Source organism: Gorilla gorilla, chromosome 1 (genome assembly GCF_029281585.2).
Source record: "Gorilla gorilla gorilla isolate KB3781 chromosome 1, NHGRI_mGorGor1-v2.1_pri, whole genome shotgun sequence".
In the NCBI taxonomy this organism is placed as follows: Eukaryota; Metazoa; Chordata; class Mammalia; order Primates; family Hominidae; genus Gorilla; species Gorilla gorilla.
The window spans coordinates 135,215,022-135,287,110 of NC_073224.2; the positions used below are offsets into that span (position 1 = coordinate 135,215,022).

General features: G+C 34.9%; 1 long non-coding RNA gene across 1 annotated transcript; it reads right to left on the bottom strand.

Annotated features, from left to right (window-relative positions):
• Positions 1 to 8,627: 8,627 nt before the first annotated feature.
• Positions 8,628 to 57,707, bottom strand: LOC129529861 (uncharacterized). Its single transcript, XR_008675384.2, has 4 exons — positions 57,497 to 57,707; positions 16,340 to 16,536; positions 11,865 to 11,973; positions 8,628 to 11,272 (listed from the first exon to the last, which is right to left on the bottom strand). It is a non-coding gene; the product is annotated as an uncharacterized lncRNA (long non-coding RNA).
• Between the last annotated feature and the right edge of the window lie 14,382 nt (positions 57,708 to 72,089).

Below are 72,089 nucleotides of genomic sequence, written 5' to 3' on the forward strand. Positions count from 1 at the left end.
ACAATTTTTACATTGTGTTTGTGCTAAAATTTATTTTATATCTAAACTTTAACAATAATTATATTTTTACATATTTTTCATAAGTAACAAGGGATTAATTTTCCCTTAACGTTTAGAGCCTTTGAGTCTCTTTTCCTCTGTATACTTCCAATAAACTTTGTATTTTGCTGGATTACAGAGTAAATTATGAAGCAGAAATATTGTATAAATATCAGAGTTAAACAGAATTAGGTAAAAGCATATTTGGGGATAAGTTGTTTTTTTTGTAAGATTAACCTTTTACTATAATTATCTACTTCTTAGTAACTGTTTATTTTATTTTTATTTTATATATATTTTTTGAGACAGAGTCTTGCTCTGCCACCCAGGCTGTAGTGTAGTGGCGTGATCTCAGCTCACTGCAACCTCCACTTCCCAGGTTCAAGTGATTCTCATGCTTCAGCCTCCTGAGTAGCTGGGATTGAAGGCACATGCCACCACACCCCACTAATTTTTTTTTTTTTTTTAAAGTAGAGAGGGAGTTTCACGATATTGGCCAGGCTGGTCTCAAACTCCTGACCTCAGGTGATCCGTCTGCTTTAGCCTCCCAAAGTGCTGGGATTATAGGGATGAGCCACCTTGCCCAGCATGATTTTATTTTTTTTAAGTGTTACAAATGTTACATTTTAAAATAGCATGTAAACAATGGCCAAAGAAATGGAAAATTAATTTTAAAGCAGTTTTCAAAACAAGCATTATTTTTTCAGTCATTCTCTATTCTGAACCATTAAAGTATAAGATTAAATAGATTCACTATATGAATGACCCACATAAGACCATATTATCCTTGTCATATGCTCCAGTGATATATGCAAAATATACTATCAGCTGAAAGGCATACAGATTGATGGACGGTCTGATATATTGATATTAATACCTTCAATATTGATTTTAAAGTGACAGTGAAAGAGACCCAGAAATTTCATAAACTTTTGCACTGATGTTTATGTTTATAGGTTTAACTTTTTGACCCTTGAATTTTAGTTTACACAAACTAGAAATATTTCCTGTTTTTTTTAACATTTTGTTTAAATCTGAGGTTATAGAATTGGCCCTTGTGGCATTTAAAGTAATGTCGTGGGAGAGGGAAACTTCATTTTCAACAAAGTGTGGCACTGAGAGAATGATATCAATATAGATCTAAACTAGAATAAATGCATGTTAATTGTCATATCCTCACCTTTAATAAAGTAATATATTTACCATCTTTATTTTTATACACAAGGACCCATAAGCAATCTTTTGAACATATGGCCTCAAAATTGTCAGCAAAAATGTAATAACATTCAGACCAAAAACACTGATAAAGATTGTATCTTTTAGATGCAAAGTTTGATTTATAATATTATCACAAACAACTACATGCAATGGAAAATACATTATTTTGCATCTGCCTAGAGATTCAGTCTAAACATATATTTTAATGGTTTTACTAATTTATTAATCAAGGCTCATAATGATCTTAGAATAATATAGTAAATAGTTTTCATTCCTATATGACCTCCATATCTGTTACCTGGGACAGTGTTTATGACATTGCTGTATTTTACAGCCAGTTCTACTCTATACATATTTTATGAACATTAAGTGATCACTTCTAACCTAGATATGTTTAGAGAGTGTGTGCTTTGCCTCATGGAACTGAGACCAAAGCTTTCAATAAAAAGCCATTGGAGAACAATACAACATAAATGACAATAAAATAATATTTATTGAATATTTGAATTGTTCACATATAAAATGCTTTATAGAGGCTTTATAATATAGTATTCAAAAATTATAATGGGCTTTTAAGTCAAACAGAACTTAGATTAACTCTCTGAGGTATGCAGCCGAAGCTGTATTACCTCGGGCAGGTAAATTATTTTTTCATATATTGAAGAGGTTTAATATTAGTATCTATACCATAGATTATTTGTGAGGTTAAATTTGATGAAGCCCACAAAGCACTTTTGGTGTTATACACTATTTAGTACTTGCACATGATTTAGTACATATTAAACATTCCATATGTGTCAGATCTTTTGTTACTACTATTGCCTTTTTTAGGATATTTTTGTTAGTGTTAGTATTTACATTAGTATTATTTTGACTATTGGTTTATCTGTTATCTGAATTGAAAGCGACAAATATCTGAAGGTCTCTCTTGGCAATGTATTCATAAAAGTGGTTATATGATTCTTGTAGCACACATAAGACTAGGGTAAGAATATGGGAGGTAAATATATTTTATTAATCAGTTAATTTTTTGAGCATGTATCACATAGGAAGAACTATGTTAATTCCTGAGGAAATTGAATCTCTTCATGTGTAATTTTGCTTTCAAGTAATTTATAATCTGTGACTAGAAAAATATAAGTAAATCAAGGATTAATATGCCTAAAAGTATATTCAGAATCACAGAAAAAGAGAATTAAAATTCAGATGGCTGCTCAGAGAAGACTTCAAGAAGCAAAAGAAATGGATGGTGTTCTACTTAGGTGGGGAAAATAAGCCTGTCATGTACAAATGAGGCTAAAGAGTCCAAAATTATGGGAATCAAGTCAGGAGATGTGTTTTACAAAGAATTTGGTTTGACAGGTGAAGTAGAGCCAGTTTGCACATGACCTGGAGATCGTGGAGATGTGGGGTTCTGCAGATAACAGCGTGCTACTGGAAAATTGGAGCATGGGACTAATAAGACTAACGCAAACAAAAGTTATTTGGCAAGGTATATGTGCATTTTATTACCAAAAGCTTCTAGTATTTTAAAAATACATACTAGATTGACTGCGAAAGATAAACGGAAGCCCATTTACTGCTCTCTGCCTTTGCAACTGCCTTCAAGAGAAGTTGTCCGAAAGTCACATCTCACCTAAGCAGTTGGGCTTTGTCAGCAATATTGTCTATGTAAAAATGCCAATAAGAAGTCTCATCTTCACTCAAATGACAGCTTTCACCTGGCCATTGTCCTATAGCTTGAATGCATTCTTTGTGAATTAATCACTTAGCTAATAATCTCTTTGAGATGTAAAATAAACATTCTTATAGTCAATATTTCAGAAAAAAGTGTTAGCTGTTTTGATCTTGAATATCAATACAATTTGAATCTTTCTGCTTAGTGTCCCATGTCAAATACAATAAAATATTTCCTCTTTTCCTTTGCATCCTCATATGTCTAACAGACTTTAAAAAATAAATCTCTTATCACCATCATCAAACTTTTACGAACAAAATTGCAAGAAAAATGAATGCTAGTAGATACTATAATGGTGAAAGAATTTAGGGTAAAAATTGCCCTGAAAATCAAACACACACACATGCATACACAAATATGAGCCAAAATCACACACTTTACAGCATGTGCATTAAAGGTACAATTATATAACTTAAACATAGACTTGAAAGAACAGGAAGAATTTACATTTCTCTTCAAACAGATAACATTTTATCCGACTGTCTCAGTGCTTTGCCTTATAGAAAATCTGACAAAGTGAGGCTTTTTTTTTTTTAACAAATAAAGGATTCTTCCCTTTACTGGCTACATTATGCATTATAGGCTCCACACTGAGATACTGAGCTTCTTACCTCATAAAGTGATTTATTTATGGAGCAATTGTAATCTGCTGATATAAATTCCATTTTTAGTGGCTCATAGAAAATTATGGGCTATGTTCCTGACAGATAGGAAAAGGTCTGGTGAGAACTCTGACTTTAAAATGATGGGGAGTGTGGCAAAAATGATACTCAGATAAGTGGAGACATTATTTTATTAAAGTTTTAAATTAACATTCAAAAATGCAGAAAAAGCTTTATGAAATGCTTTATACAATTTAGTTCATGCTGGAAACTTTATTTTTATTGTAATATTGCATTTTGCTTAATATTTTCTAAGATCTTAGCCCCAAAAATGATTTTAAGTAAACATGTACAATATATTTACTTTCTAAAATTACAATTTATATTATGCTTTATTTCAGCTTATAACTGTATACAATTCTTTATTTAAATGCAAACATAAAAACATATATTATTTCATAGAGAGAGTATTCCAGTTACATAGCTACAATCTACAAAACTTCAAAACTAAAACTGTAAGTAGCATTTTAAAATTTGAATAAAAGATAATAGAAAATAATTTTGGTAGATATAATTATATTCTAAAATATGTAAATGGCTTGATGAATCTACAATTTTTTATGTTTCTACTTTGTTTGTGGGACTTGTGCATTGTATCTTCTAAATTTATATTTCCTTTGGGCCTTATTTTATTTTTATTTGAAACCTGAAAATACAGATTTCAGTTGAATGTCATGTTCTTACTTTTAAATGATGAAGAATTAAAATATGAACTAGACTATCACCTTACACATTAAAACATATTGCATGGTAAGACATTATTTTTGTTAATTTGATTGTTATTAAAAGGTTGACATGAAAAAGCAAGATGTTGATTGCTCAAGCAGGTTCTTTGGGAGACAGCAGAAGGGAAGTCATGGACTCAAGTTTAGTAGTTCACCTAGTAATAACCAGGTTGATCTGTTATCCAGAAGGGTATTTGGGACTATTAAGATTAATTTATTTAGCTGTATTGCTTTCCATAGATTCAACATGAAGGACATCTACTTTATTATTTAGTGACTTTAGCAACAAGTTAGTAATTCAATGGATTCAGTGAATATGAGATTGAAGGAAAAAAATTGGCTCATCCTATGAACCTTTCCACCTATGTATTGTAGATCTTATTATATTATTTCTATTATATGAGAAAATAAGTGAGCAGGACACCTATATCACTGGTAGAGAATATTTATTTTCCCTGGACAGGTTTGGGTGCCTGTTCTTAAATTATTTTATTAAACTTTTACAATGTCTTTTATCTGTCAATAGAATCAAATTTTTGTATCATTTGACACTTCCACTGAACAACCATTTCACAATTCACTGCATCATTTTTTCCTTTATAATATTTTAACTTAATAGCACTCTCTCTTGGAAGACATAATAACCATCTTACTCAGTTTTAAGTAGTGCTGTCTACTCTTTTCTGGGATCTAAGTTCCTCTATGTGATGGCAGCAGGAAACAGACAAGTTCCTAGGCGGGAAGGGGCAGATCCCCAGTGATGCCTGACCTTCAAGCCAGGGATAGGCTGAAGCCTGAAATCTAGGTTGCCAATTCCAGGTGTAGCCCATGACCCAAAATAATAACTTTCTTGATGCCTTTCAGCCAGCGGGATGGTGCTTTTTACAGGCCCAACCGTGAACCAATCAGCACATACTTCTTCCCACCCATGTGCCAGTCAGCATGCACTTTCTCCATACTGAGCCCATAAAAAAACCTAGACTCAACCGAACTCAGACACACATGGAGACTACCTAACTGAGGGTAGGAACTACCTACCTTGGATTTCCTCTCCACTTACAGCTGTTCTGCTGCTCAATAAAACTGTTCTCTGCCTTGCTCACCTGCCCGTTGTTCATGTAACTTCATTCTTCCTGGATGTGGGACAAGAACTTGGGACACACCAAATGGCAGGTGAGAAAAGGGCTATAACACTTTCCTGGCTGGCATGCCAAGCTGGCGGCAGTGAAAAGAGATGTAACATATTCCTGGCTGGCTTGCCGAGCTGCAGATGGTGACAGCTCCTGTTTGTCGGACCGCAGGAGTAAAGACTGGTGACCCTTCAGGCAGCCCACACCTTGGGATCCCCTGAGCTAGAGCTGTAACACTTTAGCCCTCCTTCCCTCCACCAGCATCAGGCAGCTGTCCCACATTATGGGAAGCAGCTGCATGGCCGGACCAGCCCAGGAACCGCGGGCCAGAGCAAGGGAAAGAGCTGAAAGGGCTGTTAACATGCCCCTGTCTGCCGAGCTGCAGGTGGCAGGAAGGAGAGAGCTGTAACATGCCTCCCTCAATCCCTTGGATCTCTGCGGTTGCTAGCATCTCTGAATTTTCAGGCTCCACTGCATTCCCCTCATCCAGGTGCCAGTGTCCGCAGTGGAAGACACTTGTGGCACGCCTGACCCAGTCACAGCCTCAGATAGAGCCAGTGCCTGTGCCAGAGCCTGGAGATGCCCGCTGTGGCTCAGCAGCTGCTGCACCTGGCTGTGTGCAGTGACCAGACACTGCGCTCACTCATTCACACAATCCTTGCTGCTCACCTGGCTCACCTGGTAGTGTGAGCCGAGTGCAGCCTGCCAGGCCGAGTGGGTAGAAAAAGCCCAGTAGGTGAGACTGAAATTCAAGCAGAGGCACCACCACCCACAGAGGTTTCCAGATGGTGAAGCCACACCCAAAGGATACTGTGACATATGCATTAACCTTAACAGTAGTACGCTTTTAAAAATATGTTGATAGTAAAGAGATTAGCCATTCCTGAAATTACACCAGTATATGGATATTTATTTTGTTTACCCACTAATGCTTTGAGACTAGATAAATGGTATTCAATTTTAGGATAAGTTAAAAAAAAATCCAAATTAAGAATAAAAGCCAGTTAGAGGGAGAGTAAAATCCAAGTATTTTAATCCCATTTTTTAAAAGTGATTATTAGTTAGCTTTTTATGTAGAAATATAAAAGAGTTATTATTATTTGCCATTCTTGACTCACTAGAGACTCATATATGACAGACATTAATGGGCCCTTCTCGCTTAAATTTTTTTTTGTTAATGACTAATTACTTGCTGTTTAAGTTTATTTTAGATAATGGAAATGATGTTAGACAAAACACAAATTCGAATGATTTTCTTATTCAAGTTCAAAACGGGTCGGAAAGCAGCAGAGACCACTGGCAAGATCAACAATGCATTTGGCCCAAGAACTGCTGTCAAACATACAATGTAGTGATGGTTCAAGAAGTTTTTCAGACCGGGCGTGGTGGCTCACGCCTGTAATCCTAGCACTTTGGGAGGCCGAGGTGGGTGGATCACGAGGTCAGGAGATCGAGACCATCCCGGCTAACATGGTGAAACCCCGTCTCTACTAAAAATACAAAAAATTAGCCGGGTGTGGTGGCGGACGCCTGTAGTCCCAGCTACTCGGGAGGCTGAGGCAGGAGAATGGCATGAACCAGGGAGGCGGAGCATGCAATGAGCGTGATCGTGCCACTGCACTCCAGCCTGGGTGACAGAGCGAGACTCTGCCTCAAAAAAAAAAAAAAAAAAAAAGTTTTTCAAAGGAGACCAGAGCCTTGAAGATGAGGAGCATGGTGGCTGGATATTGGAAGTTGACAATGACCAATTGAGAGCAATTATCAAAGCTGATTCTATTACAACTATAGGAGGAGTTGCTGAAGAACTCAGTGTTGACCATTCTATGGTCATTCAATATTTGAAGCAAATTGGATAGGTGAAAAAGTTTGATAAGTGGGTGCCTCATGAGCCGAGTGAAAACCAAAAGAATTGTCATTCTGAAGTGTCATCTTCCCTTATTCTATTCAACAAAAATCAACCATTTCTCAATCACATTGTGATGTACGATGAAAAGTGGATTTTATATGGCAACTGCTGATGAAAAGCTCAGTGGTTGGACTGAGAAGAAGCTTCAAAGCACTTCCCAAAGCCAAACTTGCACCAAAAAAAAAAGGTGATATGACTATTTGGTGGTCTGCTGCCAGTCTGATTCTCTACAGCTTTCTGAATCCTGATGAAACCATTACATCTGACAAGTATGCTCAGCAAATTGATGAGATGTAATGAATACTCAATGCCTGCAGCCAGCATTGGTCATCAGAAGGGGCCAATTCTTCACAACAATGCCCGAACACACATTGCACAACGAATGCTTCAACAGTTGAAATAATTAGCTATGAAGTTTTGCCTTATCTGCCATACTCACCTAACCTCTTGCAAACCTACTACCACTTCTTCAAGCGTCTCAACAACTTTTTTCAGGTAAAATGCTTCCACTTTCAGCAGGATGCAGAAAATGCTTTCCATGAATTTGTCAAATTCTGAAGCACAAATTTTTATGCTACAGGAATAAACATTTCTCATTGGCAAAAACGGGTTGATCGTAATGGTTTCTACTTTGATTAATAAAGATGTGTTTGAGCCTAGTTATAACGATTTCAATTTCATGTCTAAAACCGCAATTACTTTTGCACCAACCTAATATAAGCTCCATCTGACAAACTCTGGGCCAAGATAAGAATAAAATAATATGTATTAATGATCTATTCTGTGGTATTTAAAGTCCTGAAACTCCCCTGGTGGCCTGGCACCATTCTTTATAGAAAATGTACAGACAGATGAGTTGAACTTGATTTAACTGGTTACCAAGGGTGGTTTTGGCTGTATGACTAATAAGGTATTAAAAAGAAACAAGCACTCTCAGTAAGCTTTGCCTCAGTTCCCCTGACTCCAAGATACACCTTCAAGGTTTCTGATCATGAGATGTAGCATTTTTCAAGAGAATGAGATATGTTGAAAATTTTTGCCTGAATGTCTGGGAACTCCATGATGTTTGTCTGTGTTTTCCTTCTCCTGTTTTATTATACACATTGTCGTTATTAACATTTCACTTGAGTATACACTGTGTAGTCATATGAGTCCTTTCAATAATCCAAAATACACATATAATAATTGCTACAATGCTATAGAAGTGATCCTTAGAATGTTTTTATTACATAAGTGAATCAATGAACTAATGAGTAAATAAAAGAAGTGTCAACTTAAATAAAAGAAGTGCACAAATGAGCTTGATTCAGTGATTTCATGGGGAAATTTGTTATTATTAGCATTTGGGTGATTAAAAATCTTTCTACTTGTTTCAACAATCTCTCATCTACATGAAAGATTATGTACAGGTTGAGTATCCATTATCTAAAATGCTTAGGACCAGAAATGTTTCAGATTCCAGGTTTTTTCAGATTTGGGAATATTTGCATATATGGGGTATCTTGTGGATGGAACCCAAATCTAAACACAAAACTCACTCGTGTTTCATATACAAGTAATACACATAGCCTAAGGGTAATTTTATACAATATTTTAAATAATTTTGTGTATGGAACAAAGTTTTGACTGTGTTTTGACTGTGACCTGCCACATAAGGTCAGGTGTGAGATTTTCCACTGGTGGTTTCGTGTCAGCACTCAACAACTGGAGCATTTCAGATTTTTTATTTCATATTAGAGATGTTCAACCTGTAAAAGTGATTTTTGTATTGATTTCCTAAGTTTTATTTATATGTTCAGGAGGATGCTGCAGTATTTTTTTTAATTTAGTACAAACCATGTAAAAATGTTTTAAGGCACATAAAAAGTAATATGAGCCATCTGTCTTTGCTGCTGTTTATGTAGGTTAGTTCTAGATGAAACCAGAACCCTGATTATTAAATGTTACATAACCTCATGCTCAAAATCTTTGTTGACCCAGTTATCGGGCTAACATATATTCTGTCGAACACAGGTAACTGTCCTTAATTGAGCTCATTAAATGATTTCCATGCCTCTCCTCTACCATTCATTCTTAGTCTTTAACCTGTCACATGCCAATCCATAAATTATATACTATTTTAGGAAAATGAAAGGCATGTTTTGGAGCTTAAAAATAAGGGCCCATCAAATTCTGTTCTGAAGCAAAGTAACCCTGCTTCTAAGTTTCCCCAACACTGATTGGCTCCTTGAAATTTTTAAATATCTCAGTGTGTTGACCTGCACAAGCTCATATAAAGGGCACCTCTTCTGTTGAACATGATCACTGATGTCTCTACTTGCTCTACTTGGCTTCCCTGTATATGTACCCTGAATTCTTGGACTCTCACAGATTATGTAGTCTTTCTCCTTTGCAGAAAGGTTTAAATCTCCTTTTTTAAAGAGGAGGAAATTTAAAAATATCTTCTTAAGACCCACATTGCTGTCGGAATGAACGGATTCAATCAGCTCCTACCATTAATGTGAATTTTTATTTTCAATATTATCTCTTACAAGGTGACTACAGATACATTCCTAAATAATTTTATGAACAAAGTTTATTTATTCACAGTTTAGGAAAGTGTGATCTGAGTGAGTTCTTTCTAGTTTCTGATTTGTAAGTAAAATATCTCTTTCTAAACTGGATACAAAATGGTGCAAATATAGAGGTTAAGGTGGGGATTTGAACCAAAACAAGGAAGAAAGACCTGACAAGTAACCCTCAGAGAAATATCCAGTAAAAAACAAATAGCCAGACAGAATTCAGTAAATAGGTGTGAACCTAAAATCAGGATTTAAGCAAGAGACTAAATATTATTGGTGGAATAGAAGTTTTCTTTTCCTCTTTTTGATGACTGTTGATGTACTTTGTCCTGATACAGTCAGAAACTTGCTTTTCCATAAAAAGAAATGAAACTGTTGAAACTCTATTACAGAGCAGCTTATGCATGCTAGAAAATGAAGTGCATAGTATTAAAGCTTTAAACTATAGAAAAATAATACAGACCCTTCCGTATGCAAAGCTTTGCCTCAAAATCTACATAATTAACAAAATCTGGCCTTAGCTTTGGCTATTGCCTGGTATAATGCTGCAACAAATTCAAGATAACAGGGTCCCATTTATCTTTTCTCCAAAGCTGGGGAAATCTGCCTGTGTAATTTCATCCTAGCATGAGTATCTGAGACATATGACTGAGAATTGACTTTATTATTCTAAATATAGCTTGATATTTAAAATAGAACCAAGTGGAGATTAAAGCTAGGATTTACTTTATTTTAAAAACGCTTAGTGAAAATATGTAATCAGGACAACTATAGACCTACAAAACTGACTGATATCCTGATTCCAATAATACCTGATTACAAGATACCAATAAATTTCTCAAATATACAGAATGAGTACAAATCTAATTTTATCATAACATCAAATGTTGAATGTATCGCTGCATTGCTAAAAGAACCATAAAAATAATTAGGTCTCTAATTTACCAAATATCAATTTCTCTTAGATCTCAATTATATTTAGGGGTCCTTAAATTATCTACATGTGTGCGTCAAATGTCAATGATATATTATCATGTTTTCAATAATACCTTGGTAGAATAAATTGGTAGATTGACTATTTAAACTTGGAGTTTTCTTCTATTTTGCAATTATATGTAAACACTTGATAAATACATTTTAGTGGTTTTCAGATAGAAATATGCCACATACAAAGGGTATGTACAAAGGACATCAGTACAAAGAGCATCAAACCTTTGGGGAGTGTTGGCATCTGACTTCAAGGACAGGAGTTGGCAAACAGTATGCAAATGTATTTCAGAAAGCAGGAGTAGCCTTCACAAAGACACAAGAGAAAAATCTGATAATTAAGAAAACTGAGATATTTGGCATATAGTAAATACTTACTAAATGTTTGTATTATATTAAAATTATTGTTAATACAGCTGGAGAGAAGCATATAAGAGTCAGAGAGGTGAGAGCTCTGAGAGTTTTTTGAAGAGTGCAAATAATAAAATTTAAGAACTTTATACATTTTTGCATACATTCTGTGGAATAATTAAAGAGAAATATATGGGTAGTTAATTGATTAGATGCACATTGTGGATGATTGGAGAAGAATAGATAAAAATAGGGTAAAACAGATTATTGAAGTTTCATTGTAGTAATCTAAGGGAGATACAGTAAGTCCTAACAGCAATAGAGATGATGGGAAGAAGAGTATCATTACTTTTGGAGATAAATGAAGGGAATGGGACTTTTTGTGAGGAATGAAAGAAGGAGAGTAAAGCAAGGAATTTTAAATGACTTCATCATTCATGCTTGTAAAAGTAGGGGAATAATTCTGTAACCAGAGTGTCCAATTTGAGAAATATATCATGGTTAGGGAAGAAGATGCTACATTACATCTTGAGCATATTTGAGGTACCTGATGACTTTTAAGTGAAGACATCCATTAAACATGTAGAGATAGATATAAATTTGGGGAGTCTTAAGCTTGTAGATAGAAGGTGAAATCGTGAGAATGATCCCAGCACCTAGAGAGAGGAGGAAGAGAGAGAAGTAGGAAGATTGACATCAGAACTCTCCTAAATATCAATATTTCATTATTTACTTGTAGTCAGAGAGGACACAGAGACAGAAGTAGGAAGATTGAGAAATGAAATCTCCTAAATACCATTGTTTCAGAATTTTCTTATAGTCAGAGGAAGCTGACAACACACACACACACACACACACACACACACACACACACACACACGAGAGAGAGAGGACATGAGAGAAAAAAAGAGGATGGAGAACTTTAAATGCGGTAGAAGAGAACATTCTGAGGAAGATGAGGTGAGTAGTTTCAAATACCGCAAAAACAAAGTATATCGGAAAGATTCACTGGACTTAGTAAAGAAAGGCTATGTCATAGAGAATGTTAGTTTCCTTGGAAGAGTGAGTCTGAAAACCAGGTGCCAGTGATTCGAGGACTAAATCATGGGCAAGCAAATTGTGAGAGAAGGTGTAACCTAGTCTATGGAAAACATTAGCAAAAACTCTTGGTTGTATCTATTTTTAATTACTAATGGTTACACTCTCCAAGGTTAGTATCATTGAAGTCTTGAGGCATGAACAAAGCAATAAGGCTATCACATTTCCAGGTTGAGGTGTCATTTATGAACTAAAATTAATGAGGTTAGTAACAGCATCCAACCTTGGCAGATGGTGTACAAGGAATCACGATTAACCAAAAGAGCAAATATAGAAGTCATATATTTTTGGTGAAAGGTAATGAGTTTGGTTTTTGACATGTCTGCCACATATTCTAGTGTACATGACTGGTTGGAAGGTAATTACAGAGTCTTAGTTTTGGAAGACTGTTTAGTGATGGGTATTTGTGAATTTCTAACATAAAACCATGTTTATTTTATTGGTTTGAAGTCTGTGCCTTTGCCTAGGGGAAAAGAAATGAGACTGAAGACGGTCATTGGTTTACCCAAGAGGTTATTAAAGTCTATTAGGGGCTGGAGAAAAAGAAGCAGATTTAAGTAAAAACAGGGGTAGTGACTTGAAATCATACAATAAAAGGTGGCATGATTTCCTAACTCTCACCAAGGCTGTCTCATGTGCTAGCAGAGGCTCTCTCTCAGAATGTTCATGGTAATTATTACTGTGGAAGTGGATGAGAGAATATACATTAAAATAAAGAGACAGCAGGTATGGAAAGCAAGAATAAAGTAGATGAAGACCAGAATCCTGGAAAACAAATATATAATTGTTACATAGAGAAAAGAGAAACAGGCAAGAAAACTAAGACATACTCAGAGAGATAGGAAGAAAACCAGAGCAAAATAACATCTAGTAGGTCAAAGGTAATCTGGGTCCATGACTCTGATGGGTTTGACACCCTTTTGGAAGAGCATTTTCTGTGTAATTTAACACAAGGTAATCTTCTTTGGCTACTTTTCAAATTGGATCTTCTCTGGCCCAGATAGCTCTTTGCTGCCCCCTTCTGACTTTTTCTTGCTACAACGCCTGCAAATTAGAATTAACTGTGAATTTAGATCAACGTTATAAATTGAGAGCCTGACAGCACGTTACTACTAGAGGGCCTGATTTCTATACGCGACCCTTCTAAAATACGAAATTTAGTTGATGCATCCCTGGCACCTATGGTTATGCTAAGCCCATCTTTTACTAGTTCTACCCATTTTAATTACTAGTAGTTATCCTCAATGAGGATATCCTCATTGAGGCTAACCTCAATGAAGTCTTGACTGACATAAGCAAAGCAATGAGGTTATTAGATTTCCAGTGAAATTTGTGGTCTAATTCTATAGATCTGATGTCTGTGCACTTGAAAAGAGCTCTGAATATCTTAGTGTCCACTTACCTAAATCTACTCTAAAACTAACTCCTTGTTTTTATAAGAATGAGATTCTGCCTTGGGTTCCTATTCAGCAATTTAAAACCTGAATGATCTGATGTTAGGCACTCTGTTGTGCACTTCTAAATGGTTGGGCGAATCAAAACTACATTGCAATTACTTTTTTAATCATCAGTCTTTAATGATAGCCCTTGTTATACATGATCTCAATTCTAGCCATTCTTGTCCACAGCTGTATTCCTGATGCACTAGAAAATTTTAGAAAATACTAGGCTTTAATGGTATTTAAGTGAATTAATGGGTAAATGAATTTGGTTAAATACATACAGTAAAACCTAGACCCTATGTCTGATGTGTTTTCACTGTTGATATTAGATCTGTTCTGAAATAATTGTATACATTATGGTGTTTCACACAGACTTCAAGTGTCATCCAATATCAGAATGTCCTCTCTCTAAACTGAAATCTAAGCTAAATACATCGAATTTTTAATGCCCTTTTACACAAAGTTTGGACTTCAGCATATCTCCAAAGAGCCAGCACTCAGCTGGGTCAGTAGCTTCTCCATATCCAGTCAATTTCCAAATCCTCTCCTTCTACCATTGATCACAGTGGTATGGTCCTGGCATTCCTAGCAGCTGAACACATGAAAATTTTTCTTATCAAGTTTGCTCTCCTTGCAATGTAACAAAATTTATCAGTATACACATTTATCAGGATGTGTATTTTTTTTTTAACTATTTGTGTCTCTTCCTATTGCTAACTTTGCTCTTTCTGGACCTTCTATTATGGTTCTGTCCATCCCTACCTCCCAGTAAACGTGAAGTGTCAAATGTCTACATTCTCTGAATACTTATTTTCTGGGTGTGTGCATTCTGACTTTTACATATGAATTAAAAATCTTAATTCCTTTCTTAATCTTCTACAGATTGTGAAGAAACAAGCTGCTCTAAGTCTCAAGACTTTGTGAAGTCAGCGGAACTCTTGTAGATAATGTGGACTCCAACAAAGACAAAACAAAAAATAAATAGACTTGAAACATCGAATCAATAAATCAAGATGTATTTCTGAAATATCCCAGGGAAGGAAAATACATGACTAATTCTATTTTTTCTCTTTGTAGTATAATTCTAATACCATTACTAATACTGCCAGTATTACTAGCTAGCATGTGTGGAGCTTGTAGTATGCAATGGACTGTCTATATATAAACACAATTTATATATTATTTAATGTCTTTCTCATAAAAATTCTATTCTGATATGAAATAGAGAAAGAGCAAGAATCTTGCTGAAAATCAATGACCTGGGAAGTGGTGAGCTGGGATTTTCATCCATAAGTGAATAATATTTAAAGTTCTATAGAGCAGTTTTCTGAGGTTTGACAGAGATAGATAGGGTCAGGAAAGGAGCATGCATGGGGCTTCAAGGATTATGTTTTACTTTGTAGCGTGGCTGGTGGGTAAGTGAGCTCTCATATTTTTAGTCTTCACATTCTAGGCATACACTACAAATAGTTTCTGTATTATTTGTAGATACTCTGTATTCAGTTTGTAATAAGACTATTTAAAAAGGAAAAATTAATATTCCTCTAAGCAACAAGATATGCTCTACTTGGCAGTTTTAATTGACATCATGTGAATTTGTAAAGAAAACATAAGTGTGCTCTTTTAATGATAGGTTTGCCAACCCCAAATTTCAGCTTACACCACAGGAAACATTGTAAAATATGAGACGGTATTTTAAGTGCATATTCACAGTTGTGATGGCCTAAAATTCACTTTTGTAAAAACGATATATTAAGCAAATGTCACACATAGTTACGTGAGATTTTTTTTTATCATGTGCTGGGGAAAATCAGATTAAAATAATGCAGATTACTATATCAAGATAATCATTCATGATATAGAGAACTTATACTAAATTACCCAATGAAAATATAAGAATTAACTGTTAAGTGAAGATATAAATTTAGAACTTATTTAGCTCAACAAAACTGCACAATTACAGCAAGTGCAATAGTTAAAATTAGAGTACATACCATTAAAATCATTTTCTAGTAACAAGTGAACTTGAATGTCATTTCATGTTAACTGAATATTAATATTTCTTCATCTGTAATGTGCCAGTTTATATGTTTTGCCAATTTTTTTCTATTACATAGTTCCTGATTTTTTAAAATAGGTGTTTGATATGGTTTGGCTGTGTCCCCACCCAAATTTCATCTTGAATTGTAGTTACCTTAATTCCCATGTGTTGTGGGAGAGACCTGGTAGGAGGTAACTGAATCATGGGGGGCAGGTCTTTCCCATACTGTTCTTGTGGTAGTGAATAAGTCTCATGAGATCTGATGGTTTTATGCAAATTTCCCCTTTTGCTTGGCTTTCATTCTCTTTGCCTGCTGCCATGTAAAATGTGCCTTTGTTCTTCCCTCACCTTCTGCCATGATTGTGAGGCCTCCCCAGCCAGGTGGAACTGTGAGTCCTTTAAACCTCTTTTTCTTTATAAATTACCCAGTCTCGGGTATACCTTTATCAGAAGCATGAAAACAGACTAATACAGTGTTTTATGTATCTCGAACACTGTTATCCAAAAATCTTCCTCATCATCATTCTGAGATTTACAGCATCTTTCTGAGGCTCTGGCTCATCTGTTTTCTAGATCTCATGTCTTCTCTTTCTTGGGTTACACTCTCATCTGGGAAGTTCATACTCCCTTGAGGCTTCCTGGAGGGAGGAGTTTGATAGAAAAATATTTGAGAATATACATGCATGAAAATGCCTTAATTCTCATATTCTTTTAAGTTTGACATCAGAATGAAAATGTCTACATTGGAAATCCAAATTCCATTTTCTCTGCAACCTGAATCATCTAGGATATCAAATCTAAATTAACTATTATGTATCCCTTTGTCCAATTGAAATTGTTCAAGAAAAGGCATGTTACTCCAAACAGACATAATTAGAAAAAGAGAAAAGTGCATTAGGAATTTCTAGAAAGCATGTTTTTTCTTTTCCAATAATTGATGGATGCCAGCCTTCTCCATCCCTCTGAATAGTGTGCTGTGCAGAGTGAATTTCTCTGGCCATTTTCCCTTGAGGGACTTGAAACCATGGAAGGCAGAGCTGACAGGAAAGAAAGTACCAGCTCATCAGTGAGTCAGTGAATAAACACAACCCTGAAACCTATTTTGTGTCTGGACTATCTAATAATGCAAACCAATAAATGTCCCTTATTATTTAAGTTGATATCAATTGTGCTGTGTGTTAATTTACACACAGAGAATCCTAAGTAATGCATTGGGCATTACTATTTATTCTAGGAAGAAGCTGATATTTGATTGCCCAAATCTCTATCATCTACAAGGGTTATTTTTAAGATAATAATCTAATTAGAGTAATGGTTTCAAGTAGAATGGAATGGGTAAAAGAAAGAAATTAGTAACCGTGGTATCTAGGCAGTAGAACAAAGACCCAGACTTTGAGTCAAGTTGAGCATCCTAAATATTTAAACTATTTAAGACTCTCAGAATGCCATGGAAAAATGATTGTCTGAGTGGTAGAATATTTGTCATCACCAGATATTCTCGGCTAAAAGTGGGTTGGCCAATAATAAAAATGTAACATTTCTGGAGCAATTTGTTGTTCATAAATTTTAGAAGATATTTTTGCTGTGGGCATTATTATTTTTTTTTTTTTGAGACAGAGTCTCTCTCTGTCACCAGGCTGGAGTGTAGTGGCACAATCTTGGCTCACTGCAACCTCTGCCTCCTGGGTTCAAGAGATTCTCCTACCTCAGCCTCCTGAGTAGCTGGGATTACAGGTACCCACCACCAGGCCCAGCTAATTTTTGTATTTTTAGTAGAGACATGGTTTCACCATGTTGGCCAGGATGGTCTAGATATCCTGACCTAGTGATCTGTCGACCTCAGCCTCCCAAAGTGCTGGGACTACAGGCATGAGCCACCATGCCCGTCCGTGGCCACTCATTTTAAAGCTCTCTTGGACTTGTGGTGTGTTTTAAAAGAACTTGGCAAGTAATATAGCATCAATCAAACTATTAACATTAAGTAACATCCTGGAACAAGCCTAACTTAAGAGAAAGAGATGGAAAAATTTATTGCATAATTGACATATATTGACTTTTTAAAATTATCCTAATAACTATCTCCCTGGGAATTGCATACAACCAAAGGGTGAGAGGATGTTCCTGATAATATCTTATCTGTAGACTTATTTTGTTCTCATATTCTACAATTTTAACATCAACAATAGGTTTAGCATTTGGCATTCAAAAGCAAGTATATATATTTAGAGAGATAAATATATCTATATATGTGTGTATATATAGTATGTATAGATATACACATATATGCACATACACAGCTCATGTAAAATAATTTCTCTAAAGTATCTAGAGATAAATATATCTATATATATGTGTGTATATATATAGTATGTATAGCTATACACAGATACATATGCACACACACAGCTTATGTAAAATAAAGACAATAAATATCAAGTATATATATGCTTGTGTTTTTGTGATGGTTCTGTGAATGTATTACAAGTTCAAGTAGAATGGATAATAAATTTCTATGAGTAAAAGGAGTAAAGTTTGATGACATTGAAGATGATACTTTGAGATTTATTTTTAATTTATTAGTATTTAATTTTAACTGAGAATGTCTTCATTTATGCCATCTATAAACAAAAAAAAATTTACACCGTGTATAAACAACAACAAAAAATGTATGCCATGTATAAACAAAACCATTACAGCTCACTGCAGCCTCAAACTCCTGGGCTCAAGTGAACCGCCCAACCTCAGCTTCCCAAGTAGCTAAGACTATGGTCACGTGCCACTAGCTTGGCTAATTTAAAAAAAATTGTAGAGATGGTGGTCTCACTATGTTTCCCAGGCTGGTGTTGAACTCCTGACATCAAGCCATCTTCCTGCCTTAGTCCCCCAAAGTTCTGGGCTTACAAGTTTGTACCACTGTGCCTGGAGAAGTTTCCTATTGATGGTATTTTTATATTGCATATGTATACAATTATTATCCATCAGTGTTTACAGGTAGTCATATCATGTAATTCTCACAAAAGACTTGGTATGTGTTCTTATGTCACAATAGATTAAAATCTATGGGGACTTTCCCAAGCTGCACAAACATCAAGCATAATCCTGGGAACTTTTATCCAAGGCTTTAGGTTCAAGCTCATTGCCCTGTTAAATTTACCACACTCCAATGCTACAAAAGGAATTTTACACGTTACATATAGAATGAGAGATGTAGATCACCTTATGACCTGGATGATTGTACAACATGCTTCTCTAGATCCTCAGAATGACTTGGTGATGCAACCAAAATGAGATGAGACATGGCACTTGCAAAAGATTCCCATGCCCTCTTTGGCAAAGTGCTGAGCTGCTATCTAACTTCTAGTATATATGCTCCTCTTGGTATGACAGGAATAGAAACAAGTGCACATACACTGAAGGAAATTGAATTATTGAAAAATGTGACAAGCTCAAAGCAAAATTTTCAGGTTGAATCATGACATGCTAATCATTTACAAGAGTGTCTACAACAAAAGTTATAGTTTAATCATTAGTAAGCCATAGTAGAACCGAAATAGTATTTTAGTTTAGCAGGGTGAATGTTTAGGAAGTAAGCCTTTAAAATTTTGAAGTCAACATTTTAATATAATTTGAATAAGTGTTACAACCTAAATGAAATGATTAATTCTATTATATCTTGCTCTATAGCTGATTCTTTCTTAATGCTAAATATAAAATTTTTCAAATTGATTATTTTTGGAGGATTATGGTATTTATATATATAACATAAACATATGTTTCACATTCTTAGTGGTTTTTGTTTTTTGTGTTTTTTTTTTTTTTTAAGACAGAGTCTTGCTCTGTCGCCCAGGCTGGAGTGCAGTGGTGTCTCGGCTCACTGCAAGCTCCATCTCCCGGGTTCATGCCATTCTCCTGCCTCAGCCTCCCGAGTAGCTGGGACTACAGGCACCTGCCACTACGCCTGGCTAATTTTTTTGTATTTTTAGTAGAGACGGGGTTTCACCATGTTAGCTAGGATGGTCTCGATCTTCTAACCTCGTGATCTGCTCGCCTCGGCCTCCCAAAGTGCTGGGATTACAAGCCTGAGCCACCTGCGCCCGGCCCTCTTTACTTCTAATTTGAATCAGTTTTGTATTTTGTGCAGGCAAAATAATGTGTAATATGCATTATAACATTTCCCAGAAATATGCCTATGGCTTTCTCAGTAACTCACAGTAAGAATGGTAATGCAATATACACATACAAAGGAGGGAACACTCTTTATTGACAGATTTATTTTTAACATCAAGAATGACACTGAAAACAGAATATCTTGGAAATTTCCTCATAGTTTAACAAACAATAAAATTATAAAAAGTGTCCAATCCTTATTTTATGAATGAGAGCTTTATGTTTATTTCACATGGACCTATAGAAGGCTGTAAAAAAAAGTCAGCATTATATCAGTGGCCAGTACTATATATCTTATTTCTTATTACTTTGATTTCCTATATGTTTTGTTTCAAAAAGTAAAATGGAACTAGATTTTCAAATACTTACACTTAAAATAGTAATTTCTTGTGCTAAAAATAGCAATAATACTTGTACTGAAAACAGTAATGATAAAAATAACAATATTTTAATAGATGTTTATATGTAATAGGTAATAGACTAAAATATTTGTGTATTATCACTTAATTAATCGATAGACTTTTAAATTACAAATATTTTCTTGATCAATATAAATTCAAAACCCTATAAAAAGAAACAAGTACTGCCAACCTTTTAAGTCTTTATTATTGTATAATTTAACCTATACAGTCTAGTCTAGTCACCATGTTCTTTTCCAAGTTGCACTTTGAAGATTATTTCTCCTGTGTTCCTTAATCTAAGTAGCAAATACTTTTAATATACGTGGAATCAGAATATGTCTTTGCTTTCCTTAGATTTTCAGAAGCTCTTCTGAATTTCTCACAGATTAAATTAAATACCCTTTTCCACTGAAGAAATAGGTTTTTAAGAACAGATTTTTAATGTTCTTTTTGTTTTATGGGTCTCGCTCTGGCTGGAGCGCAGTGGCATGATCTTGGCAACCTCCGCCTCTTGGGAGGGAATATGATTCCCACCACATAAACCACTTTCCGAAGAATAACTCGGTCCCTGAATGAATTTGGTTCTCACGTATCTCTTTATTACCAGAACGTTTTCGGTTTTAATTCAGTTCTTGAAAGATTATTATTATTCTTTTAGTTCAAAGCAATATGTTTCTTAAGAAAGAAAATGGCCGCTTTATCTAACTAGAAGGGAGCAAGACCAAAGAAAAGAAGTTGCCAGACTGTGTGCTTTCTTTCACCTTCTCTGAGCTCTGCACAGAAGTTTTTACCCTTGCTTTAAGTTATCAGAGCTAACAGAACAAATTTTTAAATAGTCTCTCTCCAGCTGTCTCCTTGTTTGAGTCCCTGGATGATTTCTCTATGTGAAATTGTCTTTCATCTTTTTTCAGGTGAAAGGTTTACTTATAGGTTTTCCACAAATGAAACCAACTAAAATCTCCTAAGCTCAGAAATGAAGCTCAGAGTCTTTGAAGGAGGCTGGCTCATCAGAGATGCTCAGCTGCAGAGCATACACTGAGGCTCTGCCACCTACCACTTGAACAAGGGGCAGGTTCCAATTAAAAAGAAGCCAAGCAGGTAGGATGTACATAGGCAAGGAGATACCTAATGCTTCATCTTTGCCAAATAGACACAGTCTGGCCAATGAAACATGTCAGATGGAACTATGAGACTTGTTTTCACAGGTTATCAGGGCATATTGAACCAGAACTAACACATGTGACCTATTTTGTCTGTGGTACCCTGGATTCTTATTTCACTCCTATCTGAATTGGCATGGCCTTCTTTTCCCATAAGACTTCTTCCAGCTTACCAATGCACTCGTCATTTTTTCTTTCCTATTATAACCCGTTATTTGTTAAAAAAAAAGTGGCATTTATTCATTTACTTTAGGATGAAAATTATGCATAAGGCTTAATCTCTTTTATGACTATTTGCCATTTTGTATGCTACAGAATCTAAGGCCAAAGTAAAACATATTGAAATGATAAACTATGTGGCAACAGCAACAAAGAGAAGAATAATATTTGGAAAGTTAGTGAATCCTGAATGTCCTCAACATTTAAGAATTATTTATTTATTCTATACGTAAATCATATACACAATAGTGCAAAGTAGGGGTGTGTGTTATGTATATATGTGTGTGGTAGTGATAGTAGTACTGTTATGCAAGAAGAGCAGCATTTGTCAATTTGTTTTGGTAAAAATAGTCCTAATACTCTGATAAGATAATACAAGCGGGGTCATTTAGTTAGTTTCCTTGTCTCTCTACATTACTGTTCATTGACTTTCATCCCAGACAGTGTGACATATTACACCTCATAAATGACCTACCCACTGAAAGCATCTAGAACTGCTCAATAAAATATTTTTAAAGTTTTTAGAAGAAAAGCCGATATGGCAAGGAAATAAGAAATTCTAAATGGTTAAAAACAAAGAAAGTAGGAAACTTGGAAGGTGAACGGGAGGCAAGTATGTTTTGAAGGTGGCTTTTGCCCTGAGGGTATCTGCCAAATGCTTGTGCAGCAATTACTTAGGGTCACATAATTGAAAGGGCTTCCGATACTCCATAGGGTATACACACATAAGGCTTTAATAAAGGTAAAATATATGGTTCAGCAGAGAAGAAAAGTCAAAGGCAAACATCACAGAGGTCCAAGACTTATAGACACAGCCCCTAGGGTCTGTCCTTAGTTGCACAACTCAAACACACTTGGTCTTCAGATCATTAATCACCACAAAGTGGGAGGAACCTAAGTCTCAGGGGAAACTGTCTCATCAGAAGAAAACCCCAACCAGTGTGCATTAATGTGCTCAATAGCAGACGCCAAGAGAACAAAACAGCAATCCAGTGCAAACTATCAGCCTGTTCATATTTTATAAACAATGCTGATAAACTGATGTCAAGTTGCCTCCCAGTCTGTCTCAAATCCTAGCACAGGACTACACTAATCATTAGTTAGTACAATGTATTCAGGCTTGGCTAAGTTTCCCAGAAAGCTCCAGGCAATCTGGATGTAAGCACAGGGTTGCAATATATTAGCTGAGATTAATCCTACACTTAACACAAATCACAACTTTTTGAGGGTCCTATGGAATTGAAGAGGTGGAAGGTAGTAAAGTCTTGGGCTCCACAAAGTTGGCAAGGAATCTAATGGGAAAAAAATATGTTTTTACATGAAATTCCAAATGCTATATTCCCATTGTAAAGATGAAATAGAACTTGACATACAAAAAAAAAAGAAAAAAAACACAGCCAAAAAGAAAAAAGTTTATCTCAACCTGGGTGTTTGACCGAAAGGGAAAGGTCTTTGTTGAGGACTCCTAATTTCAGGACTCTCATGTGAATTCATGGTCTAAATTAGGTGAAATGAATTAGATTAAATACAAGAATCATTATTGAATACAACAATCAAAATATAAATTCTACAGTTCATGAGCTCTAAAATCACAAAGCACATAAAGATACAAAGAATAACAAACATTTGGCCAGCAGAAAAGCAGCAGCAAACATAAAATATGTCAGACACAGATGCAAAGTAAATATGTCTGTCAAATTTTGTTTAAAGAAACAAAACATAGCTACTATTTTAAAAATAAAACAATGAAAAATAAAATGGCACACCATATTGTGGATTAAAAAATATAAAAGTGTCTAAAAAAAGGAGATAGAAAAAAATAATCAAGGGAATTGGGAGAGTGAAAATACACCTTCATATGGGGGAGAAGATTTCAAGGGAAAAATAATATTCCAGGATAGATGAGGAATTTTCTCATATTTGGACATCCTAATGAATTCCAAACAGATTAAATAAAAGCAAATGTATATTATGGAAAATGTAGGTGGCCAACGACAAGATATTTTCTAAAAAGACAAACCGTTGATTATCTAAGAAGGGAAGAAAGGACACTGATAGCCTAACTTTTTAGTGTGATAATGGAGGCCAAATAAAATCATAAAAATATATTTGATAGGCTGTGACAAAATGACTCTGATATAGACTTGTATGCCAGCAAAGCTGTCTTTCAGAAACGAGGTTAAATTTTTAACAGTTCAGATAAGCAAAAATTGAAAAAAGATTGCTGCCACTAGATACAAAAGCTTGTAAAGAATGAATTTTAGTGCCTCTACCACCCCCCAGAAAAAAAGATCCGGATGGAATTGTTGAAATGCAAAATATAAGTTAGTAAAGATATCAATAACTGTATTGGTCAATCAAAATATTAATTTATCAGATCTATCAAATTTAGTTAAAAAGCTAAGACAACTAAAACATGTGATGTATTGAAATACACAGTATATCTAAGTTGGGGAAATTTGCAACTAGAAGGAGTTCAGAGAATTTCACAGATACATCATTGTTCTATTACCGAAGTCTAGATGGTGAGTATTTAATGTTAGCTACCTTAACAAAACATTTCCTAATAAACATAGGTTATACACATGTTGAGATTGTGTAGCTAACAAATTTAAAATAATGTATTTTGTTAGTCTTAGCTGATCCTTTTTCCGGCTTCCTATTCTTAGAATCTTTGCTTCTTATTTTTGTTCCTAACAACAATCAATTGAAAAAAAAATTAAAAAGCACATATAGGGGAGTCTGCTCAAGTAAAAATATTTCCACGGCTTTCTTACCAATATTTCACTTCTGTTGTAGGGTCAAAGACTTTTATTCTCATAACACTGTGAGGAGACAATATACATATATTTTTAATTCACACCGATGTGGAAATGACTTGTCATTTATCTTCTCCACAGAATGGGTTTGATTTAGAGAAGAAAAGCATGATTTTTCTAAATGTCTTAAAGGAAGTTAGAGACCAAAGGCAGTTAAGTAGACCAAAGGCAGTTAAGGGGCGGGTTAGAAGAGGGAGGAAGGGATAGAAAATGAAAACAATTTTGCCTAGGAGGCAAACTCTTTTCAAATGCTGGCCTGGAGATTACTTGATCTACAATCTTAAAAACCTGATAGCCACTGAACCTCAAAGCCGTGCATGCTAGGTTCTCAGGAATGAAGCTTGTATATTATCCTAATATAATCTTTGTCTTGGTCAAATAACAGAGAAACCCTACTTTTAATGCCTTGACTCAAAGAAAAATAATCTTTCCAATCAGTGTTTTTTCATAGCAGGTAATGTCATTGTATCACATAAGTACCAGGAGTATCAGTGATTCTCTTTGCATATTATAGACTGTTAAAGCATTCTTTGCTCGTCAAAACTAAATACTGTCATAGTACTGTCACCACATATTATTAATTTACCTTTCAACAAGACAAAGGTACCATATTTACTAAACACAAAGCTAAACTGAGTTTTTTTTTTTTTTTTTTTTGCAACCCAGATAAATATATCACTGCCATTTAGCAATCCTCTGTGTTCAGTTGAACTTTTTCCAGCACTACTGGAAAGTTAAAGGATGGTGAAAATAGAGAGACAGTTCATTGACTTCCCAAGCATATATCTATACCACTTTAATCTTGCACATAAAAGGTCAAGCATAAAATTATTTTCTTGGAGCAGCTGTCCTCAGAGATTTGAATTAACATAGATGGAGAGTACCACGGGGGAAAAAAAGTTAATTTTATCTTAATTGGATTAAGCCAGGTCCCATCCATACTGAGGGAATGAGGTTACAAAAGACTAGAAACGGCTAGGTTGACAGAAAGGGATTAATTCATGGGCTAGTGTCAGGATGTTGACTAATAACATATTGATCGTATCTGTAAGATATGTAGAATGTCTGTCAGGAGCAGAGGCACTTTGGAATTGAAGATGGCTAGGATATCTGACACGATCAAAGTCAGATTAATATTATTAAGGAGCTGCAAGTGAGCTGCCAATTACCTTAGCAATCACAGACATTTTCTACACGTGCCTGTGATTGACCGTCGTAAGCAGTAGCAGTACTTGCTGCTTAGAGGGAAGTGACTGATTTGTGTAGCTGCTTCTCCCTCTCCCCCTTCTTTCCTTTAATGTGTTCCATCAGACATATTGAACGGCCACAGTTTAATCCCAGTGGAGCCTGCAGGTGGTATTGTCCTTGCATTGAAGAGTTATTAAATTCTTAAGGTCACCATAAAAAAGGCTCCATTAAATTGAGTTAATAAAAACACTGAGCAGAGGTTTGCAAAGAGCACAAATGTCAAAGCTATGGGAATTGGAATCTATCATAATATCAGACTAAAATAATAATTTAAATCATACTACAATATAAAGATAAAACTGCATTATTTTAAAATATATGAAATGTTTGTACCTAATACACATGTGTATATATGAATACTTATATGAAACACCCATTTCTTTAGTTTTTTTGGTTTTTTACATTTTACTTTTTTTTCGGTTGAGACTGACTGTTTAAAAACTGACACAGCAAGAAAATAGTACCCTGATAGTGAATACCCAGTGAATTTTTTTGGTGTTTTTGTATATGTGAAAACTCTTTTTTTTTAAGAAAACATATATAAAAGAAGGAAAACATGGCACTTGATTTAGGATGACTTTTGTACTTGCCTAAACGGAGTATGTGAATGTGGATTAGGAAACAGTGTTTAGTACTTAGGTGAAAAGTTGCAGCTACTGAGATTCTTCATTTTACATCCTATACACAAGACTATGTTAACGGCATAAAAAGTATGGAAATCCAGTTATGCCCCACGCACACCACTTGCCTGCGGTTTGCAACAGGCTGTTTCCTTTCCTCATCTCATGGAAGAGGAAGTAGGATACATTAGTTTGACAGTACTGTGATAAACATTCTAAAAACTGCTTGTTACCAAATCTTTCCACATATTAAATTTTAATATTCTAAATTTTCAGAAAAAAGTAAAAAGGACTCTTACAGAGATTCATAACTTGTAGCTTTCTAGAATGAATTTACCAAACTCATTTTATGACCTGCTCAAGAAGTAACCACTATTTCTTAACTAAAATCTCATGTACTGTTTTTTTCTGGAGCACAAGCATGTCCAAATACTCTATCTTCCTAGGGTTCATTGCATTCTTTAATAATATGACTATGTTCTCCTTTGGGGATAGCTCCACATTTGTGAGTCTCCGTGTAATATGAAAATACGTAGAGTTGGGAATGGAGAAAAGGATGTGTTGAAGAAGCAGGAAAAAAAAAAAGCTCCATTAAAGGTAATGTTAATAATTTATAAGGCTTTCATTTATCTGTTTCTTCCTCTCAACTTATCACATATTTGTATTTGCTAATTAGTGTCTTTTTAAGAAAAAAATAAACAAGATTATTATTATGTCTTGTGACAGGGCCTCACTCTGTCACCAAAGCTGGAGTGCAGTGGCACAAACACAGCTCACTGCATCCTGGACATCCTGGGCTCAAGCAATTCTCCTGCCTCAACCTCCCAAATAGCTGGGACCACAGGCACATGACACCATGCCTGGCTATTTTGTTATTATATTTGTAGAAACAGGGTCTTACCTTGTTGCCCAGGCTGGTCTCCAATTCCTGGTCTCAAGCAATCCTCTCACCTTGGCCTCCCAAGATGCTGGGTTTACAGGCATGAGCCACTATACTCAGCCATAACAATTTTAATTATTAATATTAATTTTTCTGTTTACATTCATTTTGTTCAACTCCAGCTTTCAACGTAAGTATTAGGGCATTTAATGCTTATGAAGAATAACAGAAATTACAAAATTCATGTTTCATAGTCTATACATATGTATTTCATTATTATCAGAACAGTGGAAACACTTCACAAAATCAACTCAACTGCCTTTTCTTTCACTTCTTGATAAACATGCATACTCTCAATGCTCTCTATTTTTGGCTTACTGATGAGTAAAAAAGGACTGAAATGAAAAGAAACTATAGGTTGCTTTTTTACTTCCCCTTCCTTTCATCTTCAGTGTAAGTGAATACAAGGAAGTAAAACTGGTAAGAAAGGATAAGGTAGACTTGCTTGTTGTTCCTGTTTCTTGAAACACCATCGCCTTCATTCTGCATATCAAGAAAGTTCTGCTTCAACAGAAAAGTTTCTCAGGGCTTAGTGCTCCCAGTTACTCAGTCTCAGACCTACATGTTAACCTTGCTCTTGCCCTGAGTCTTGTTGAACTCCCATCCGCCCAGGGTCCATTGTTATTGTGTGCTCGTGGACTGTTGCACAATTTATCTGTGAATGGTGCAGCAAGAAACAGTAGACACACATATTATGTTTATCTCCTCTGCTCACATGCATGCTCAATTTTCCCAAGAGCATGCAAAAAGAGTCCAAAAATTTAAGAATTTCAAAAAAGTGACAGAAGAGCATTAATTCCAGCATGGGGCCCTTCTAAGTGTAGGTTCCTTTGGCACTGCACAGGTCACATGCCCATAAGGCTGCTCTTTTTTTATTAAGATAATGTGAGTGGAAGTGATATGCGCATTTTAGCCTGAGTCTTAAGACATTAGGCAAGCTTCCATGAAATTTTGCTCCTTTCATTGAGGTGGCAGGAAAGTAGACTAGACAGACATGGCATTGTACATGCAGATGAATATAAGGCTTAAGGAATAACAAGCAGGAAATAAAAATATAAACCTAAGCACTTTGGCCGGGTATGGTGGCTCATGTCTGTAACCCCAGCACTTTGGGAGGCCGAGGTGGGTGGATCACTTGAGGTCAGGAGTTCAAGAGCAGCCTGGCCAACATGATGAAACTCTGTCTCTGCTAAAAAAAAAAAAAAAAAAAAAAAAAATGCAAAAACTAGCCGTGTGTGGTGGCACGTATCTGCAGTCCCAGCTACTCTCGAAGCTGAGGCAAGAGAATTGCTTGAACCCGGGAGGCGGAGGTTGCAGTGAGCTGAGATGTTGCCATTGCACTCCAGCCTGGGTGACAGAGTGAGACTCTGTAAAATAAATAAATAAATAAAAATAATAAGCCTAAGTACTTGAATAATCATAATGAACAGAGCTGCCCGCCCTAAAAAAGTGACATATTGCCATTTGCCATAAAATGAATGAAACTGGAGGGCACTATGCTAAGTGAAATAAGCCAGGTGCAAAAAGAAAAATATTTCATGATCTCTCACTTATACGTGGAATCTGAAACATAAATCAAATATACAAACATAGAGAAAAGAACAGTGGCTACCTGGGCAGGATTGGGGTGGGACTGGAGCAAACGGGGAAGTGTCGGTCAGAGGATAAAAAGTAGCAGATATGTAGGATGAACAAGATTAGAGATCTAAGGTACAATACAAGGAGTCTAAGTAATAAAATTGTAATGTATATAAGATTCCTGCTATATGAGTAGATTTTGTGGAAATCTGTTGTTTCCACACACACAAAAAAACATAAAATGGGTAACTATTTGAGATAATGCATACATTAATTTGCTTTACTATAGTAACCCTTTTACTATCTGCATATAATTTGTAAAAAATCATGTTGAACACCTTAAATATGCACAACACTATCTACAAAAGAAAATGACTATAACTTAGAAATGTTAATAAAAAAAGAACAGATCTTTCTACTACATGGACTGCCCATATTGGGAAATTTTTATGGGACGGACATAATGATTTACAAAAGGAAAATCTTAGGAGGTAATATAATCCCCCAGGGCTACTAGCCCTGGGATTATTAGCACACCAGTTCTGAAGGCCAAGGAGAAGTAGAGTAGTAGATGGAGACAATGTTTAACATGAATCTCTTTTCTTTAGCTGAGGAATCCAGCAAGCCTAAGGTGCCCCTGCTGAGAAGGAAACAGGGAAAAGCCATTGGCCACGTTTTACTCCCTTTATTCAATTTCCTACCCAAATTCCAGATTGCAGACCTCCCCCTGCACACACACCCCCCTCCCCTCCTCCCCCCAGTCCCCCCCACCCCCCTCTCCCCCATACCCCCACGCTGTCCCCCATACCCCATCTCCTTGTTCCCCCATCCCCCCACCTCCATCCCCCATACCCCCTGCCTCCCCATCCCATCCCCCCACCCCATCCTCCCACCCCCGCCTCCCCACACCCTCCCCCATTCCCCATCCCCCTCCTCCCCATCCCCCTCTTTCCCTATCCCCCACCTCCCCCTTCCCCCACCCGCATCCCCCATCTCCCCCCTCCCCCCCCCACAAGAAAACAGAAGCAGCAGAATCGCAAGGAGCCATATTCATCAACCATAATAAGTAGAGGAATGGTAAAGGGTGGAGTGTGGATATGGAGAAAAAAGAGTAAAGATTTCCCACATGTTCTGTTCCTTTTGGTCCACAGCACTGGTCTCATCCATTATCTAACTAAAGATAATTTGTCCAAACAAGGAACCACATGTCCCAAAAGCTCTTTTGCTATCATAAGATGTTGTCAATGTGCCATCATTCTTCATGTGAACTTGAAATGTTAGCCATCACAACTGATTTTTCACTAGAGAAAAAGTATTAGGGGCAGGGGACAAAACAAGTAACAGAACTATCATTGTTCCTGTGTCCATAGCAGTTTCTATAGCCTAAGCAGGTAATCATTGCTTGATAGTTTTACAAGATTCCCTGTCCTCTGCCAGGCATTCAGCTAAACCTAATTCCAAACATGATGAGTGACCCAAATACACATTCGTGTAGGAAATTAATACAAGTATGATGGTCGATTATGCATTGGGTTGCTGAAGTTTTGCATTGACCAGGAATGTTGAGCAAATGAGAAAAGAGGTGTTGGTAAATCTCCTAATCTCCACCCTTTCCCCTACTTTGTTGTGGTGAGACACTTTCCCCAGGCAGTGGTGTCACAATCAGGAATTCAGCATTAGAGTCAGTTGTGTGAAGATTGAGTCTTCAGCAGTGCTAGATGCTATAACAGCTGCACAGAAGAAAAAACCATACTAATGATTAAATAGATAACTTTTATGCTTGTGATCATTAGTATTTTGTGAATAACACTGTTAAGCACTGGGAAACTGTGGAGAAAGAGTGTAGTGCAGCTACAGATTGCATTCCCAACTAATATATATATTTTTTGATTTTTACAATTATTAATTTTCAGACAGGCTGTCGCCCAGGCTGAAGTGCAGTGGCCACGCGATTATGGCTCACTGCAGTCTGGACCTCCCAGGCTTGATCAAGCTGTATTTCCACCTCAGGCTTCTGAGTAGCTGTGACAACAGGCACATATCACCACGCTTGGGTAATTTTTTTTTTTTTAGCCGGCACGGGGGTTTTGCCAGGTTTAAGCAATCCCCACACCTCGGCCTCCCAAAGTGCTGGGATTATGGGGGTCAGACACCACGCCCTGTCTCTCAAATTTTTGATAGCTTGCTTTGCAATACAAATCTTCTGGTAGTTTTTATACAGTACAATAATATATTTCACTCTGAGAACATTCAGAGGAGTCCATCTACATAACTCTCCCTTGTAGACAGCGTAACTAATTTTCTTATTTTATTTTATCCAAGTTCTGACCAGCTGGCCAACACATGAGAAAACTTCACAAGAAACAATGTAGATTCTTACTACAGACATCTGTCTTTCTCCAACAAATGAACAATCAGATATACCACCCAAAGTTCCAATCTGAAAATATAATTTATCTTCATTATGTTTTCTGGGCCAAGGTAACAAACATTCTGTCTAGATCCATCCATTAAGTAAACTGAACTATTTCTCCTTCCATGAACTGATCATTGGGAATGCTACATGAAGGCAGAGATGTGAGTTGAAAAAGAAATGGGAAAACAATGGAAGGGGTTTTCTTGAGAGTGAGTCACCTGTCTGTGCAGTTTCTTCAGGTGTTCCAAATCATTGAGCAAAGGTTTATAATACTTCTATATTAAAAAAAATTCTCTACCTGAATTGACTGTAGATCAGAGAACAGACTGATCATAACTGGCAATTCAGGTTACTTTATCACCTAGAGTATTGTGACAGGCATAAAGTTTCAACCAAAACCAATCACAAACCAGGATCTGCTTTTTAAATGGAGAACAGCAGATGCCGTAACTTTGATTTTTCATGTTTGTACTATTATTTTCTCTTTGGGAATTTCCAAAAGCCCATACAGTATTTCTGTCTACTAGAGAAACTCAAAGTAGTATTCAGCATGCTGAAATTATAGAGCCCAAAGGTAGAACAACATGAATTGCAGCCAGGAACTAATGTAGAGTTCTGTCATTCTTGAGGCTCAACTGGAACGTGGAAAATTTATTTTATATTATCTGAATATTAGATAAGTTGGTTAATGAGAGACCATAAAATATGATATGCATTGCCAGCAAGATATGAAGAAGCATATTAAGTATGTGTCCCTTTTCATAGTTTGCTATTAAACCTACCTTTGACTGCATGTTTCAAATTATTTTTTTTTAATTACAGAATTTCAGTTTATTTTTTAAATTCTAGTTTTTGGCAGAAATCTCCATTTTACCATTTATTACCTGATATTATTACTCATATTTTAAACTTTGTGCCTGATAATGCCAAAAATGTAATATCTGGGATTTCCTTGAGTGTCCTTCTACTGTCATAGGTCGTGATGTTATATTTATCCTTAGAGAATTTATGCACTATTTAATTCATTCATTTTGGTGGCAGAAAGCTAGCCTTGGCAAAAAGAGAACATATTTTGATCTTCAATTTATATTAATTAAAGGTGGGCTTCAGTACTTGCTAGAGATAACCAAAATTATTTCTGTATATTTTTTCACACAGTGCTTAGCACACAGTGAAAAACGACCTAGTACATAATGAAAAATACCTGACTGGACATCAAAAGAAAAATATGTTGGTAAAAGTAAGTAAATAGTGACTATATAACACAACTATAGTAGTAATGTTTTACGTGGTATACAACATAAATAGAATTAAACAACATAAAAACAATAACTCATAATGTGGCAGCAGAGTGTGAATGAAATTTCAAGTTTTCTAGTGCCCTTGCTTTATATGAAAAACAAAAAATATTTCTTTGTTTTAGATGTTAACAGATTAAGGTTGCATGTTGTATTCTGTAAAATAAAACTACAGAATATTTGAAGAATATTTACTTCACAAGGAAACAGGATAATTCCATAAACAACTGTTTCAAATGCAAAGGAAGAGGGTGAAAGACAGAAAAAAGTGTATAAAATAGTTTGAAAAAGTAAAAGCAACTAGTGAGATAGTAGATTTAAATCCAAATTGAGAAATAGTTATATTAAATAAAAAGTGGCTGAATGGTGCATAGTAAGATAGTAGATTTAAATCCAAATTGAGAAGTAATTATATTAAATAAAAAGTGGCTTAATGTTTCAACTAATATTACTGCTAAGTGGATAAGAAAATGAAACTTGTAGCTAAGAAGTGACACCCTTCAAATGTCAAGTTGAAATTCTATGAATGAAAACAGAAATATGTGAAAAAATTAGCCATGAAATGGTGGTGTAGCTATACTACTACTAAATAAAGAACAGTTTAAAGAAAACAGCATTGGTAGAAATAAAATATGAATATTGTATTATAATAGATGAATCTGCCATACATATATACCAGTTCTACAAATGTCAGAGCAAAAGATGATGTAAGAGGGAACAAGTCAGTTATCACAGTGGGATATTTTAATTTACCTTACAGTAACTGATAGAACATACAAAAACAAATCAGCAAAGACAGAAGATTTGAATAACAGGATTACCTGACTAGATGGACATATTTACAACATTGCACCCAACACCTGGAGAATATCTAGTTTTTTCAAATGCAATTAGAGCATTTAAAAAAGGACAGTAAATTGCAGGGATTACTATATGCTATAAAAACAAAATGGATAGAAATCAATTTTTAAAGCAAATTTAGCAATCTTTATGTGTGTAGATAACAATAAAATCTAAGTAACCTATAAGCCTTAGAAGTAATCAAAAATTTTGAACATATTTTAAAATGAAATATGTAATTAATATATGATAAATCCTGTGAAGTATATGTAAAAATATTTGGGGATGATTTCTTTTTTCATTAAATGGCTATAGGAGAAAGGGAGGCTGAAAAATTGATGATAAAATCATCTATTAAAATAAAGTAATAACAAATTAAGCCCAACTTTGTTGAAGATGTGACATAATAAAACTAAAAACAGGAATTAGTAAAATAAAATCAAACAACTACAGAGAGAGCCATTAAAGCCAAAATAGTTGGTTCCTTGTAAAAACTAAGAAAGAGTTGATCAGCTCCCAATAACCTAGATCAAGACACATGCGGGACGGTACAAATAATAATTATCAGTATTACACAAAGACTGTCAATAAAGATCCTACTTTTTAAAAGCAAATTAGTCTGGGTGTGGTGGCTCACGCCTGTAATCCCAGCATTTTGAAAGGCTGCAATGGGTGGATTGCTTGAGCCTAGAAGTTCGAGACCAGCCTGAGCAACATGTTGAGACCCTATCTCCACTAAAACTACAAAAAATTAGCCGGACATTGTGGCATGTGCCCGTAGTCCCAGCGACTCAGAAGTCTGGGGTGGGAGAATCACTTGAGTCTGGGAAGTCAAGGCTGCAGTGAGCCATAATTGTGCCAGTGCACTTCAGCTTGGGTGATGAGAGTGAGACTCTGTCTCTAAATATATAAATAAATAATAAAGTATACATTATGAAAAAAATATATGATAATACATTTGAAATGTGGGTAGAACAAACTCTTAAAACTTTGTCTACCATAACTAATATGCACACAAAATATGAAGACCATGTTTACCAAAAAACAAATTTCTGATTAAAAATCCTTAACACAAAGAAAATTCCAGAATCAGGCAGCTTTAACAGAAACAATGAAAGTTCAAACATCAAAATAAGATAAAACACCAATCCAACAAAAATCCTCCCAGGGAGAAGAAAAAAAGTGGGCACTATGATACTTATTTTATAAAAAAAGAATAAACTTGGCACAAAAATTGACAGGCATATTATAAGAAGAAAGAAATAGGCTGGTTTCCTTCAAAAACAAAAAGTAATCCTAAACATAAAATCAGCAAATTAAATCTAGCAATACATAAAAATCACTATACCATTCCAAGTTGGAACTATTCCAAAATTATAAGATTATTTTAGTATCCAAGTATCAATGAAGGCATTTGATCACTTTAATAGAATAAAGTAGGGAAAATTATCCAATCATTGAAATAGATGCAAGATAAACAAAAAAATTTAACTTCTGTTCTTTAAGAAATTTCAACAAACTGGAAATAGAAGTTTAGTTTTTAACTTTCAATGAGATTATTTATTAAAAAACTATAAGATTAATCATAGTTAATGAATTATTGAAAACTTTCCATATAAAATTGAGAATTAAACAAGGATGCTGAAATCACCATTTATTGACCTAAAAGAGACAATTCCAGAGTCACCGACAGTTACTACATGCAGCTCAGTGACTGAATAATAGCCATTCCAGTCCAGATATGGCTCCTGGAATGTGGTGAATTACAAAGTAAGACATAAGTAATATACCCACTTACCTATACAATGAATCTAAAATATAAAATATTGAAACAAACATTTCTATAAACACATTCATACATAACAAGAAAGAGTCATATGGCAGACATTGATCCATAGCAGATTTGAAATCATCACAGGCAACGATTTTAAAGACTATGTGGTGTCTGATCTTGACCTCTGGCAGGAACTCATTTTTTCTGTTTCTTATTAAAACCTGACCTCTGAAGGAAACTTCCTTTTGTCTGCATAGGAAATGAATCTTGAAGTGTTTATTCTCTTTCTGGGCTGCACAGTTTTTCAGTCTCTTACCTGAGGATGGACTTTTGAGAACCCACATTAATGGTTAAAAAATCACAAGCTTTTTCAGAAAATTTATATAATTTATTTCTCAAAACACACAAGCTTCTGTTCTCTTTTCTTGTAGTCTGTTCTGTGCGTAAGTTACTACAAGGAAAAATGTTGTCTAGATATAGTCCTTACTTTAGGAGAGGGATTTGGGGAAGTAGCGGGGTAGGTAAAGTGAGTTTGTGACATAATTCTTTTGAAGTGGCTATAGAACATCCAAAAAAGCCTAGATGTCCTTCATCTATGCACAGCTGGAACTCAGGAGAAAGACTTGAGTTGGAGGGATAGATTTGTTAGTCCTCAGAGAAATCAAAGTCTATTTCAATTGTTTAATTTGAATAAGGCATTCAAGGAGACTGATAAAGAACACTAGAAAATATATAGGCTTTTATAAAACAGTATCAAAAATCAAGTGACATTAACTTACAGCTACTTTTCAACAATTACTGTTTTTTCTTATTACATTAAACTTTTCATTTTGACAGATGTTCTCCATGATTCAAAAACACCAAATTTTCTAATAGTTATTATTTTAGCTCTGGTATAGCAGTGTTCATTTTACTCAGCAGCAAAAACAGATGAAGTAAAGAAGGTTGTTGGATCCTGGTTAGCAGCTTTTATACTAGGGTCAAAAGGAACTTTTCCGTCTACTTATTTGTACAGGCTCAGAATGAAGGACAGAAATTTATGATTTTAAAAAAAGTATTGGCAAATTCAGGTAAATTGACTAAATATTGAGCTCCAATTCATCTAGTAAGCAGTATGGACCATAATTTATCAGTCTTAGAATAATTTAACAAGTTATCTCTGAACTCTGCACCTTAAAACAATACATATAGTCAGTTTTCACATTAAATGGCAATGCAGGGCTATAAAAATGACTGTGCAAACTGAAACCATGAAACATAATTTTAAGAATCAACAGGAGAAGTTACAATTTTTCACTGATGTTTTAACATTTTTATCAAAACATTAAAGACTCTTATTTTGACTATAAATGTAAAGGGAAATGAAAAAACAAGGTAAAGGTAACGTTTAATATGTTAACATAGAATCTGTGATAATGCTTATTTGCCAAAAAAAAAAAAAAAACTTGACAATAGTAGGTTGAATAGCATTTGCCTTTTGAGCTTATAACATATTTTCTATACATCGGCAAATTGTTACATTCGTTTCTAAATATGGATACACTTGTATTTTATTCTTTGTTGTTTTAACATTGTAAAATATCTGAGAGTTACCTTAATGTGAAATATTTTGCTCCCATCACTTCCTCTAGGGCATCTCCATTCTTTTCATCAAAATAACTTTTTAAATTTAAGTTGAGAAGTTCACCTTAACTAAGTTTCCCTGGCTGCATATATATTCTTATAAATGACAGCAGTGTCAACATTTCCATGGTAAACTGTTTCTTCTATAACTCTATTATATTTTATTTTTATTCTGCAGTTATTTGCACAGTGAAATAAAATATACAGTTTTTTCTTTGCTGCACTTTCATCTTTGCTGCCAATTATCTCCTAAGTTTATTCGTTTTTGTAAGACGTCACATGATTTGATCACTAGAAGACAAGAAGCAACACAACTACATGCTTTGCTGTGTGTGAGTGAAGTGAATAACAGATGTGCACTGGCCAATCAGTGACAGACACACAAAAAAGTGACAAGATTAGTCACTGAACCTGATACACACTTCTTAATTACACATAGATTTCTGTGCTGAAGAGCTAGCAGCAAAGTATGTATTTTACGTAATAACTCATAGCTAATATCCTATGGTAACTGAAACTTAAACGGTGTTGTAAGCCTGTTGTTATTTAACTAAATTGCAGTTAGTGATATTTGTACGTACTGGAACCATGCAAAATGCAGACTGACTATATTTGTCTCACATTTCTATGGTGTCAAAATCTGTAAATGGCTTACAATTCTGGTCCGGGGTGGTTATGAGGTTGGAGTCAAGATGTTGGCTTGGACTGTGATCAAGTGAAAGTTTACATAAGCTTAGATTATTTTTGATATGGTTTGGCTGTGTCCCCACCCAAATCTCATCTTGAATGGTAGTTCTCATAATCCCTAGATGTCCTGGGAGGGATCCGGTGGGAAGTAACTGAATCATGGAGGCAGTTCCCCCCACACTGCTATTCTCATGATAGTAACTGAGTTGTCATAAGTTCTGATGGTTTTATAAGGGACTTTTCCCCCTTTTGCTTGGCACTTCTCCTTCCTGCCACCATGTGAAAAAGGAGGTGTTTGCTTCCCTTTCTGCCAGGATTATAAGTTTCCTGAGGCCTCCCTGGCCATGCTGAAATCTGAGTCAATTAAACCTCTTTCCTTTAAAAATTGTCCAGTCTTGGGTATGTCTTTATTAGCAGCATGTGAACAGACTAATATAATTTATTTGCTAGCACTTCTGGAAATTTGGAGCTGGTTGGCAGGAAGACTCAGTTCCTTCCATGGACTGTGAGGATATCCTCATGATGTGTCAGTGGGCTACTACAAGAATAAGAGATCCCAGAAAGAGAAGATAGTATAAGGTAGTAGTTACATTGTCTTATCATCTGCTCTGAGAAGCCACACCGTCATTTCCACAATATTCTACTGTTTACAAAGGTTAACCCTACTCAATATAAGAACGAAGTCTAGTTCATTGGGGAATCATCTTGGAGAATAAATCCTATACATAGCAACTGAGAATTTAGGAGATGGTTTAGAAAAATTAAAAAGACCAAAAAATAAGCAAGATGATTCAAATGGGTTAGATTGAAGGTTATTTTTATTTTTATAATATTAATACTCTCTTAAGGCTTTTAGGAGACAAACTCATCTTCATTGCAGACATTTAATAAACTTAATTGAATATAGTATTATTCACCCCTTTCCTCACATATACTAAATTTAAAGGCTCCTTGAATCACAAGCAAAATATTACTTCCCTTTGTATGTATAGAATTTAAAATAGGGCCTAGCAAACATACCTAATAGATACTTTGCAATAAGGCTGTCAATTGGGGAGAAAAACTTTTAAGTTCTTTCAGTTGTTTGGATAATGCTGGTGACTTCATAGACTTTAACTATTTAATATTGTCGTAGCATAATTTCTCACAAGATAACTTTTTATACATAAATGATTTTGAGAATATCAATATGTTTTTTCTTTATAAACATTGTTTCCTACGTGAGTGTACAAAGGTGTTCATTTCCACGTACATTCACCAGCATTGGTCATTAGTATTACTCTTTATTATAAAAATCTGCAAAGTGTCAAAGGCTTTTTCTGCATCTATTGAGATAATCATGTGGTTTTTGTCTTTGGCTCTGTTTATATGCTGGATTACATTTATTGATTTGCGCATATTGAAGCAGCCTTGCATCCCAGGGATGAAGCCCACTTGATCATGGTGGATAAGCCTTTGACGAAATCCAACAACCCTTCATGCTAAAAACTCTCAATAAATTAGGTATTGATGGGACGTATCTCAAAATAATATGAGCTATCTATGACAAACCCACAGCCAATATCACACTGAATGGGCAAAAACTGGAAGCATTCCCTTTGAAAACTGGCACAAGACAGGGATGCCCTCTCTCACCACTCCTATTCAACACAGTGTTGGAAGTTCTGGCCAGGGCAATTAGGCAGGAGAAGGAAATAAAGGGTATTCAATTAGGAAAAGAGGAAGTCAAATTGTCCCTGTTAAAGATGACATGATTGTATATCTAGAAAATCCCACTGTCTCAGCCCAAAATCTCCTTAAGCTGATAAGCAACTTCAGCAAAGTCTCAGGATACAAAATCAATGTACAAAAATCACAAGCATTCTTATACACCAACAACAGACAAACAGAGAGCCAAATCATGAGTGAACTCCCATTCACAATTGTTTCAAAGAGAATAAAATACCTAGGAATCCAACTTACAAGGGATGTGAAGGACCTCTTCAAGGAGAACTACAAACCACTGCTCAAGGAAATAAAAGAGGATACAAACAAATGGAAGAACATTCCATGCTCATGGGTAGGAAGAATCAATATCGTGAAAATGGCCATACTGCCCAAGGTAATTTACAGATTCAATGCCATCCCCATCAAGCTACCAATGACTTTCTTCACAGAATTGGAAAAAACTACTTTAAAGTTTATATGGAACCAAAAAAGAGCCCGCATCACCAAGTCAATCCCAAGCCAAAAGAACAAAGCTGGAGGCATCACACTACCTTACTTCAAACTATACTACAAGGCTACAGTAACCAAAACAGCATGGTACTGGTACCAAAACAGACATATAGATCAATGGAACAGAACAGAGCCCTCAGAAATAATGCCACATATCTACAACTATCTGATCTTTGAAAAACCTGAGAAAAACAAGCAATGGGGAAAGGATTCCCTATTTAATAAATGGTGCTGGGAAAACTGGCTAGCCATATATAGAAAGCTGAAACTGGATCCCTTCCTTACACCTTATAAAAAAATCAATTCAAGATGGATTAAAGACCTAAACATTAGACCTAAAACCATAAAAACCCTAGAAGAAAACCTAGGCATTACCATTCAGGACATAGGCACGGGCAAGGACTTCGTGTCTAAAACACCAAAAGCAATGGCAACAAAAGACAAAATTGACAAACGGGATCTAATTAAACTAAGAGCTTCTGTACAGCAAAAGAAACTACCATCAGAGTGAACAGGCAACCTACAACATGGGAGAAAATTTTTGCAACCTACTCATCTGACAAAGGGCTAATATCCAGAATCTACAATGAACTCAAACAAATTTACAAGAAAAAAGAAACAACCCCATCAAAAAGTGGGCGAACGACATGAACAGACACTTCTCAAAAGAAGACATTTATGCAGCCAAAAAACACATGAAAAAATGCTCATCGTCACTGGCCAGCAGAGAAATGCAAATCAAAACCACAATGAGATACCATCTCACACCAGTTAGAATGGCAATCATTAAAAAGTCAGGAAACAACAGGTGCTGGAGAGGATGTGGAGAAATAGGAACACTATTACACTGTTGGTGGGACTGTAAGCTAGTTCAACCATTGTGGAAGTCAGTGTGGCGATCCCTCAGGGATCTAGAACTGGAAATACCATTTGACCCAGCCATCCCATTACTGGATATATACCCAAAGGACTATAAATCATGCTGCTATAAAGACACAGGCACACGTATGTTTATTGTGGCATTATTCACAATAGCAAAGACTTGGAACCAACCCACATGTCCAACAATGATAGACTGGATTAAGAAAATGTGGCACATATACACCATGGAATACTATGCAGCCATAAAAAATGATGAGTTCATGTCCTCTGTAGGGACATGGATGAAATTGGAAATCATCATTCTCAGTAAACTATTGCAAGCACAAAAAACCAAACACCACATATTCTCACTGATAGGTGGGAATTGAACAATGAGAACACATGGACACAGGAAGGGGAATATCACACTCTGGGGACTGTTGTGTGGTGGGGGGGGAGGGGGGGAGGGATAGCATTGGGAGATATACCTAATGCTAGATGACGAGTTAATGGGTGCAGAACACCAGCATGGCACATGTATACATATGTAACTAACCTGCACAATGTGCACATGTACCCTAAAACTTAAAGTATAATAAAAAAAAAAGACAAAAAAAAAAGTGAGGAGTGGGACTTAGGAAAGGAAAAGCATGGAGCCTTCATGTATTGAGATATAATTGATATACAATAAACTGCACATAATCAAAAAAAAATCTGCAAAGTGAAAACCGATTTGCACTTGTTTATTTTTCAGTTGTTTTATTACTGGTAAAGTTGAGTATTTCCCTAATGTACATTCCATGCTTTTTATTTTGTAACTTGCCTGAAAATATATTGTTATATTGAATAAAATGTTATCTTATAGTAGCATTATTATATATTAAAGTACAAGAGTTTGTCTCTAATACATGATGAATGTGTTTTTATAGTTTGACTAACTTATTTTCAGTTGTGGAAAAGATGATTTTGGAATTTATTTTTTTTAATTTGTATGTAATAAAATGTATTAATCTGTTTAAAATTTTGTTTATTCTTACAAAGTTACTCTAATAGTAATTAATTTGTGTAAATATTCCCATAAAATTCTTTTAGTGTTTATATTAAAACTTTTAATGAACATAGAATGAATATTGATGTGTGATTTTCATCAGGCATACACATTTATTTTTTGTCTAGAATATCAGCTAGTTTCCTTACCAATTGAACAATCCATCTTTAATATTTCAGAAATAAGTATGATTTTTATCTGAATGTATATTGTACGCCAGTTTCACACTTTTATAATTGTTTTTAGTTTTTTTTTAATCAGTAGTTTCCTAAATTAGTTTTAGATTTAATGCCTCTTATAATTGGTATAATTGGCAACTGGCTTTTACCACATTTGAAGAGTGCTGAAAGTGAAAATCAATAATACTTCTTCCTTACAAATGTGTCACTGATCTTGAAATATTCACTGTTAAATTCTTTCTGCCAGGTTCATCTCTTTTTACAATAAACATTTTCAAATAAAATTATATCATCTAGAAAGAGTGTGAAGATTTTTTTAACTATATTTAATATTATAAAATTGTATTTCTAAAGATACATTCTGATGCATGTCAGTGTAATTTAAAAAAAAATTAGGTGGTGGGAAAGGGTAGTACTGTATATAAAACAGTTTAGAGAAGTATATATACCATTTAATCAGAATACCTCACTAGCCATGTGAAGATGTAGTGCTGGTATAAGAATGTGCATAGGAAAAAATTAGACTGTTTGATGTTATCAAAAAACAAAGAAAAAAATGTGCTAAATTTGAAATATATTTTTCCAGAAAATTATAATACTAATTGAAAATTTATAATGTGTGGGGATCTCTCTCTCAATCTCTCTCTCTTACTGGAAAATTATAAAGAGAATAAGAAATTAATGGAAACAGCTTTCCAGAATTTTGAAAATTAGGAAGCAGGCACATGCATTTTGATACTGCTTTCTCCCACCAGCTGAAGATCTGAAATTGTTAACTCCACGTTATGTGCAAAAAAAAGGAAAATCTTATATTTGTAAACAATGCCTTAATCATATAATATATACAGAAAAATAGAAATTGATATTATATATAATTCATTTCATTCTTGTAGAATGATGTAAACTTTAAGTATAAAAGGGTAGTGTCATTTACAAATGGAGCTTCAGAAATCCAAAAAGACACAACTTCATTTGTACAGTGTCACTTGCAAATTAGAGTCCCCTCCCACTGCTATCCCCTCATTCTGCTATTACAAACCTTTGAAACCAAAAAAGTTAAACTAAAAAGTCCTGTAGTTTTTTTAGGTCTATATTATTTCCAAGATGATTTTGTATCCTTGGCTAATTAGTTATACTTACTCTAAATTTACAACTGTGCCTACAGGTTTTCCTCTTATGTAAATATCTAAAGTACCAGAAATACTATAGCTGGCATCAGAAATGAGATGAGAAACACTACCAGTGTCATTAGAATTTAGCTTTATAGCCCTGTCAACATAATTAAATACTAAAAGTTCTGACAGTTAACAGAAGAACTGAGAACTGATTCCTTAGCAATTTAGGGTAGTCTGTAGGGGATTATATGAGAGATTCACGTACATTCTTCTACTCATAAAGGAAGACTCAAGGTTAGAGGTGCCCAAGGCTCAATCCTTTGGTTTCTCAGTTTTCCAAAGGCAGAAAAATCCAGAGAATTGCAGATGTTTAGGTGGCTTTGCTAGATGTTAGAAGCAATGCTCTGGCATAAAACTAGTCAACAACCAAGATTTTAAATGTGGAAGTGAGAAACAGAATTAAGAAACAGTTTAATTCTTTATAATCACATTTACTTGCTAAGCAGAATATGAAAATATTTTTAAATGTCATTATTTTCCCTTTCTAAATGCAAGAAGGTGTCATTTTATAAAATAAACAGTTTTTCAGTTACTCTCCTTTTCTTGAAAAACCTACCCCCAAAAAAGAACTATTGTAATTTAAAGATTTTAACAGAATAATTATCTTTTAACATATATGTGTTCATTGCTTTTCCCTTGCAGACATCTTTGGTCTTGCACTTTAGCAACTAGGGCAAACACATTGTGAACAAATAGCAATAAAATAAATAAAAAGCGCTGACAAATATTACTTAAATGGAAACCTGGTAGTTCCACTTTTACAATGATCTTAGTCCATTTGGGCTGCTAATAAGTTACCTTAGACCAGGTAATTTATAAATAGAAATCTATTGTTCACAGCTCTGGAGGCTGGGGAGTCCAAGGCACCAGTAGATTCATGGTTTGGGAAAAGCACACTGCCTGCTTCAAAATGGTGACTTGTTGCAGCACCTTATATGGCACAAAGTGCAAGGCAGCACACTTCAACCACTTTTATAAGGACACTAATCCCATTTATGTACCCTCATGACTTAATCAGTTATCAAATACTTCGCCTCTTAATAGCATCTGAATGAGGACTAGGTCTAAAACATGAATTTTTGAGGGACATATTCAGGTAATAGCAAGTGGCAATGTACTTCTTTATGAAATTTCTGCTTGAAACAGCTAAATGATTCAGCTGAAGTAGAGTGGTTTACATTTTATCATTTCCTAGATAAGGCATAGTCCTCAGATATTTGATTTTTAAGTAGTATGTGGTGATTCTACTAAAAAGTTAAGTGACTAATTTCTGAGTTTCAAAAAAGATAATTTTAGAAGAGGTAATGAACTTGAAACTTAACAAAAGGCTGTCGAGCTACTGGCCTTCTCAAAGTTTACAAGGCTTGACTCCTTTTTCCTTTCCCCCACATCAATTTTTGAGCTTTAAATCTCATTGTGAGATTATGTTACGTTACCACAGAGTTCTTAGATTCTTCCATCTTTAATATAATCAGGTTGGGGGGAGGAGAGGAATCTGCAGAAGATTTTTTAAAAAACCAGAACGAAGACAATGGAGAACCTCGAAATGGACAGAAAAGTAATATATGGTATTGTGAGAAAAAATGTATCTCTGTAAGTTCACAAAGAAAATGGGACCCAGCAGAACTAAAGGGAACTATCAGAGAGAGTAGGAATGAAGTAAAATACCCAGAAAAAGAAGAATCTGCCCTCTTCACCTTCCAGACAAGTGAAAATCTATAGAATGGAGATGGAAAGCGAGGCTTACATAAGGATTGGAAAGAACACCATGCCCCCAAGTGATAAATCATTGATTACATCTGCATCTGATGGCTGAAAGTCAGGAGTTTACCCATTTTCTTGCATCAGGAAAAAATTGTTGACATTATCCTCTTTACCAATGATAGATCCTGCATATTTCAAACTCACATCTGCTGAATGGCCAGGGCACAAGAAAGCAGGAATTTTTCTATAAGGATCAGGTGGAGTCAGTTCTTCTACCTTAATAGAGTTGTAATTTAGAAGTTTTTGTTTTGCTTTATTTTTTAAAGAACGCTTTAAAATTATCAGCCCCCTAAGCAGATAATCTGAAGCAGTTGAATTATTGAACAAAGTATGAGTGGCTATGGAATCACTGGGAATTTTTTTCTGTCAATGAAGAATAAATTACTACCTGTGAACCAAATCATGTACAAGCAGGAAGTCAAAAACCACTAGGGTAGTTTAGATATTCCTGAAACTATGTATCAAATGTGGGGGTCTTTTTTTTTGAATCCTAAAAACAAAGCTACCAAAACACAGAGTGATTTTGCAATTTCTTCTCTGGGATAAATACAGCTACCGTAGAAAGCAAAATTGGAAGGATAGACAAGAGGCCTTTAATTTATGGAAAATTTGGATTTTTACAGTAAATTTGAAATGGCTACAAAGCCATACATCTGTGCTGTGCTGTCTTTTCTGAAAAAGAAACAAAAAATAAAGGACAGAGCTTCTAAAACCACTTTGTCCATTGACATGAAGGTGAGGACGGTGAAGTGAAGAGAGTGTTATAGAATATGACCATAAAGTTTAACGTGCAGTAGATTATTAACCAAATGTTTTGGTGTATTTTATTAAATTTGTGAACTCCAGAAAAACCATGTGAATTATTCTGACTTTTCCTTTAAACTTTATGTGAAGATTAAAGAATATGATAAAATCTTGACATAAATGTCATGTATTTTCTGACATTCTTTATTGGTGTTGGAAAGTTTAATTACTGAGGTAATATCTGTATATTTATAATACCCTCTCACAATTCAAGCTCTAAAACCGCCTAAAATAATTATAAATAATTAGCAGTAAGGGAAAATTTTAGACCTAATTTAGACAAATGCTAAGCAAGCCCTAAAATGTCTATATTTCATTTTTGACCATTGCTTGGATTTTCCTTTCTTGAGCGCATTTGTGCATAAGTCTTGGTCTTATTTTTTATTTTTGATACATGACTCTGGTCAAAATTATAAAAATGATCTTAAAACCTGAACCTCATAGACCCAATTTTAGAAGACTTTAGAAATTGTTAAAATGGGTAAAAGGCAAAGGAAGCCTTTCACCTTTGAGGATAAATTGATTTCATCACATTTGGAATAACAAAGCATACAGCATTATACAATGAGTTGTAGACAAAGCAAAAAACAAAGATTCTCATTTGAGAATGGCATGAAATGAGGTAATTTGAATTATTAAGATAAATTACTGCAAAATTAAGCATTGTTCCCTGGTTTATATAAGTGTCTAGTAGCCTTGTAGTCTGCTGCACTGCTGTTAGTACTCACATACACAAGGCATGCTTCTGATATCTAGATATTGGTTTAGTCACCCAAATGCATCAATTCTGTTTTGATAGTAACTAGTTCTAGGTTTGTGGTAGGTCTGGAGGAACTTACACCACCTGATAGGTTGTAAGAACAAAAAAAAATTAGCTAGATTAGATAGATACACACAAATGTTCACACACTCGTACAATTATGTGTATATTTACACAAACCCAAATGCATATATATTTATAAATGGCTCCACTAATCAACCTGTGGTAATTTAGTAATTACATAATCTAATAAAACATGATTTTATACTACTAAAAAAAGTTGTTTTTGAAAGTGTAATTCCATAATTTTCAAAAAGGTCCAATACTGTACAACTTGCCAAAGCTGTTAATTCCAAGTACAATGATTGATGCCTAGTTGTAAAATATTATTTAGCTAATATTGCTGAGACAAAAGACTACCCACTGGTCAGAGATTGAATTCTAGGGAAATAATTTTGTGATTGTTATTGTCAAACCAAATGACATTCGAAACAACTAAATGGAAGAGTTTTGCCTCACAGACTGAAAAAAGAGACTTTCTTATATATTAAAATCCTAGAGACTGATGAACAACTTTCTAGGTACAGATTCTATTCCCTCGCACCACCTCAGATGAGAATCAGATCTTACTAATGTCAATCCCAATTCAGAACCTGGGAAGTTTAACATCCAGAAATACACGTTGTAAACTCTAAGAAGGGCAGTGGCATAGCTAGATAAGTGTCTCTCATGTATGCTGCACCCTTATCTCATGTGTACAATATCACTGATAGATGCATGACTCCCATAACAGAATATGGTGTATAAAAGTATCTACAGGTGTTTCAGCATCTGCTTTTGTGTAAAAATAAAAAATAAAAAATAATTGATTGATATAACAATTAAATGTGTAATTCAACTTTAGCATATGTGTTTTCTCTTTTGGTTAATCTGTAATGTACCAGAAATGTAAAAGTTTAAGTAATCAAAATCTAACCCAAATAGTAGAGAGATTTTTAACATATAAGATATTTAAGGAAAAGAAAAATGAAATATATCAAGAGGAATTCATACTCAGAAATTTCAAAAACAGAGACTCTACAAAGCTGCAGAAAATTTTCAGGAAAAAAAAAATCTGGTTTACTCATGCTTGTTGGTGGTATTATAGAGAAAGAGTTGGATAGAGGACAAGACTGAAATTATTTAAATGTAATCCCATATTATTCTTTCTAAACTGTAGTCCCATTCAATACGGTACCAGAAGGCGGCTTCTGCTTCTGTATAATTCAGGGAATATTAGAAAATAGAATCTTGAGCAAGATCAGTTCACATATACAAGGATCACTAATAAAGAAAAATTAAAAGTTACCCTTTGGCTCATTTCTATCAAGGCTGGTACCAATGAAATTCACCATCTATATTTTCCTATTGTCTGATAGTATGTAGGACCTGTGATAAATGAGGGAGCAAGAAGGAGAAAGAGATGGGGTCTGGGATAAGTGAGGGAGGTAGAAGGAGAGAGGAGATATATACTCTCTGTATGTCCTTGGCAGAAGAATTTGAGGACAAAAAAAATAGAATTTGTCTTTTCTCTCAAAAGCTTCTGGAACACTACTTCGAAAAAAAAAAAAAAGTTCATAGGATTTCTTCTGACCATGAGAGGCAATATATTAATGCCTCTTTGCTTTTAAAACCATCTTGGAAGAAGAGCAACAAAATGCTTTAAACTTGTATTTCAATTTGTACTTTACAAGATTTTTATATGTATAGTTCCATTTCATCTTTTTACTACAATGTATGCTTATGATGTACGTAAGAATAATTCATTTTTATTAATCTACTTGAACTAAAGGATGAAACAGTATAAAACAGGTTAAATGCTATTTCCCAAATCACAAATCTCAGAGGTAAAAGCTCCTTAACATCTAAGTTTTCAGACTCCCCCCCTTCAGGATGATTGTTTTTATTTGCTCACATTATTTCCTATATGATTTTCTTTGACAATTCTTTTGATCTTTTTGTGTGTGTGTTTGTGGTGTGTATCTTCATGTGAAATGAGAAAGAAAAACCCTGAGGCATTATTTTTCAAAAATATATTAGCTACAATGAAATGTATTGTATAAACCACTATTACTTAATAAGTACTTACATTGTATAGAGAAGGGAGCTGTAGCAATTACTAAAGACAACATACGGCAGGTGTCTTAAAGCTCTAGGGTGACAACAAAAACATATGACTTCAGCTCATTATAAGTATTTTCTAAGATCTTCTTAATTGCTGTAGTAATTAATATGTACCAATATTTGTGAATATGCCAACTGACTTGAATATACGGAATGAATATGTTTTGTACTATCAAATTTACATGAAATATACATCTTAAGAAAATGTAGTCTGACCCTATACATGTATGCATATATTATCATATAAAGAAACCTTAGAAACTGAATCTCTTACAAAGCTGTCATGTATCATTTCTATTTTCTTCACATGATAACATTGTCTCCGAACATTTTCTGATTAGTAATACATACTGTGTGATGATTGCAATCTGGTGGAATGGAGTAATAATTAGCATTAAGAAAATGTATTCTTTCAAATCAACATGACAGTTTAGCTTTCCAGATCACACAGTACTGCTAGTAACACCACTGTGATTAAAAGAAATGCTTGCTGGATTAAAACACAAATGAAAAATAATATGTAATAACATTTTAATTCTGGGATCCCACATAATAAAGAAAAATACTTTCTAAGGGAAATTGGATTTTTTTTCTTTAAACCTTTTATGTTAGATATTAGAGGTTCTTGGATACCCTTGAGGAAAGTTATTTTAAAAAAAATATATAATTTTAAATTCATGACAACATAACCACTTGAAATTACCTTTCAAGTAAGGATTTAATTTTTATTTGTTTAATCAATCCAAGCTTTATGAAACACTTGAAGGTATATAAATAGCTAGAAACTTTAAGAAAAGAATATTAAATATCCTAAGAAAGCTGTTTTTCATAAATTCTGTTAAATTTAAACAATGGTTCTAAGTTACAGGTCAAAATGGATCAGGTTAAAAACGTAAAATGTTTTAGAATGTAATGTAAAATATAATATGTTAACCTAAGGTTAATTTCTTTATTTTTAAACACTCAGATTGTATCCAGTAGGATTCAATGTGGGAAGAGACTCTACTTCAGGTTTTTTATTTATTTCCTTTGTTTTTTCCACAAAGAGAAAGTGCTTACAAAATCAGAAGTCACCACTGGAAATACGAAGTTTGAGAACATATTCCTTTAGATGCCTTGTATATATCTGAAAACTGAGACCAAAAAGCTGCTGCTAGATCTGTAGCTCATCATCAACAAAATAATGACTATACTCTGGAAGTCTGAGCTTAGCTAGTTCAACTGATTCTTGCTATAAATTAAGCTACAGACACTAAACACTCAGTTCAGTTGTAGCAACATCTATCTACAATTCAAATACCTTGTTTGATAGCAGAAATGTCAAACAAATACCAGAAGTGTTTCAGTGTAATCAGGAATACAAAAACCAATCTAAGTACTTAAAATAGTGGAAATTTAATTAAGGCAATTTGATTAATGCTGACACTGACTCTTTCAATATAAGTTGAAACTCAGGTCTACTGTCTCAATATTGAATGAAATAACTCTTTAGAAGAGATACTGTACTAGATCACATAGCAGGCATGAATCTGTTATCATTGATATCAGTAAAAAAAAAAGGAGAGTGTTAAATACATCCTGCTTTTAAATAATTGACAGAGATCAATGATTGTCAAAGAAGGATGATTTTTTCCCCTTATAGGACATTTGGCAATATCTGGAGATACCTGTGATTGTTAAACACCAGAATGGAGTGGGATGATATATAGTGGGGAGAGATTACATTGAAAGAGTCAATGTCAGCATTAATAACTAAGTATGCCAAATTTTAAAATATCACTAGCGTGCCACTTGTGGTAGATAAAATTGTCCTTTATTATTTTTCTTTCTTTTCTCTCTATATTGGTTATGACTTCCCCGTGGGCAATTTATACCTCTTGGCACCTATGTCTTTGGTCCTGGATCTGTGAAATACTTTGTTTTTTAAAAGAGTGTGTGGGAAAACTTTGCAATATACCAGTTTCCATCTGAGGCCTTAAAATATATGGCAATTTTTTATCAGCATTCAGAGTTTCCAACTTATGAAATGTTATAAGCATATTTCAAAAAGCCATTGCTCTGTCAGCCTTGGATCTGTGGAACAGACATGGACCCAACCAAAACTTGGAGTCCTGCCTAGCCCATCCAAGGCTGGGGAAGTGTAACCAAGATTATCAAACTGCAGTCATGCAGACACATGAGTATAAGACAAATTATTGTTGTAGTAAGCCACTGAGATTTTGTTATTGTTTTGTACTGAACTTCATCACAAAAGAATGCTTGGATATACAACATAGTCACTATTAGCTCTCTAACTTAGGGGAAGACATTATTTTATGTGTTGTAAATAACTGTCTACAAAATGAGGCAATTTGAAAGATAATTTTAAATCTTTTCTAACACAAATATTATAATTTCTCTGATTCTAATTCATTTATAACATTATTGATTTATATCGTCACCTCAAAAAAAGTATGTAAACTGTGAGTTTTAAACATTCTCCATCTGTGTGAGTGAAAGAGTGATACATTATTAGTGTTATTTGAAAAGAGAGAGCCCGCAACTGCCATTAAAAATTAAAGAAATGGGTGGTTCACAGGCATATCCACTGATATCCTAAGCTAAACTGTCAAAGAATTAGAAAAAATTTACTTTAGGCAGACTTAGTATTAAGGGCCACAGGAAGAGAAGAGAGAAGGAAGACAGGAGAACCTATGCATCTTCTTTGGAAAGTGGGAACAGTTGGTGGAAGAACCACAATTATAATTTTGTAGGACATAGATTATGAGAAAGACTACCTGAAATATCAGATGAAGTAATCCAAGAAGTGCGATACTATCACATAAGCCCTTAGGAGAAAATAATTTTGAGTGTATTTTCTACAGGAAAAATGTATATATAAGAGAAAATGGAAAATAGTAATAATGTATTTCAACGATATTATCCTCTTTGCTATCTTCATAAAGGAAACAGGGGTTATAAATGTTACATGGTTTGTTTGAATATCTAATATTGTAAAGCCCATACAAATAAAGATTTGAATCTAATATATTAGGTTACCTTTATGTATGTTTGCTCTCTATTTCTCAAATTCCTAGATGACTATATCATATTTTCACTTCTTTATTCAAATATCAAACACCTCTTATACCATCTCCACTCTTAACTGAACATATGGCTTTCAAGTTCACATAATGATTGAAGTGGTCATATTCAACTGTGGCCAAATTGAAGGTCTTTCTAGGGAAAGTGTGGGATCCCAGAATTAGAATAGGGTATCTTTGTCAATAACTTATAAATATTAAAACCTCTTCATCTACTTTCCTAGCTGTATATGTCCTAAAACATCCGATACTCTTTTAAAATGGGTGACCTGAATGTGCTTCCAGCGAATCACAGAACCTCCATCTATGTCCATCTATGTACCAGATCACACAAATATTCTCAGTTTTGTCTGCATTATGCTTTGTTTCTCTCCACTAAATTTTTCTCATTAGCCTACACTTCACTGTTCAGTCGTTGCCTAGTTTTGCTCTTTGCCTTATAGTATTATCTTTGAAATCATTGTCTATACTGTATCAGATATTTTTCTTGCATTTTCTCTCAAATCCACTAGAGTCTGGTTTGGTTGTCCCACCAAAACTGTTTTTCTTAACGTGATTAATAATCTCTATTATCAGTGAAAATTCATCTCTCCTATTATTTGTAATATCAACAACAAACATGTTTGATTTCTCTCTTCTCTCAGACTCACTTTCATCTTTCTGAGCATAAGACTTCCTGATTTTCCTCCTACCTTGTAGTTGCTCATTCTCATTTTCTGCTCAATTTTCCTCATCTCCTTGACTCTGATATGTGGTAGTATCCCAGTAACGTTGAACTTCTTTCTTAATCTGCCTGAGAATGTTATCTTTAAAAACTCTATTGAGATGCAATTCATGAACATAAAATTACTCAATGTATGTCTCAACTTTTTTCCTGTATATTTAGAGTTGCACAACCATTGCCATCACAATCTAGTTTTAAAACATTTTCTTTGCTCCCAAAGAAATCCCGTATGAATTCACAGTCACTTCCCATTCATCACCCTCTCCCCAAGCTCTATTTTCCTATTCTGGAAATTTAATATAATTGGAATTCTAAATATAGGGCCTTTGTGAATTGTTTCCATTGTTCCTTTTTTTTTTTTTTTTTTTTGAGACAGGGTCTCCTTTCTCTGTTGCCCAGGCTGGAGTGCAGTGTTGTGATCTTGGCTCACTGCAGTCTCAAACTCCCAGGCTTAAGTGATCCTCCCACCTCAGCCTCTGGAGTAGCTGGTACTATAGTCATATGCCACCACACCTGGCCAATTTCTGTATTTTTTCCTAAAGACAAGTTTTCACCATGTTGCCCAGGCAAGACTTCAACTCTTGAGCTCAAGCAATCTTCCTGCCACAGACTTCCACATTGCTGGGAGTATAGCCATGCACCGCCATGCCCAGGCCCAGCTGGAAATATTTTCTAGATATCATTTTCACAATGTCTATTTTAAGCATACAATTATATAATTCTATTCTACATATCCTTTATCCTAAAACTCATTGAATTTCTTCTAAGTTCCAATTTTGTTTTAGTTAATTATCTAGCATTTGTGTATATGGTCATCCCTAGGTATCCATGGTGGATTGGTTCCAGGACAATCCTCTCCCCTGCAGATATCAAAATATAAAAATACTCAATTTCCTTTTAAAAAATGTCATAGCATTGAATGCCAGATTCCACTTCAAGAAGGCTGACTAGAGATATCAAAAACCCATCCTCTGTAGAAATGAGAATGAAAATTATAAATCGGTAATGATTCCTTGAATAGAAGGTCTAAGAGAGAACACCAGAGTTTAACCAAGAACTCATGGGAAACACCTAAGGCACAGGAGAAGGAAGCAAGCAGCCAGCTTGGCCTAGATCAGGCTGGAGCCACGAGGAGTTCATGATACTATGGGGAAAGAGTAAATGAGGGTGCCTCGGTGGTCCACATACATGCCATGGGCTGCTGCAATCCGAACCATGAGAAAACTCCTTTACTCTTACAAACCCTGAAGCTAGCAAGGCTACTGATTTCAAAACCAGTGAAAGCATTAATCAGACTGGGAACTTGCACTGGGTCATTCACCATCCCTCCAGACTTGAGCAGCTGTGGCAGAGCACCATTTTGGAAGCATATCTGTCATAAGATTACAATCAGCACTGAGAAGGATAGACCCCACGTCTCTACATCCCAGGAACTCCTGCTGATATTGCCCTGTGTCCACTTAGAGAGCTGCAGCAACACAGCACTGGCTGGACCCAGAGGTGCTGCAGGCTCCTCAGTAATCTAGCCCATAGGGAGTGTTATTCTCCAGGGAAAGGATTATGAAGTGCAACAAAAAAGCAGACCTCAGGATAAAATAAACCAAAGGGCACTTTCATCAGGTCTGCAAGCTATTTGTCTGTAGCTACGTAAAATTATTTTCCATCCCATCCCTAGCAGCCATAAAAACTCTGTGTTCATCTTTGTAAGCAAACGGTGAAATTCCCTCCCACCAGCAAAACAGCCTGTGTGCTAAAACACACACAGAGAGAACAGGATACCTCCTCTCCTACTGCATACTTGCTCCTACTGCCACTGAAGCGTGGGGTGGATGAACCTGAGGGCTCCCTCTCTGAGTCTGTGAGTGACAACTGTTACCCTACTGTTGGTGTGGCCTCTGTGCTGAAGCTCAGGCTTGAAGAGTGGGATCCCTCACTGCCATGTGTGGTGCTACCACACTGTTGCTACAGAGAGCAGGAGAATCTGAGGGTACTATGTCTAGGCTGTGGGTGGAGGCACTGCCATCACAGCTACCACCAACACTGGCCTGCAATTCTCAAGGCACAGAGGGTTGTCCCACAACTGCTACTGCCATCACCAACAATACACCAGCTTCGCAGGGACTTGAGAACCCACTCACCCGTCTAGGCCACTTCTGCCACTACTGATATCTGGGCAAGCCACAAGGAGGCCCAAGAATCACCATTCTGGTAACCACCAATACAGGTGCAATTGGTGAATAAAATAGGGGCATAAAATAAGCAATGCTCAACCCACCACTGCCACTATAGTGAATAAAGATTGGCTCACCTTTCCTCCCAGTTCCCAGCACAAGTTCCTTATAGCTTCTACTGATAACTACACCATAATACTCAGGAAATCACAGAAAGTACTAACAATGTTTACAGCCAAAGAAATATAGAGACTACACTAATGCACATACTCAGGATCAAAGCCAAAGGGCCCTACCCAGCCCAAAACCAAAATACATTTATAAGGAAAATCCTACTCTACAAAAGTAAATGGAACCATAGGAAGAAGTGGCTGTTACACCAGAGGTGCAGATGTCAATGTAAGACACAGAAAACATAAAAACACAGAAAGATATGACACTTCCAAAGGAAACCAATAATTAACCAAGAATAGATCTTAATTAAAAAATCAATTTTCTAAATCACAGATAAAACATTTAAAATATTGATTTTAAAAGCCACTCAGATACAAGATAATTCTAAAAAAAATACGGATTAATCAAAAACAATTCAGGACATGAATGGTACATATACCAAAGAGAAGATATTAATGAAAAGGAAACAAATAGACATTCTGGCACTAAATAGTTAACTGGTAAAACACATTGCAAAGCCTCTAAAGTAGATTAGATCTGGCAGAAGAAAGAATCTCAGAACTTATAGACAGGTTATTTGAAATAATCCATTCAGACAAAAACAAAGGCAAAAAAAGTAAAAAGGAGTGATGAAAGATTTCATGACATTTGAGACAACATAGAATAGTTAAACATTCAAATTATCAGCATCCCAAAGTGTGTAGAGACAAAAAGGAGTGGTAAAACTATTTAATGATATAATAGATAAAATTTTTCCAAATCTAGCAAATGATTTAGATGTTTAGATACAGGAGGATCAGTGATCCCTAGTAAGATACATTGAAAAAATATCTCTTTATAGCACATTATAGTCAGATGGTATAAAGTCAAATATAACCAGCAGATCCTAAAAACGACAAGAGAAAAGTCCCTAGTCACCTATAAAGGATTATCAGATTTAAAGCTTCTCAACAGAAACTTTAAGGGCTAGAAGAGAATGTCACTGTATATTTAAAAGGCTGAAAGAAAAAAAAATAAAACACTGCTAGTCAAGAATATATTAAAGTCTTTCCCACACAAGCAAATTTTGAGGGAATTTATTGTCATTAGACCAGACTTACATGAAATGTTCAAGGGAGTCCTAAACTTGGAAGCAAAAGGATGACATTTATTATTACAGAAACACATGAAATTGTAAAACTCATGGGAAAATAAATCACACAAATGAAGGAAAGAGTCAACTGGTGCCACTACAGAAATCCACCAAACAAAAATGACAATCAGTATAAGACAAAGAAAGGAACAAACAATACATAAAACAATCAGAAAACAAATATGACAGGAAAAAAGTCTCACATCAATAAGAACCTGGAACATAAACGAATTATCTATTTATAAGATAAAGAATGACAGAATGCAAAACACATCATCCCACTATATACTGCTAAAAAGAAACTCAATTTACTAGTAAAGACACATATTGACTAAAATTAAAGAGATAAAAAAAAAATAATCCATGCTAATGGAAACCTAAAGTGAGCATGAATAACTATACTTAGAACAGACTTTAAGTCAAGAACAGTAAAACAGGACAAGGAAGCTTGTTACGTAAAAGGATCAATCCAGCAACAGTATGTAGAAATTATAAAACACACACTCCAAATACTGGAGCACCCAGATTCATAAAGCAAATATTACTAGAGTGTTGGAGGTTACACAAGTGTTTCTTATGATTAGGCGTAATTGAAGCCTGTTAACAATATGAACCTGTGATCAATTAAGCAGCTGGCCACTCGTTACCTTCTCCTTGCTCTTGTTACGTAGAGAAGGGTACCATTTACAGGGAATAATCATCAGTTGAGCAACATATTCTCCTGGTTCAAAAACCCAAAGACCTTGCGACATTACCACTACCTGAAATTCTCCTTCACAGTCAAAATCAACAACTCCTGGGCCTGTAAGTTAAGACAGCTTTTACCAAAATCAATCCCATGTATCTTGTTGGCAAAGGTCTCCAAATACCAGTATAAATCTTGGTCAGTTTGTTTCTTTCAATTAACGTAATTTGTTCTCTAACTTGGAGATCTAATCCTGCGTTTCCAGGTGTTCCTAGGGCGAGAGAATCAATATGCAACGAGGGCAAAGTCCCGGTGTTTCTATTGAGAAACAGGGAAACTGTGTTATAAGATCCCTTTGGCCTAGAGGTATAGAGATATTTTTTTGAAACGTCCAATTTTTCTACACTTATAACACTTTCCCACTTTAGGGCTCAAACCTTGGCTTCTTTTAGATCTGTCAGTTACCAAATTAGCAATTGCCTGAGTCAATACTGCAGAGCAATGAAGCTCAGTTCCCACATCTTGACAAGATCTGAGAAAACCTCCCAAGTACTCTGCACATCTCACAGGTGCCAGTGCACATTTACAATCCACGAAAGCCAAAGCTAAAGTTAGCCTTTCCGTAGCCACAAAAGACAGTACATCCAATTTCCATTCTCTCTCTCCTGTTCACCACATTCAATAGGTGCTGTAGGTGAGGCAAAAAATTCTCTCAAACCCTGAACTAATGATAAAAATATGGTAGGTAACAAACTCCAAACAAAACAGAGAAGAAATAGCCAAATTCTTTCCCATGTTATTCTGATTCAAAAAGTTCCCATTCTTTGTACCTCTAGGGCACTGATCAGTACCTTTTTAAGGCACTCACCTCTTGCTGCTGCCGGCAGACTTGTAGCGGCATTTCTCATTCTTCTAGCTGGTTTTAGTTTTTTCTGTTCAAGCAGACCTTCTTCGTTCAAGTCCATATCAGGTCCCTCCAGGTCTCTGTCCCTGTTAGTCCCTGTTCAGGTGCCACTTGTGGCTGACTGCCACTGTTAGTAATTCAGACTGTCGTTACGGCAGTTACTACTGTTACTACTTGAGACCATCATTACAAGACTGAATGAAGGGACGAATATAGAAATAACAAAAAACGAAAGTAATCATTTTAAGGAAAGGCTAGGATGCTGAAGAAGAGCGCTCTCTGCTCCTAGTGAGCAAAGGCAGCTACCCGACCTTCTACAGCTCTTCCTATTTGTTAGGTAACAAGAGCAAGGAGGAGGAGGTAACGATTGCTCAGCTGCTTAATTGATCACAGGTGTGAACAGGCTTCAATTATGGCTAATCATAAGAAACACTTGTGAAGCCTCCAACACTAGAGCTAAAGAAAGAGACACACTGCAATACAATGATAGTGGAGTCAATGGGGGAAATTAAGATGGCAATAAAAATATTTTGAAACAAATGAAAACGGAAACACAACATAAAAGAAAAAACCTGTGGCAGACAGCAAACGCAGCGCTAAGAGTTAAGCATATAGCAATAAATGCCTACATCAGAAAAGTGAAAAAAATTGCAAACTAACAATCTTACAATGTGCCTTAAAGAGCTAAAGAAACAAGAACAAACAAAACCCCAAATTAGCAAAAGAAAATCAGTAAAAAAGATCAGAGCAGAATTAAATGAAATAGAGACCTAAGAAGCAATACAAAGGATCAACACAACAAATACTGATTATTGGAAAACATAAGCAAAACTCATAAACCACTAGCTAGACCAAGAAGAGAAAGGTACCAAATAAAATCAGAAATGAAAAAGGAGACATTACAACCGATACCACAGATACATAAAAGATCATCTGAGACCATTATGAAAAACCATACGGGAACAAACTGGAAAACCTAGAGGATCTGGGATAAATTCCTGAAAATACACAACCTACCAAGATTCAGTGAGGAAGAAATAAAAAACGTTAATAGACGAACAATCAGTAGTGACATTGAATCACTAATAAAAAGTCAACATGAAAATTCCGAGACCTGATGGATTCACAGCCAAAATCTACCAAACATACGAAAATACTAATCCCACTGAATTTACTTCAAATAATCACAGAAAGAAATTCTACTTAACTGATTCTACAAGACCAACATCACTCTGATATCCAAACTAGATAAGAACACACAAAAAAGAAAAAACTGCAGGACAATATCCTAGATTAACAGTCACAAAAATCCTAAGCAAAGTACTCTCAAGCTGAATCCAGCACCATATCAAAACTATGATAAACCACAATTAAGTAGGATTTACATCAGGAATGCAAGTATAGATCAACATATGCAAATCAAAAAAAGTGATACCTAACATAAACGGAATGGAAGACAAAAATATGATTATCTCAATAGACATAGGAAAATCATTTGATAAAACTTAACACCCATACATGATAAAAATTCTCAACAAACTAGGCGTAGAAGAAACAGATTTCAAAATAATAAAAGCCATATATGACAAAACCTCAACTAACATTGTACTGAATAGGTAAATAATGAAAGCCTTTCTAATAAGAACTGGAACAAGAAAAAGATGTCCACTATCACCATTCTAATTCAACATAGTACTAGAAGTCCTTCCCGCATAAATTATTCAAGAGAAAGAAATAAAAGACATCCAAGTTGAAAGAGAGGAAGTCAAATTATCCCTTCTTGGCTGATGATATGGTTTTATATCTGAAAAAATCTGGTCTCCAACCAAAGTAAATCCTAAATTTAATAAATAAATTCAGTAATGTTATGGGATACAAAATCAAATGTGCAAAATCAGTAGTGTTTCTGTACACCAATAACGATCTAGCTAGGAAAGTAATAACATTTATAATAACTACAAAAAGAATTATCTAAAAATATATTTAACCAAGGAGGTGACAGATGTCTATAAAGAAAATTTCAAAACACTGATGAAAGAAATTGAAGATGATGCTACCAAATGGAAAAACATCCCATATTCATTGATTTAAAAAATTAATACCACTAAAATAAACTATTGAATTTTGGGAGGCCAAGGCAAGGGGATTGGTTTTGGCCAGGATTTGAGAACAGCCTGGGAAACACAACGAGACATCATCTCTCCAAAAAATGTTTTTTAAAAAATTATCTGGTGTTGTGGCACAACCCTGTATTCCTACTTATTTGAGAGGCTTAGGTGGGAGAATTGCTTGGGCCTAAGAGTTTGAGGCTGCAGTAAACTATGATTGTCCCAACTGTACTTCCACCTGGGTGAAAGAATGAGATCCTGTTTCTAGTTTTTTTTAATGACCATATTGCCAAAAGCAATTTACAGATTTCATGAAATCTCTATCAAAACACCAATGCCATTTTATGTAGAACTTGGGAAAACAAACGCTGACATTTATATGAAACCAAAAAGAAGCCCAAATAACCAACCCAATTCTAAGCAGAAAGAACAAAGCTTGAAGCATCATGTTACCTGAAATAAAAACATATAACTAGCCTATAGTAACCAAAACAGTTTAGTATTGGTATAAAAATACACATATAAACCAATGGAAATACACATATAAACCAATGGCCACAGACTTGTGGCCAACTGATCTTTGACAAAGCTGGTAAGAACTCACATTGGGGATAGAATATTCTGTTCAATATATGATTCCAGGAAAATGAGATACTCACACACAAAAGAATGAAACTGGATTTGTGTCTCTTATCATATACAAAAATCAACTCAAAATGGACTAAGGACTTAAATTGAAGACCTGAAATTGTAAAAAGCTAAACCTAAACAACAACAACAACCAACAAACAAACAGGGGAATCTCTTCTGGATTTTGGTCTGGGCAAACAATTTATGACTAAAACTACAAAAAACACAGGCAACAAAAATAATAGACAAATGAGACATAATTAAACTAGAAAGCTTAATTACAGCAAATGAAATAATCAATGGAATGAAAAGACAGTCTTCAGAATGGCATAAAATATTTGCAAACTATTCAGCTGAACAGGGGATTAATATACAGACTCTACAAGTAACTCAAAGAACTCAACAGGGAGAAAGCAAATAATCTCATTACAAAGTGGACCAAGGGCATAAATAAACATTTCTAAAAAGGAGACATACACATGAACAACATATATATATAAAATACCCAACATCACCAATCATCAGATAAATGCAAATCAAAACCACACTGAGGTATCACCTTACACCAGTCATAATGGTGATTATTAAAAAGACAGAAATTAACAGATGTTGGTGAGGATGCAAAGAAAAGGAAACTCATACACTGTCGGTGAGAATGTACCTAGAACAGCCACTGTGGAAAAGAGTATGAAAATTTCTCAAAAACCTTAAAATAGAATTACCATTCTATCCAGCAATCCTATTACTGGGAATGTATCCAAAGTTGGGGGAATATACATATATATGGAATGCCTGCAATCACATGTTTATTGCAGCACTATTGACAATAGCCAAGATATAGAGTCAACCTAGGTGTCCATCGATGGATGAATGGATAAAGAAAATGTGGTTTATATACATAATGGAATACTATTCAGCCATAGAAAGAGTGAAATTGTGTCGTTTGCAGCAATATGGATAAAGTGAAATAAGCCAGACATAGAAAGATAACACATGTTCTAACTCATAAGTAGAAGTTAAACAATTTGATCACATGGAGGTAGAGAGTGGAAACATCTATAACAAACAAAGGAAAGGGCAAGAGTGTGGGGGGAAGGATGAAGAGAAGTGGGTTAAAAGGTACAAGCATACAGCAAAATATGACTAAATTCTATGTTTGATAGTAGAATAGGGTAATTGTACTTAAAAATTTACTGTACTTTGGTGATAGACACCCTAAATATCCTGATTTGACCAGCATGAATTATATACATAGAAAACATTTTATATGTAACCCATACATTTCTACAAATAAAAATTCCATATCATTTGCATATAACCTATGCACATTTTCTCACATAGTTTAAGCCATCTCTAGATTACTTATAAAACTTAATGTAATGTGACCATTATACTAATTTTTAAATTCCCATTACTTTATAATATTTTGAACTACTATTAAACTTTGCTGAACACTTTTAACATGAATGGGTGCATGATTTTTCCAAATGCTTTTTCTGCATCTATTAAGACTTTCAAATATTTCTTTTTCTTAAATTTATGTAATGTATTACACTGATTGATTTTTATATATTAAGTCAAATTTTTAATCCTTCCATAAATCCTACTTTTTCATGGTGTATGACCATTTTATATGTTGCTGGATTCAGATTGCTAGTATTTTATTAAGGATTTTTGAATGTATATTTTTAAGGGATATTGTCCAATAATTTTCTTGTGAAATCTTTGGTTTGGCTATTAGGGTAATTTCAGCCTCATAAAATGAGTTTGTTAATGTTATTAATCTTTTCAAACAATAAACTTTTAGTTTCATTGAGTTTTTATATTGGTTTTCTGTTTTATTTATCTTGCTCTTTTTTTTTCTCATTTCCACAGGGAGAAGATTAGATTATTGATTGAAATCTTTTTTAACATACACGTTTACAGCTGTACCTTTTCCTCTGAAGACTTGTTTAACTGCATCCCATTATTTTTTGCATGCTATGTTTCTATTTTTATTTATCTCTAATTATTTTCTATTTTCCTTGTGAGTTTTCCCCCATTTCATTGGTTATTAGGATTCCATTGTTTAATTTTCACATAGTTAATAATACGCATTTTCACTTTCTTTCATTACTGATGTCTAATTTAATTGTATTTTAATCAGAAAACATACCTTGCATAATTTCAGTATTTTTAATTTTGGGGGGCTTTTTTATGTCTTAACATATGATCTAGTCTGGAGAATGTTATGTGCACATGAGAAAAAGGTGCATTCTGTTGTTGTTGAGTGAGGTGTTTTGTAGTTTATTTTTCATCTTTTTCTTTGTGTAAAAGGTTTTTCTTATGTTCATAGCCCCAGTGAGGTTCTGTTCTTTATTGGTGATTCTGAGCATAGCTTTGAGAATATTGTCAAGTCTGCTCCACATCTGGCTTACTCTGCTCCAAAACACGTGTGACCTGGCATTTATGTGCAGCCTTCCTAACCACAGGGTTGACTGTGATACCGGAGGTATTATTCTTGGCTCTTTTCTTTGTTGTCTCTGATTAACTTCTGGTTATTCTGAAGGCTGCATATTCCTACTAATTGCAGAGTTACGAGTGCCCTCTTAATTGCTTTCCCACTGTCCTTCTGTTTTTTGTTGCTGTTGTTTTCTGTTTTTGTCTTTGTTTTTGTTCTTTGTTGGTGGTGGTGGTAGGGTTGCAATTTTTTGATTGACAAATGACGGGATTTTTCCCCATATTTATGGTACTCACTATGATGTTTTTGTATATGCATACTCTGTAGAAGGGCTAAATCAAGCTATTTCACATATGCATTACCTCATACATTTATCATTTTTGGAGGTGAGAACACAAAAATCTACTCTTACTCTCAGAAATTTTTATATATAGAATATATTGTTATTAACTGTAGTCACTACTGTGATGAACAACAGATCTCTGAAAATTATTCTTTCTGTCTCATTGACATTTTGTGTCCTTTGACTAACATCTCCACAATGTGCTCAACTCCCAGCTTGTGGTAATTACCATTTTACTTTCTGTTCTATGAGTTTGAATATTTTTACACTCCAAATATAAATGATATCATGCAGTATTTATTTGTTTCTGTGCCTGGCTTGTTTCACTCAACATAATGTTCTCCAGATTCATCCACAGTACTGCAAATCACAGGATTTCTTTCCTTTTAAATAATGAATAGTATTACGATGTGTATACATACCACATTTTCTTTATCCATTCATCCTTTGATGAAGACAGGGTGAACCCATATCTTGGTTATTGTGAGTAATGCTGCAGTGAACATGGGAATGAAGATATCTCTTCAACTACTGATTTTATATCCTTTACATATATACTGAAGAGCAGGATTGCTGGATCACATGGTAGTTCTGTTTTTAATTTTTTGAGGAACCTCCATACTATTTTCCATAATGGCTATACTAATTCACATCCCCACCAACCATCTATAAGTGTCCCTTTTTCCCCTACATCCTTGCCAATATTTTCAATCTTTTATGTTTCTGTGATAAAAGCCATCCTGGGCAGGGTGTGGTGGCTCACTCCTGCAGTCCCAGCACTTTGGAAGGCCGAGGAGGGTGGATTACCTGAGGTCAGGTGTTTGAGACCAGCCTGGCCAACATTGTGAAACCCGGTCTCTACTGAAAATACAAAAAATTAGCCAGGGGTGATGGCAGGCACTTGTAATCCCACCTACTCGGGAGACTGAGGCAGGAGAATCACTTGAACCCAGGAGGCGGAAGTTGCAGTGAGCCAAGATCATGCCATTGCACTCCCGCCTGGGCGACAAGAGTGAAACTCTGTCTCAAAAAAAAAAAAAAAAAAAAAAAAAAAAGCCATCCTAATCTATGAGGTGGTATCTCATTGAATCTCATATGAATTTCCCTGAATCTCATATGAATTTCCCTGAATCTCATATGAATTTCCCTGAAGAATGTATAAACATTTTTTCCATATATCAATTGGCTATTTGTATGTCTACTTTTGATATGTCTATTTAGGACCTTTGTCCATTTTATAATTGTGTCAGTTTCTCACTATTGAGTTGTATGAGTTCCTTATATAGCTTGGATATTAATCCCTTATCAGATGTATGGTTTGCAGATATTTTCTCCTATTCTGTAGGTTGCCTTTCCACTCTATTGATTGTTTTCTTTGCTATGAATAAGCTTTAAAGTTTGATGTAATCCTATTTGTCTATTTTTGCTTTTGTTGAACGTGCTTTTTGGATCATATCCGAAATACCTCTGCCAAGACCAATGACATGAAGCTTCTCCTTTAAGATTTCTTCCAGTAGTTTTACAGTTTTGCATCTTATATTTAAGACTTTAATCCATTTTCAGTTAATTTTTAGATTTATTTCTATATTTTTAAGTCGAGATCGGGTTTTCCTGTGTTGCCCAGGCTGGTCTCTAGCTCCTGGGCACAAGCAATCCTCCTGCCTAGGCCTGTCAAAGTGCTGGTATTAAAGGCATGAGCCAATGTGTCTGGCCCATTTTCAGTTATTTTTTAATATGATATCAAATGAGAGTTTAATTTCCTTCTTCTGCATATGGATATCCAGTTTGTCCAGCACCATTTATTGAAGGCCCTCTCCTTTCTTTGTGTGTTCCTGCCATTTTTGTTAAAAATCAGTTGACAGTAAATGTGAAACTATCTTTCTGGGCTCTATCTTTCTGGGCTCTTTATTCTGTTCCATTGGTCTGTGTGTGTTTTTATACTAGTGCCATGCTGTTTTGATGACTATAGCTTTGAGGTAGTGTGATACCTCTGGCTTTGTTCTTTTTTCTCAAGATTGCTTTTGCTATTTGGCTGTCTTTCGTGGTTCCATACAAATTTTAGAACGAATTTTTTATTTATGTAAAAAGTCATTGGAATTTTGATAGAGGTTACTACATATGTGTGTGTGTGTGTGTATGTGTATATATATATATATATATATATATATATATATATATATATATATATTTTTTTTTTTTTTTTTTTAAGGCAAAGTCTCTCTCTGTTGCTCAGCCTGGAGTGCAGTGATGTGATTTTGGCTCACTGCAACCTCCACCACCCAGATTCAAGTGATTCCCTGCCTCAGCCTCCTAAGCAGCTGGGATTATAGGAGTGAACCACCACACCCGACTCAGTTTTGTATTTTCAGTAGAGACGGGGTTTCACCATGTTGGTCAGGCTTGTTTCAGACTCCTTACCTCAAGTGATCCACCTGCCTCGGGCCTCCCAAAGTGTTGGGATTACAGGTGTTAGCTCCTGCACCCAGCCAACATTGCATTTTTTATACTGCTTTGAGTCATATGGACATTTTAACAGTATTAATTATTCCAATACATTAACATGGATTGTCATTTCACCTAATTGCGTCTTCTTCAACCTCTTTCATCAATAATTGACAGTTTTCAGTGTACAGCCCTTTCACCTCCTTGGTTACATTTAGTGCACATTCTTTTTAATGCTATTGTAAATCAGATAATTTTCTTAATTCCTTTTTCAGATAGTTTATTGTTACTTGAGAAATTCTGGTGATTTTTAAAGCTCATTCATTACCTCGCAACTTTACTGAATTTTTATTTCTAACCAGTTTATGGTAGGGATTTTAGGGTTTTTTATATATAATATCATGTAACCTGCAAACAAAGACAATTTTACTTCTTCCTTTTTAATGTGATGCCTTTTATTTCTTTCTCTTGCCTACTTGCTCTGGCTAGGACTTCTAGTACTATATTGAATATACTTGTTTCTGATCTTGAATTAAAAAGCTTTGAACTTCTAGCAGTTAGCCATGGGCTTGTAATATATGGACTATATTTTGTTGAGGTACATTCCTTCTATATCTAATTTGTTGAGAATTTTTATCATGAAAGTATATGTTAGTTTTTGTCCTTCATACTATGAATGTGATATGTCACATTTATTGGTTTGTATATGTTGAACCAATCTTGCATCCATGGGATGAATCTTACTTGGACGTGGTAAATGATGTTTTTAATGTGCTGATGAATTCAGTTTAATAATATTTTGTTGAGAATTTTTGCATGTAAGTTCATCAGGAATAATAATGGCCCATACTTTTCTCATCCTGTAGTGTCCTTTCCTGGCTTTGACATTAGCATAAGCAGGCATAGTAAAATGGGTTTGGGTGTTTTTTCCTCAACTTTTTGGAAGAGTTTAACAATGATTAGTATTAGTGTTTCTTTCAATGTTTGATAAAATTCATCTGTGAAGCAATTAGGTCCTGGGTTTTCCTTTGAGGGGAGACATTTTTTAAATTACTGATTTGCTCACGTTCTCATTATTTTTCTGTTCAGACTTTCTATTTTTTTGTTTTAATTTTTCAGTTATTCTTTGGTTTTAGTTTTTCAGTTTTGGGAGGTTGTATTTGTCTCAGAATTTGTTCATTACTTCTAGATTATCCAAATTGTTGGTGCGTAATTTTTTCATAGTAATCTCTTATGCACCTTTGTGTTTCATTAGTATCTCCTCTTTCATTTCTGATTTTTATGTGAATTTCCTCTCTTTTCTCTTACTCCTGCACAAGAGTTGTTAGTTTTGTATATCTCTTTAAAAAAAACTCACTTTCATTTATGTTTTCTACTGTTTTTCTAGTCTCTATTTTATTTGTTTCAGCTCTGATCTCTATGATTTCTTTCTTCTACTAATTTGGGCTTTGTTCATTTTTATTTTATTCTAGTTCCTTGAGGTGTAATGTTAGGTTGGTTGTTTTACATCTTTTTTTTTTTCCTTTTTGACCTAGGCATTTATTGTTGTGAACGTCTCTTAGAATGGCTTTTGTTGTATCTCATAAATTCTCATATGTTGTATTTCCTTTTTTGTCTGTTTCAAGATATTTTTAGAATTTTCCTGTTTAATGTATGACCCATTAGTTGAAGAATGTCTTTTAATTTCTACATACATAATTTTTCAAATTTTCTATTATTTATTTTTATTATACTATTTGTATTTAGAAAATATAGTTGATATTACTTTTAATTTTTCTAAATTTATTAAGACTTGTTCTGTGAACTAACACATGATTCATCCTTGAGAAGGTTCTGTGTATGCTTGAGAAGAATGTACATTCTGCTGCTGTTGGATGGAATGTTCTGTATGTATCAGTTAGGTCCATTTTGTCTAAGTGCAGCTCAAGTCCAATATTTCCTGATTGATTTGCTTTTTGGATGATCTCTCCATTATTAAAAGTGGGGTACTGAATTCCCGTATTGTGTTGCAGTCTATTTTTTTCTTCAGATCCTTTAGTATTTGTTTTACATATTTATGTGTACTCATATTAGGTGCATATATATTTACAATTGTTATATCTTTTTGATGACTTTATCCTTCAATCATTATATACGATTTTTCTTCATCTTTCGTTTTGGAAATCTCCTCTCCGAAGTTCTCCTCTCTGATTACCTCACTGTCAGGATATACCAGGGTCTTCTTGCTGAACAGGCCACTGGGGCTGCAGTGGTTTCTGCCACATTGCTAATACTGACATCCTCCGTCTTTCTTCTTTGCTCCTGGCCATCTTCAACAGTCTTAGGTGTGTGGATCTTACCAGTGATCTTTTCTATGTAATATTCTTTTTTTTTTTTTTCTCTATGTGTTGCTCCCGATTATCTGGTGAAGTCCCTTTCTGGGCTCTTTTTATTAGTGAATAACTGTTTATTTATTTATTTATTTATTTATTTATTTATTTATTTTTATTTTTTGCACAGGATCTGACGATGTCTTCAACTAGTATTGAGAGATGAAGCCAGCTGGACTTATGGGTCAGGTGGGGACTTGAATAACTTCTCTGTCTTACAAGAGGTTTGTAAAATGCACCAATCAGTGCTCTGTAAAACCACGCCAATCTGTACTCTGTGGCTAGCTACAGGTTTGTAAAATGGACCAATCAGCACTCTGTAAAAGGGACCAACTTGCACTCTGTAAAATGGACCAATCAGCAGGACATGGGGGGGGGGGGGAACAAAGAAGGGAATAAAAGCTGGCCACCCCCAACCAGCAGTGGCAACTCACTCGGGTCCCCTTTCACGCTGTGGAAGCTTTGTTCTTTCGCTCTTCACAATAAATCTGGCTGCTGCTCACTCTTTGGGTCCGTGCCACCTTTAAGAGCTGTAGCACTCACTGCAAAGGTCCGCAGCTTCATTCTTGAAGTCAGTGAGACCACAAACCCACTGGAAGGAACAAACTCCGGACACAGTATTAGCAAGACAATGAGAAAGTGCACATTATTGAAGAATGGAGAATGACTGTGTTGCTGCTGCTTTAAGGAGGACACTATGATTGGAAAAATAAAAGAAAGAAAGAAATGAGATTTTTATTTCATTGAATTTATGGGAATATATAATGTGAGTAAGCATTTTGCCAGTTTAATTCTATCTTAAGTGTTTGGGAAAAATGTACATTTTTATCACTACATAAATGAGATTATAATACATAAGCTCACTGACACAATTTTCCATGATTCTTTCATTTGTAGAAGATTCGTTCAAGGAATACACACATGATAAAACCTCAGTTAAGATTTACTGATGACAAAGAAAAACAATAGAAATAAACAGAATGTAGAAAATAAAGCCAGAAATGCCGAAATGTCAAGTGTAAAACATTTCTGAAATAAAGTTTAATTTCTAAAAGTATATTCTCTGAGGCCAGGTTGCCTAGATTTGAATCAGTTTCCAGTGTGATATTGTGCAAGTGTATTTACCTTACCTTGCTTGGTTTCCTCAGCTATAAAATGGGAATTCTCACTATATCTCTCTTATAAAGGTAATAACATAATTTAATTAAGTAAAGCATCTAAAATACTTTTCAAACTGTAAAACTGTTCAATAAACATTTGCTGTAATTAAATATTCTATTATTACTAAATCTACCTCAAAACTTTGAAGGTAATATTTTAATGTTATACTTTTATTAAGAAATAATTCACAAACCATAAAATTTATCAATTGAAAGTTTACAGTTTAGTGGTTTCTTGCATATTTACAGATCTGTACAACTATTACTACAATCTAATTTTAAAACATTTTCAACACCCTCAAAAGATAGCCTATAAACTACATTAGCAGACATTCCCAATTGCCACTTCCTACCCCTACCCCAAACCTCAGCAACCACTAATCCAAATCCACTTCCTCGCTTTTACAGACTTACAAATTTCACATATGGAATTCAATAACATGTGGTCTTCTGTAACTGCCTCCTTGTATTTAGCATAATGTTTGCAAGTTTCACCCATGTTGTATTATGTATCAAAACTTTATTCATTTTATTACCATATAATAATCCATTGTGTGAATATACTGTTTTATTTATTTATCAGTTAATGGACATTTGGTTTGCTTCCACTTCTGTGCTGTTATGAATAATGCAGCTATGAACACTGTATGAATATCTGTTTTCATTTCTCTTGGATATATACTTACAATTGGAATCGCTGAGTCATACGTTAACTCTACATTTAGTAATCATAGAAACTGCCAAACGGTTCTCCTAAGTGACGGCATCGTTTTACATTTCCAACAGCGACAAATGGAGGATTTTAATTTTTCCACATTTTTGCCAATCCTTGCTCTTGTAAGTGGGAAGCAGTTTTTTACTGTTCCAGTTTAATTTACATTTTCCTAATGACAAATTAGAGTGAGGATATTTTCATGTTTTTATTGGTCATTTATATATCTTGCTTGGAGAAATGTTTATTCAAATCCATTTTTAATTGGATAATTTGTCTTTTTATTATTGAGTGGTAAGTAGTATTATTATTATATATATATTTTAAGATGGAGTCTCGCTCTGTCGCCCAGGCTGGAGTGCAATGGTCCAATCTCGGCTCACTGCAAGCTCCACCTCCTGGGTTCACGCCATTCTCCTGCCTCAGCCTCGTGAGTAGCTGGGACTACAGGCGCCCACCACCACGCCCAGCTAATTTTTTGTATTTTTAGTAGAGATGGGGTTCCACCGTGTTAGCCAGGATGGTCTCGATCTCCTGACTTCGTGATCCTCCCGCCTCGGCATCCCAAAGTACTGGAATTATAGGCGTGAGCCACTGTGCCCGGCTGATAAGTATTGTTTTTATAGTCTAGAATTATAAGTCCCTTTTCAGGTAGATAACTTGGAAATATTTCCTACCATTTGTGTTTTTCTCCTTTTTTAAACAGTGTCTTTCGAAGCTGCAAATTTTAATTTTTGATTAAGTCCAATTTATTTTCTTCATTTGTCATTTTTTCAGTTGGTGACATATATAAGAAACTATTATCAAACTCGAAATCACAGATATTTACTCCTATTGTTGAATTTTGTGAGTTTAACTCTTACATTTATGATTCATTTTGAGTTCATTTTAGACATAATATCAGTAGAAAGTCATTATTTTGCATGTGACTAGTCATCCAGCACCATTTATTGAAAAAAAAAAATTATCCACTAAGTTTTCTGGGCATTCATGTTAAAAATGAATTCATCATAAGTGTAAGAATGTATTTCTTAACTCCTAACTCTACTCCATGATCTACATGTCTATCTTTATGTCTATCCAAGACTATCTTGGTCACAACAGCTTTGTAGTATCAGTCAGAAAGAGTGAGTCCACTAATTGTGTTCTTTTTTGTTCAAAATTATTTTAGTTCTTCTAGGTCCCTTAAACTTCAATACAAATTTTTGAATCTGTTTACCAATTTCTGCAAAATACCAACTGGAGTTATACAGGGATTGCTTTGAATCTATACATCAATTTGGGGAGTATTTCTATCTTTGCAATATTAAGTCTTCCAATTTGTCATTTGTGGGATGTCTTTGCATTTGTTTATATTCTTTAATTTCTCTCAATATGTTATAAAAATTGTTGGTGCACAAAACTCACATTTTTTCTTAAATTTATTCCTAGATATTTTATTTTTGTTGCTATTATAAATGAATCTGTGCCTTTAATTTTATTTTTACATTTTTGATTTCTAGTATATAGAAAGACAATTTTTGTAAATTGATCTTATATCTTGCCACATTACTGAACCTCTTTATTATTTCAATAATGTGTGTATATGGTGTTTATGTATATATGCATGTGTGTGTTTTCCTTTGGATTTTCTGTAGCCAGGATTATGTCATCTGCAAATATAAACAGTTTTACTTATTTCTTTATAATCTGGAAGCATTTCATTTTATTTTTCTTAGCCAATTACCATGGTTAGAACCTTCAGTTCCGTGTTAAATGGAAGTGGCAAGAGTGGGTATTCTTTTCTGGTTTCTGATTTTAGGAGATTGTATTCAGTTTTTCAGTTTTTCTCTATTATATATCATGTCAGTTGTAGTTTTATTTTGTTTGTTTGTTTCGGATACACTTCTTCGACACTTTGTTAGGGTAAAGGAGGTACCTTATATTTCTAGTTGCTGAGTCATCTTATTATATGATATTTTTTAAATGATTTTGCTGTGTCTGTTGAGATAACCATGTAGTTTTTATCATGTATTTTATTTGATATGCTGTATTATGTTGTTGGGCTTTTGTATGTTAAATCAACCTTTCATTTTGGGTGTACATCCCACTTGATCATAGTGTATAATCCTTTTTACATGTTGCTGGATTCAGTTTTCTAGTATTTCACTGAAGATATTTTACATATATACTTAGGGCTATTGATCTATAGTTTTCTTTTATTGTGGTGTCTTCTAGTATTGGCCTCAAGGAATCAGTTGGGAAGTGTTTTCTATTCTTTGGAAGAGTTTGTGAAGGATACATATTAAATCATCTTTAAATGTTACTAAGAATTCATCAGTAAAGTCATCTGGGCCTGGACTTTTCTCTGTCT